The sequence below is a fragment of the Coffea arabica genome, chromosome 5e (genome assembly GCF_036785885.1).
Source record: "Coffea arabica cultivar ET-39 chromosome 5e, Coffea Arabica ET-39 HiFi, whole genome shotgun sequence".
In the NCBI taxonomy this organism is placed as follows: domain Eukaryota; kingdom Viridiplantae; phylum Streptophyta; class Magnoliopsida; order Gentianales; family Rubiaceae; genus Coffea; species Coffea arabica.
The window spans coordinates 15877149-15949237 of NC_092318.1; the positions used below are offsets into that span (position 1 = coordinate 15877149).

A 72089-nucleotide genomic window follows, 5' to 3' on the forward strand; every position below is an offset into this window, starting at 1 on the left:
TTCCCTTTGCATGTTGCCCTTCCATTGTTACTATTTGCACTGTCGCTTAAAGAAATATAATATTTTTTTCACTTTGTCATATTGCAATTCAAAATGCCTAGACTGATACGAACCCACCTCAACTAGCATGAACTAGTATCCCATGTAGCTCCGGATCTAGACGAAGAATCAAGTTGGAGGTGCGGTACCTTTGACCCTTCAAACCCGCATAGTTGCGAACCTATTGAACTTAATCTCAACCCACAACTAAACAAGAAAGTGAACCAAGGTTTTAGGTAGAAGACGCCACAACCAATGGTGGTTTATTGGTTGATAAGTCAAAGAACACTTAAGAGCAATTCTCAAGTATTCAAGCAAGGATCTCTAAGAAAAAGAGAGTTGCAAAAAACACACAAGTTTTTGGCTTAAGAAATTCGCTTATTCAAATTTGCAAAATAATGTGACTAAAGGCTATATTTATAGCCTTTCACAAGACTCAAGAATCCTAACCAAATTTGGAAACGAATGCTACTTTCCTAAACCTAATTGACTATGGTCTTGGTCAACATGACCTAGACTTTATTTCCTAATTCAAATGACTGTTTTAACCCTTAAACTAATCACTAATAATCGACTAACAATCTAAAAATATTAACTAAACAAGACACCACAATTTACTCAACTCGGATTTCTTTAATCCTCGGATCCGATGCTATGATCTCCATTCTCATTTGCATCCATGACTAGTGTATAAAGTGTTGTATCTTCTTGTTCAAGCCCTTGAATGCTACGTGTATCACTAACTTGAGCTTGTATATCATGAACTAAAACTTGAAATGACTCTCTAAGCTTCTTAGCACGTGCTCAAGTGATCGGACCACTTGAAACGGGTTGAATGGCACTTCTTTAAGCCGTGGGGTTCTCTTCATTCCCCTTCTCTTGTAGGCGATTTGCCCTCAAATCAAACTCGTCATCTGCAAGGAAAGGACTCAAGTCAGTGACGTTAAAAGTAGCATGTACACCATACTCACCTGGTAGGTCAAGCTTGTATGTGTTATCATTGATGCGCTCCAGGACTTGAAATGGTCCATCACCCCTTGGTAAGAGCTTGTTTCGCCTTTGCACGGGAAATCGTTCCTTTTTCATGTGGATCCATACCCAATCGCCTGGTTCGAAGACCATCTTGCGACGTCCCTTATTAGCACTTTAGATATATTGAAGGGTGTGTTTCTCTATATTTGCTCTTACCTTGCCATGGAGCTCATGCACATACTCAGCTTGATTCTTCCCATCTAGGTTCACTCTCTCGGAAACAGGTAGTGGAGATAAATCTAGTGGTGTGAGAGGGTTAAAACCATAAATAATTTCAAATGGTGAGTGTTGGGTAGTGCTGTGAACTGTGCGATTATATGGGAATTCGATATGTGGTAGGCAGTCTTCCCAAGTCTTAAGATTTCTTTTGATAATAGCACGTAATAGAGTGGATACAGTTCTATTGACTACCTCAGTTTGTCCATCTGTTTGTGGATGACTCGAAGTAGAAAATAGGAGTTTAGTTCCAAGTTTACTCCATAGTGTCTTCCAGAAGTAACTCAAGAACTTAACATCCCTATCAGACACAATAGTACGTCATAAACCATTTAAATGAACAATTTCTCTAAAGAATAGGTCGGCCAATTGTTTTGCATCATCGGTCTTGTGACATGGAATAAAATGAGCCATCTTAGAGAATCTATTTACTACCGCATAAATAGAGTCATGGCCATACCTAGTTCTAGGCAATCCAAGCACAAAATCCATTGATAAATCTACCCAGGGAACACTAGGAATGAGTAAAGGTGTGTAGAGACCATAGGGATTTACCTTAGATTTTGCATAATGACAAGTAGCACATCGTTGTATCTTATGTTCCACATCACGCTTCATCCTTGGCCAGAAAAAATGTTCTTGAAGTATAGACAAGGTCTTTGCTACTCTAAAGTGTCCCATGATACCTTCTCCATGAACTTCTCTAACCAATAAGTCCTGTAGGGAACAAGCTGGTATACATAACTTATCTTTGAAGAACAAAAATCCCTGCGAGTTATAGTAATGCTCACGCATTTGTTGTGGTAAGGCACTGAAGGTTTCTCTAAAATCGGGGTTAGTGGCATATAATTCCTTAATAAACTCAAAACCCAACAATTTAGCATCAAGTGAAGTACTTAAAGTGTACCTCCTTGATAACGCATCAACAATGATGTTGGTTTTGCCGGCTTTATATTTGATTACGTATGGGAAGCTATCAATGAAAGCAACCCATCTAGCATGTCGCTTGCTTAGCTTGTTTTGGGACTTTAAGTGCTTAAGCGACTCGTGATCTGTGTGTAACACGAACTCCTTTGAACACAAGTAGTGCTGCCATGTTTGTAGGGCTTGAACCAAGGTCAACAACTCTTTATCATAGGTTGAATAGTTCAATGACACTCCATTCAACTTCGCTAAAATATGCAACGTGTTGGCCCTCTTGAAGTAACACGGCTCCAATACCTAAACCAGAAGCATCACACTCAACTTCAAAAGTGTGGTCAAAATTGGGTAGACGAAGTACAGGTGCATGTGTGAACTTGTGTTTAAGTAATTGGAAGGACTTAGCTTATTTTTTGCCCCAGAAAAACTTCTCATTTTTCTTGATGATCGACGTTAGAGGGGCCGCAATGGTGCTAAAGTCCTTGACAAAGCGCCTATAAAAGCTTGCCAGACCATGGAAGCTTCTTACTTTGCTCACATTGGTAGGTGTTGGCCACTCTTCGATTGCCTTGATTTTGCTTTGATCAACATGTATTCCTTGTTCACTCACCATATATCATAGGAAAGTAACTTGGTTAGTACAAAAAGTGTATTTCTTAAGGTTAGCGTAGAGGCTTTCCTTTCGAAGTACTTCCAAAACAACATTCAAGTGTTTAACATGTTCATCTACACTTTTGCTATATACCAAAATATCATCAAAGTAGACCACGACAAACTTGCCTAAGAAGGGATGCAAGACATGGTTCATCAATCTCATGAATGTACTAGGGGCATTGGTTAGGCCAAAAGGCATGACCAACCATTCATACAGTCCATGTTTAGTTTTAAATGCGGTTTTCTACTCATCCCCTTCTTTCATTCTAATCTGGTGGTATCCACTCTTTAGATCAATTTTGGTAAATATGACGGCTCCATGCAGTTCATCAAGCATATCATCAAGACAAGGAATAGGATGGCAATACTTTACCGTTATAGCATTTATGGCTCTATAGTCTGTGCACATCCTCCAAGTTCCATCTTTCTTTGGTACTAGCAAAACTGGCACTGCACAGGGGTTTAAACTTTCTCATACCCATCCTTTACTCAAAAGGTCATGCACTTGTTGTTCCATTTCTTTGGTTTCCTCGGGGTTGATCTTATACGGCGGCTTGTTTGGAAGTGATGCACCAGGGACAAGGTCGATTTGGTACTCAATGCCTCGTATAGGTGGCAAGCCACTTGGAATTTCTTCAGGAAAGACACCTTGTTATTCTTGCAAGAGGTCAGGAACACTACTAGGCAATGACACAGCAAGTTCATTAGTAGTTACTAAAACCGATTTGCACCAAAGTAGAAGAAGAGGTTGATTAGTGTACAAATCTTGTTTTACGTGTTTAATCTTGGCAATCATGCTTTGTTTCTCACTTTCTTGCCCTTTATAACCGACTCTACCTTTTCTTTTCCCTTACTTGTACTCTCGGCCTCCCCTTTCATCTTGTCACTCATATTTTTCCTTTTGTCACACTCAAGCTCATATTCTTTTTGAAGTCTAGTTTGATCTTCGTGCACTTGATGTGGAGTTAAAGGTGCAAGTGTTATCTTTCGGTTACCCAAGACAAAGGAATATTTGTTAGTGAAACCATCATGCATGACTCGTCTATCAAATTACCATGGTCGACCTAATATTATGTGAGCAGCTTGCATAGGCACAACATCACATAAAATTTCATCTTCATAATGACCAATGTGAAAAGAAACGAGTACTTGTTTAATGACACGTACTTCTCCGCTATTGTTGAGCCATTGCAACTTATATGGATCCGGGTGATTACTTGTTGGTAGGCTTAGTTTGTCGACCATCAACGAGCTTGCGACAGGTACAGCTTCCCTAATCAATCACCAAGGTACACGTTTTATCCTTGACTTGGCAGCGAGTGTAGAAGATATTCTCGCGCTGAAGCTCCTCGCGACTAGATTGAGTAGTAAGTGCACGTCGTGCTACCAATATAACCATTCCGGCCAATGGTTGCTCCTCAATTTCCTCCTCATCGTCCTCCTCAATGAGGGATGGTATTTCTTTATCTTCTTTATCGGTCAAGACTTCTCCATTTGGTAGTACTAGCATGGTTCTCGTTGGCTAGGGCATTGAGATGCGATGTATCCATAGCCTTAACACTTGAAGCATTTAGTGTCTCAGCTCCTATTTTTGGTACCATCCTTGGCAGCCTTTGGATCATTCCTTTGGGTTGGGTTGGCCAAGAATCCTCTCGGTTTGGGTGGATTTGGTGAAGTCGAGCCCTTCTCTTCTCTTTTTGGTGGCAGGGTTCTCCAATTGCTGGACTGGAAGGTGGGGTTTGCACGTGCACTATCCCTTCTCTTGAGTCGCCTTTCTACCTTGATGGCCTTGTCTAGCAACTCATTCAAATCAAGGTAGTGATATAGTTCCACTATGTCAGCAATGTCGGTTCTCAAACCCCTTAGACATCGAGCCATGGTTGCTGCTAGGTCCTCACGAACATCAGCTCTCATCATGGCCATTTCCATTTCTTTGAAATAATCTTCAACCGTTAGACTACCTTGAGTGAGAGTTTGCAACTTGTTGTGTGTGAGAACCCCGAAAATTATCTTTATTTTATCTTATTTTTTTGAGCACATTTTCTTTACTTTACTTGCATTACCCTAAGATTAAATCACTTAAAAAATTTCATTGTATTGCATTGCATTTGATTGCTTTTACTTGAATTGTAACATTTTCTAGATTTGGAATTTTTTTATATATATCTCACTAGATACATTTTGACCAAATGTCCTTTTATTTGTGGTTGGAACTTTATATGATAGTTTAGAGGTGTTAAATAGACATTGGAACATTTGGAGGGTAGAAACTTCATTAGTCAAAGATTAAAGAAAGAAAGGGCCAAGATTGGGCCAAGTGGCAAAACCTTATCCATCCATCTTGTTTGACCAAAGGATTAGAGGAAATTTAAACCATCTTGGAGCCATTATTTCCCTAGCTTGGCCGACCCTCTTGAAGCTTCTAAGGGAAGGAAGAAAACTCAATTTTCTTTCTTTTAAAGCCCTAGTTTGATCTTGAACAAAAATCATAAGAGAAGGAACTTGAATTAGTAAGTGAACCACCTTCAACCCTAGAGTGTGTTTCAAGTCTAGAGCTTTAGTTTTGGTGGTTGTTTTGGTGCATCAAACTTCACGTAAGAGAGGTATGTGAAGCTTAAATCCTAGTTTTCTTGTACTATACCAAGTATTTGAAGTTTTGATAGCAAACTAGGAGTCAAATGGATGTTGGTTGTTTTGCATACCATGTGTTTGATGAATTACTTGAGCTTTGTTCATAGCTTTCCTTCATGTATTTACATGTTTTAGACCCTTTTTGAGTTAAAGATAACACTTGGTATGATGTTTAAGTTAACTACAATGAAAGGATGAAGGTTGGTGATATAAGTGAACTAGTGAACTGATTTGTTTGCTCTTGGCTGACCGGTTTTGTAGGAGAGGTTTCTCCTTGATTTTGTGCTTTATTTGCACCTTATTTAATCTAAGAAACTTGAATAAACATTGGTTTAAGATTTGGTGTGAGTTTATATGGAAATTAAGTAAGACAAGTGGTTGTTTTTGGGTAAGAAATGGACTATTTTGGTTTCTTTTGGTGGCTAGACTGTTTTGACTCTTTTAATCATTTATGTGTATTACATTTGGAGCTCCAATAGTATTAGCTAACTTGCTCCCCTGTATATGAACCATAGGAGATTGAATTGGATGAATTTGAGCCAAAACAAGTGAAGTTAGCATCAAGAACTAGTGTAACTTTGTTAGGGTTTTAGGGCTGATTAGAACTGGAAAATCAGCCAACTTTCCCGGATCACTGGTACTGATAGAAGACGAACTAGAGTGTCAATTTGGTATCGTTAGAAATCCCTACGAGTCTAGTTCCAACGTCGCAAACAGCACATGATTTCGATCTTCCTACAGAGAGATATGACCGTTTTTCCGAAACTGCATGGGAGCGACTGTTTTGCCCGCGAGACTACTTTGAACTTAAATGAGATTTTTCTTTTGCTCAATTTTCTTGCACTTGTCAAACTTGTTTTCTTATGACGTTTTACTGCATTTTGGGCCTAACTTGCAAGGTGAATTGAGTAGATCTAACCACTCACTTGATCACCTAATGAACTTACATTTGGGTTGGAAAATGAACCAAGAATGTTAACAACTTTCACTCGTTGTCCTAGGATTTGGGAAACAGAGGTGATGGTTATATGCTATATATATGCTTGATTTAATGAGTTGTTGGCCTAGTATGTATATGCTTGAGTTGAGGCTATTTTGTGGTAAGAATGAATCCTTGAATTGGCTGGAAAAAAATTGGTAAACACAAAGGAAGTGCTGCTGAAATTTGTGTGCAGGGAACCTTGGGTAGTCTTAGGAAATCTGTTATATTTTGGTATAGAAAAGTCAGAATTGAGTTCTGTTTATTGTGTTTGAAACTAGATTTAGAGTAATTTTAACTATGCAAATTTCATAACTTTTCTCAATTTTTATGAATATCTGCGATTTTTCAAAGTTGACTGATTTGCCATACCTGTTCTGTCTTTTGACTGGATGAAGCAGCAACTTGAGGATGGAATTTGACTAACTTGTGGACTGAATCTTACAAATGTGTCAAAAATTGTAACCCTTTGAGTCTATTTTCTAATGGTATAAAGTTTATAAATTTTGGACTTAAGAACCTTGAGATATGATTTTTCAAATAATATTGCACAAAAACTAGAAAATTCTGTTCTCTTAGAACCGTTTTTACTTTCATTTCCTACTTTAAGGTTGGAGTTGGTAAATTATTTTGGGTATGGTTTATGAGTGGAATTGAGTTTTAAGTGGAAGAAAATGAAGTCTTAGAAACCTTAATTTCTTCATGTATTGCTAGCCTTTTTATATAATATGTGACCACAGGACTCGAGAGAGTTTAAGAGGACGAACCAAGGTTAATGTGAAGGGTGGCAATTGATTGGTGAGTGTTCCAAATACATGAAAATATTTACGTGGAATGTCTCCTTACTTGAATAACATGCTTACTTGGTTAAAGTAATTACTCTTGAATTGATAACCTTTGGGACGAGAATGTATTTTATCATACTCGATCCTTTGTAATTCATTTCGTGATATTGATATGAAATGAAATGCTTTGCTTGCAATTGACTTGTTGGTCACTCGGGTGGCTATCTCACCGACGTACGTGTTACATGGTCATTGTTGTTAGACAATGCTAGGTACTTGATTTCTTTTCTCATAGGCAAGTGTGTACTTTATCGCACTTGATCTAGCTCGACTAAATTTGTGAGATTTTGTTAAAATATGTGTTAGCCGTTTTGTTACAACTGAAAAGTGGCCAGAATCCGGCCACTTTCTGGCCGGATTTGTGGCCAGATTTGCTGAGAAATTTTCTGATTTCTACAATTTTCTTCCAGTTTTCTTGTTTGATCAGGGTTCTTAACCACCTGATTTTCAACTGTTTGGACTTGAAATACTTGAAATGCTTAAAACATGATATGCTGAACTTATTTGTGAGTTGAACCCATTTAGGCGAGTGTACTCTTATGTACACTCAATTGACCCGACTTGACTAAACATTTGATATCTCTTTCACGCATGAACAAGTAACCTGATCTGTATATTGATTTGAAATACTTGGAATACTTGAGAATGTGAATTGTTCGATATTACTTGTGACTTGATTCTGGTTAGACGAGTGTGTCCGTATCACGCTCGACCTCCCCTTCTTGAATGATCTTGTACTCGCTTGCACTTGATTGACTTGTACTTGTGTTGGTGCTTGTGCTTGACTTGCAAGTGCTGACCGGTAGCATGTACCACACTCCATCCGAGTGGGAGGTGTCTCTTATCCCGTCTCAGTACTTTTATTCTGATTAAATCGATTGGAGAGTTATCTCGTCAACATTAGTGCTAAGCGGTAACATGTACCACATTCCATCCGAATGGGAGGTACCTCTCATCCCGTCTCAGTACCACTATCCTGTTTTGTCGAGTGGAGTGTTATCTCCTCGACTAACCGGTATGCTCGAATATTACTACCACTATTTATTTCTGAATACAGAGCGTTAAGTGACAAGCATTGGATAACAGTCAACGACTCCAATCTTGATTATCTGAATACTTGGGGGTATAAACCATATCCCGAATTACTGAATATCTGGGACTACAAGTCCAACCTAGAGTTAGTTGGTTGAATTGATCTTGGTCAAGGAGATCGACGAATCTTGGATACTTCTTAGACGTTTGGGCCCGGTAGGGGTTTGATTTGTGGACGGAAACTGGTTTAAAATGGAGATCTACGGACGTTATACTTTTGTGGTTGACGGAGTGTCAACGGACCTTGATCAAACTACTGTGGAACTTACTCCTGAGAGCAAACTATATCCTTTGCCATGAATGTGTTCTATACTTTACACTTTTACATGATCTATTTGGTGATTTACTTAACCGTATATTGGGTCATGATCTGTTTGAGTTTTGACTTGTTTCTTGATATTCGATGTATAGTCTTGTCTGTTATATTACCTGTTTAATTACTTAGAATTTCACTGAATTTTTAGTTCATTCTATGCCATTTGTTTTCCTTATAGGGATGAGAACATGAGAGATTGAATTGAGGAAAGTCTCGATTTCTTCTAAGATTGTTAGTTGCTCGAGTGGGTACTTCATAGATATCTAGCCAGGTTTTTTGATTCGATTTTGTAAGTCTGATTCTTTGATTGTGTTTATAGGTCGTGTGAATGTTGGAGGACCATGAGTGTATATGTTAAAGGTTGTAATAATTATCATTTTTTTTACTGAGGATTTTTTTTTATTTGTAAGTTTTCATGAATTATGACTGAACCCTGGCGAGAGTTAGGCAGACGGTTCACCAAACCCTTGAAAGTGGGACTGTCAGAGGTGGTATCAGAGCTGTTTCGTGTGGTGTCTGCGCGGAATGAGGTTGGGGCCAAGTGGTGTTATGGTTCCGATTATGTGAATAAATGGAAAGGACTAGGTGCTCTTCTTGGGCGTAAGTTATGAATCATGATTGTTATAAGCATAAAACCTTTATCATGATATTTGGGGAAAATAGATATGTACGTCAGGTAGGAATCTCTAATATAGGTGATTTATTCTTGGGACCGGCCGGCTCGAATTGTGAATTATCTTATTGTGGATTCTTGTACTTGAGTACCAAATAGTGGAGAGCACTAGAATAAGAGTCTGTATCTTGATTGCACTTGAGTTGAGTTTTGATGGCAAAGGTCAAGGCGCCGAAGATTCTAACATTTGACTTAGTAATTGGACTGATCGGAGAATTGAATCTAGGAGTGTTATCATGGATTAATCTAGTAATAGTCTGGTTAGGGTTTTTATAGACAGTGACCAGATTGTAGTGTACGTCGAGAAATTTGCACCGAAGACCTGTTTCCTTATTCTATAACTATGAGGACTTGATAAGTGTTTACTTGACTTTGAGGCAGTTTAACTGTAACTATATAGGTACTTCTACCCCTCTTATGATATCTGATACTTGTAGCTTGGTCCTCCATGAACTACCCTTGCATATACTTCCTTGATACCTATCCATTAATGTCAAAGTACGGACTTGGTTTGGTTATTATCATGTCGAGATCGAGGTTTTGAAATTATGTATGGGAATTTGAGAAAAAAATTTGGGTTCTCTACATGTATGCAAAAGTTTGAGATAGGGTGTGGAACTTTTGATATACGAAACATGCTTTAGGGTTTGATTATATACATAGGTGATAAGTGGCATAGTATCTTAAGGCTATCACTTGAGTTCAAGCGAATCGGTGAGATGGCACATTTGGCTGATATGTATAAAGAAATAGAGATCCTTCGAAAGGAAGTAAAGTTTCAAAAGAGATTAGCTGAGCACCGGGAAGGACGATAGAAACAAGAATATTCGAAAAAAATGGAGCTACTGCACAAGAACATAGAACTGAAAAAGAAATACGAAAGGATCCTGGAAGAGGTGCGGAGTAAGTTTGAATTAGTACATTCGTCTAGTCGAATAGCATCTCAAGACATTTCTAGTGATAAAGATAAAAGGGGTGAAGGAAGTTCTCGCGATATTAAAGGGAAACGTAAAGAGATGTATGAAAATGAATTTGCTATGAAGGATAAAGAGAGGAAGAAGAGAAATAGTGGACACTCCAAGAAGAGATGCGCAACTGTTAAGTGTGAAACACGTAACAAAATTCATACGGGAGTATGTTATTTGGAAATTGGTGCGTGTCTTAGATGCGGCCAACTTGGATATCAAGTGAGGAACTGCCGACGACAAATGAATTTCGGGATGGTAGAACTACTGTAATAGGTAAAGTCAGCAATTAGTGATGTTTTGGCTGAAATAGCTGTATGTATTGAACTATGTGTTATGCAAACTTTATGTAGTAAGTGTATCCCCATTAGAAACAGTGAACTTGGTACCTGATGTTTTAATGAGTGATATTAAATATTGGTAGTTGGGCAGTATTGGATCTTTATCCATGAATCTCTTACTATAATTTTGTGACAGCTCCACTTGCTCCAAAGGTGAACCAGAGGGGTCAGCGAACTACCTGCCCAACTCTCGCCAGGACTCACTACAATTGATAATTTAAAAACTAGAAATACTTCAAACATTTCAATATACATTTAAAGTACTCCAAAACATTAATACTTAAAATTAGCTAACCTTCAAACTTAAATACAACCCAAAAGAATGTGTACTACAGTCATTGCTATAATACAATTTGAAGTCTCCGAAAGAAAATAATTTAGTACTATTCGTGGGCACTCTTGGTCTTGAATCCTGTTAAGGAAAATAAAGGAGTGGAATGAGCTAAACAACCCAGCGAGATTCCAAAACACACAAGCAGTTCTAATAAATCAAGTAAATTAAGCATAACACACATATGGTTCAAAGTTTCACATTGGCACATTAAAATGTGACATTTATCATTTTACAGAAATAAACACACATTAAAAGGATACGGTGGTCACGTGGAACTATTTCGGTTAGTTTCACCTTATAACTCTAATAATTTCTCCTGTTTGTCTGGCCATCGCCTTATTCCTCCAGTGGTAATACTCGAGTATACCAAAACGGTAGCTCGGGGTTCCAACCTACCCAATCGAGTCCAGTCCTGACTCGAGCAGGTTAGTAACCAAGGGTAGGGCTCAATTCAACTAAGAGCTTACAATATGCGCAAATAATCAAATGAATCGGTAAATGGTAGAAATTCACGGTTAAACGGTAGAAATTTGTTATTTTAGTAGGTCGAGTGAGATAAAGTACACACTCGCCTTAAAACGGTAAAAAATTACATAGGAGCAATTATAGATAATACTCAACACTTAAACACACAAGAAATATGAAGTAAACATGTAGTAACTATTTAAGTCACACACATGCAGGTAACACTCACAGTTACGTGCGATATGTCTCGGTTCTTGGATAACACCCTTGATTACCCTCGAGTCCTGAGGTAAGAACCAACATGTTTATATGAAAGTGAAAAACAAGACCTTAAGGTGTTCGCACTTAAGAAGTGAAGAAACAAGAGGTTGGTATATAATTCTTAAATGTATAATAAAGAATAAAGCGAGTCGTTTTAGCCTTGAATCAAGCTTTTTCAAATTCAAAGTTCAAAAATAAGAATGGAACCTTGAGAAATCAAGTTCTAAGTTAAGAATTAAGCATAATAAAGAACATTAAGATTTCTCATTTAAATCCAAGGAAACATCAAGTACAAGAAAAAACTAGTATCCTCCATGAAATCGGGTTTAAAACGAACTATCAATATAAAAAGGAAATGAAAAGTTCTTAAAAACGCATTTCCTACAAAATTGGAAATTTTCCTCTTTATGCGACAAAACTTGGAAAATTAGATCTTGAGTTTGGTAAGTTCAAAAATTGGAAACTTTACACCGTTGGAAACTAGATTCATAGTACTAAAACGATTCCAACCAGAAAACGTTCGAATTTCAATTCAAAGTTATAGTTTCAAGAAGACAGGACAAAACCAGTCTTGGTTTTTCAGTAATGTTTGAAACTTCGGCAAAATTTACAGAAAGTGAATTAACCTCTGAAATTTATAACACAGCAAGTGTTCCAAATCAAGTTTTAAACACAACAAGCAAAACTAAATTCGGAGTTTTGAGCAGCAAGATATAACAGTTTGAAATCGGTTGATTTTCACTACTTGAACAGTGAATTTCCAGATTTAAAGAGCAATCTTTGGGGCATCATTTGGATATACAAATGCTATTGAAATTATGCCAAATTTGGTACACTTAAACCTCCATATATGGACTACCTCTCTATCAAAATTTAGATAAAAATTCACACGGGAAGGTAGTTAACAAAATGATCAAAGTTCGTGAAATCTTTCAAAGTGAATTTTCCATCCTATTCCTTTTTCTTTTCCAAAAGTTTTGTCCGACGAAATCAGCCCCAATTCGCTCCATTTTTGAAACCAAGATTCCAGAACATTTAATAAGCAATTGATGGTTAAATGACACTAAAATTTTTGAAATATAACATTCCAAAACAGATTTGACCATTTGGTCAGCAAGAAAGGGAAAAGTTTCCAGTTTCCAGCTTTGTCGCGTTTTTGAAATCAAGCCATATGTAACTCTATACAACTCCAAATTGAGAATGGTTGATGGCGTTAGCAATTAGGTTCAAAATGCTACAATTTATCAGAAGACCTCATTTTGAAAATTTTTTCACAAATGGGACAAAATCGAGCCACAAGATGCAGCTTCCCAGTTTCATTCAAACAGCTAGTCAAAATAGAACAGCCGACTTTGCCGACTCGCTACGGATCACTCAAAATGAACAAATAGGATATTTTATACCGTTGGAAAGCTCTAAATATCTAGTTTTGAAGGCCACTAACAACACTCAATTTCGACTTTTGCACAAGAAGTTATGTTCGGACAAAGAGCCACTGTCCGGGTACCCTGCTAGGCGTTTTCCAGATTTGAAATTTTTCCAAAACTCAAGTTTTGTGCAACCATTTGATACGATTTTTGAAAGGCACTTTGTACACGCAACATACAACATATATCCATCAATTTCACAGCCAACCAAGCATCAAAATTTCGAAATAAAAATAGAACAACATGGACAGAATTTTCCGCCAGCTTGCTTTCACAACTTTCCTTCGATTTCTCTCCACTTTCTAACCATAAACATCTCATTTATCACATAAGCAACCATAATCAAACATTAAAGCATCAAGTCAGATACCTAGAGGCTTCATCAAGACAGCTAGTTTAGGATTTAAAGCGAAAAAAATGGTTCCTCAAGTCCGTTAGCCTATGAGTGTGATTAGAGTTTCAAACCCATGAAGATTAATCGTTAAACTTTAGAGAAATGGAAAGATTAAAGAGATGAAGTGATTAGCCTTGGAACCTTAGATGAATATCAGATTTTTTCACCAAAAATTCTCCAAAAAAATCCGCAAGATTGCTCCTTGCTCCTAGCTAGAGTGGTACTCCAAGTTGTGAATGATTTGGTGGAGGATTTGTGGGTGAAATGGAAGCTAGAAGATGAAATTTTTCCTTCCCTTTGTTCTTTCTTGAGGGCTGGCCGAAAATGGAGAGAGAGAAATGAGAGAGTTGTGTGTTGTTGCTTGTCTTGGAAGATTGGAGAGAAAAGTAGCTAGGAAGATTTGCCAAAAAGTCAACTTTGAATAGTTATCGGAATAGGATTTCGTACCATCAATTTCTCTCGAGTTTGATACACTCATGCACTAATCCTCCAAGGTATTTCATTTAACACTGTAATTACCCACTCTTACTAGTCTAACATTAATTTTTCAAATCTCCACTTAGTTGTACTGACATGATTATCGAGAAACTATTGACGCGTGCGCGGTAAAAGCTTAATTGGAACTCACTCACCTCTAATCCCTCAATTAACTTTTTTTAGTCTACTATTAATCATTCTTAATTCTCCAAGATTATTGCACTTCTCGAATCGAATATTGTCTCGAAAAAAATGTGTATTCACTATTTCTCACTAAACGAGCAACAGAAAAATTAAATAACACTAGGGCAAATAATTATAAAATAAACTAAATTAAAAAATTAAACATGAGTCCTCACAAATTTAGTCTTGAAGTTAAGCGAGAATTCTTCATTTGTGGTTCGAAGGGAAGAAATTTTGGTTTGAGGGAGTGATACGGGTCTTATGGTACAACGGTAAAGATGAGAGGCCTTACGTTATCGATGATTAGTCAGTGTACAGTGTATGGATTTAAGAGCTAGCAAGAATAGTAACCAAGTTTTAACCTTTCTTTTCATCGAGATTAAAGTTTGCGTCACATTTTACCTTTTGATACCTTCATTGATCTTTCTTAGGATGTTAATTTAGCCATTGCGTTGTTAAGATTTTCTCTAGGTAAGATTGTGGTAGCAACATGAGTGAGGGAATGCTCTTGAAAGTGGAAGAAAACCCTGTAGAATCGAGTTTGTGAGCAAAGGAAAGAATTTTGAGGACGAAATTCTATTAAGGGGGAGAGAGTGTGAGAACCCCGAAAATTATCTTTATTTTATCTTATTTCTTTGAGCACATTTTCTTTACTTTACTTCCATTACCCTAAGATTAAATCACTTAAAACATTTCGTTGTATTGCATTGCATTTGATTGCTTTTACTTGAATTGTAACATTTTTTAGACTTGACATTTTTTTATATATATCTCACTAGATACACTCTGACCAAATGTCCTTTTATTTGTGGTTGGGACTTTATATGATAGTTTAGAGGTGTTAAATAGACATTAAAACATTTGGAGGGTAGAAACTTCATTAGTCAAAGACTAAGGGAAGAAAGGGCCTAGATTGGGCCAAGTGGCAAAACCTTAGCCATCCATCTTGTTTGACCAAAGGATTAGGGGAAATTTAAACCATCTTGGAGCCGTTATTTCCCTAGTTTGGCCGATCCTCTTGAAGCTTCCAAGGGAAGGAAGAAAACTCCATCTTCTTGCTTTTAAAGCCCTAGTTTGATCTTGAACAAAAATCATAAGAGAAGGAACTTGAGTTAGTGAGTGAACCACCTTCAATCCTAGAGTGTGTTTCAAGCCTAGAGCTTTGGTTTTGGTGGTTGTTTTGGTGCTTCAAGTTTCACATAAGAGAGGTATACGAACCTTAAATCCTAGCTTTCTTGTACTATATCAAGTATTTGAAGTTTTGATGGCAAACTAGGAGTCAAATGGATGTTGGTTGTTTTGCATACCATGTGTTTGATGAATTGCTTGAGCTTTGTTCATAACTTTCCTTCATGTAATTACATGTTTTGGACCCTTTTTGAGTTAAAGATGACACTTGGTATGATGTTTAAGTTAACTACAATGAAAGGATGAAGGTTGGTGATATAAGTGAACTAGTGGACTGATTTGTTTGCTCTTGGCTGACCGATTTTGTAGGAGAGATTTCTCCTTGATTTTGTGATTCATTTGCACCTTATTTAAGCCTAAGAAATTTGAATAAACATTGGTTTAAGGTTTGGTGTGAGTTTATATGGAAATTGAGCAAGACAGTGGTTGTTTTTGGGTAAGAAATGGACTGTTTTGGTTTCTTTTGGCGGCTAGACTGTTTTGACACTTTTAATCATTTATGTGTATTGCTTTTGGAGCTCCAATGGTACTAGATAACTTGCTTCCCTGTATATGAACCATAGGATATTGAATTGGATGAATTTGAGCCAAAACAAATGAAGTTAGCCTCAAGAACTAGTGTAACTTTGTTAGGGTTTTAGGGCTGATCAGAACTGAAAAATCAGCCAACTTCCCTGGATCACTGGTACTGATAGGAGACGAACTAGAGTGTGAATTTGATACCATTGAAAATCTCTTCGAGTCTAGTTCCCAACACCGCTAACAGCGCGTGATTTCAATCTTTCTACAGAGAGATATGGCCGTTTTTCCGAGACTACGCGGGCGTGACTGTTTTACCCGCGAAGACTATTTTGAACTTAAATGAGATTTTCCTTTTGCTCAGCTTTCTTGCACTTGTCAAACTTGTTTTCTTATGAGCTTTTACTGCATTTTAGGTCTAACTTGTAAGATGAATTGAGTAGATCTAACCACTCATTTGGTCACCTAATGAACTTACATTTGAGTTGGATAATGAACCAAGAATGTTAACGACTTTCACTCGTTGCCCTAGGATTTGAGAAACGGAGGTGATGGTTATATGCTATTTATATGATTGATTTAGTGAGTTATTGGCCTGGTATGTATATGCTTGAGTTGAGGCTATTTTGTGAAAAGAATGAAGCCTTGAATTGGCTGGAAAAAAATTGGTAAACACAAAGGAAGTGCTGCTAAAAATTTGTGTGCAGGGAACCTTGGATAGTTTTAGGAAATGTGTTATATCTTGGTATAGGAAAGTCAGAATTGAATTCTGTTTATTGTGTTTGAAACTAGATTCAGAGTACTTTTAACTATGGAATTTCATAACTTTTCTCAATTTCTATGAATATCTGTGATTTTTCAAAATTGACTAATTTGCCATACCTATTCTGTCTTTTGACTCGATGAAGCAGCAAATTGAGACTGCAATTTGACTTACTTGTGGACTGAATCTTACAAATGTGTTTTCTAGGAAATTGTAACACTTTGAATCTATTTTCCAATGGTATAAAATTTATAAATTTTGGATTTAAGAACCTTGAGATATGATTTTTCAAATAATATTGTGCAAAAACTAAAAAATTCTGTTCTCTTAAAACAGTTTTTACTTTCATTTCCCACTTTAAAGTTGGAGTTGGTAAATCATTTTGGAAATGATTTATGAGTGGAATTGAGGTTTAAGTAAAAGGAAATGAAGTCTTAGAAACCTTAATTTCTTCATGTATTTTGGCTTTGTATTGCTAGCCTTTTTATATAATATGTGACCACAGGACTCGAGAGAGTTCAAGAGGACGAACCAAAATTGAAGTGAAGGGTGGCAATTGATTGGTGAGTGTTCAAAATACATGAAAATATTTACGTGAAATGTCTCCTTATTTGAATAACATGCTTACTTGGTTAAAGTAATTGCTCTTGAATTGATAACCTTAGGGACGAGAATGTACTTTATCATACTCGATCCTTTGTAGTTCACTTCGTGATATTGATATGAAATGAAATGCTTTACTTGCAATTGACTTGTTGGTCACTCGGGTGGTTATCTTACCAACGTACGTGTTACATGCTCATTGTTGTTAGACAATACTAGGTACTTGATTTCTTGTCTCATAGGCAAGTGTGTACTTTATCGCACTTAACCTAACTCGACTAAATTTGTGAGATTTTGTTAAAACATGTGTTAGCCGTTTTGTCACAACTGAAAAGTTGCAAAAATCTGGCCGAATTTGCTAAGAAAATTTTTTATTTCTGCAGTTTTCTTCCAGTTTTCTTGTTTGATCAGGGTTCTTAATCACCTGATTTTCAACTGTTGGATTTGAAATACTTGAAATGCTTAAAACATGATATGCTGAACTTATTTGTGAGTTGAACCCATTTGGGCGAGTGTGCTCTTATGTACACTCAATTGACTCGACTTGACTAGACACTTGATATCTCCTTCACGCATGAACAAGTAACCTGATCTGTATATGACCTGTATATTGACTTGAAATACTTGGAATACTTGAGAATGTGAATTGTTGGACATTACTTGTGACTTGATTCTGGCTAGGCGAGTGTGTCCTTATAGCACTCGGTCTCCCCTTCTTGAATGATCTTGTACTCGCTTGCACTTGATTGACCTGTACTTGCGCTGGTGCTTGTGCTTGACTTGTAAGTGCTGAGCGGTAGTATGTACCACACTCTATCCGAGTGGGAGGTGCCTCTTATCCTGTCTGAGTACTTTTATCCTGATTAAGTCGATTGGAGAGTCATCTCGTCGACACTAGTGCTGAGCGATAGCATGTACCACACTCCATCCTAGTGGGAGGTGCCTTTCATCCCGTCTCAGTACCTCTATCCTGTTTTGTCGAGTGGAGTGTTATCTTTTCGACTAACTGGTATGCTTGAATATTACCATCACTGTTTATTTCTGAATACGGAGCATTAAATGACAACTAACGTCTCCAAGCTTTACTGTGTGAGCGTTGGATAACAGCCAACGACTCCAATCTTAATTATCTGAATACTTGGGGGGGTATAAGCCATATTTTGAATTACTGAATATCTAGATCTATAAGTCCAACCTAGAGTTAGTTGGTTGAATCGAGCCAATAAGGGTTTGATCGAGGAGACCGACAAACCTTGGGTACTTCTTAGACGTTCGGGCCCGGTAGGGGGTTGATCGGTGGACGAAAAGTGGTGTAAAATGGAGATCTACGGACGTTATACTTTCGTGGCTGACGAAGTGTCAACAGACCTTGATCGAGCTATTGTGGAACATGTTCCTGAGAGTAACCCATATCCTTTGCCATGAATGTGTTCTTTACTGTACACTTTTATATGATCTATTTGGCGATTTACTTAACTATATATTGAGTCATGATCTGTTTGAGTTTTGACTTGTTTCTTGATATCCAGTGTATGGTCTTGCCTGTTATACTACCTGTTTAGTTACTTGGAATCTCACTGAATTTTTAGCTCATTCTACGCCATTTGTTTTCCTTACAGGGATGAGAACATGAGAGGTTGAATTGAGGAAAGTCTCGATTTCTTCTAAGATTGTTAGTTGCTCGAGCATGTACTTCATAGATATCTAGCCAATTTTTTTGGTTTGATTTTGTAAGTTTGATTCTTTGATTGTATTTATAGGTCGTGTGAATGTTGGAGGACCATGAGTGTATATTTTAAAAGTTGTAATAGCTATCATTTTTTTATTCAGGGTTTTTTTTTATTTGTAAATTTTCATGAATTGTGATTGAGTCCTGGCGAGAGCTAAGCAGGCGGTCCGCCAAACCCTTGAGTACGCCCTAGGGGAAGGTGGGGCTGTCATATTGTGCGAGTCTCGATGGTAGTAAGTTGGTACAAAACGCTTCCTCGTTAACCTTTTTCGTTCATCCCAAGTTCGTACTGGGTGCTCATCGTTCCTCCTCCGACTAGTGCATAGTTGATCCCACCATATGGCAGCATAGTCGGTGAACTCAATAGCCACAAGTTTCACCTTCTGGCTTTCAGTATAGTGGTTGTATTTGAAGATCATCTCGATCTTTCTTTCCCACTCCAAGTAGATTTCGGGGTCGTATTTTCCTTGAAATGAGGGAATCTTAAGTTTAATGCCCTTATAGGGTTGTCACTTCACCTGTGTCTCTTTCTTCCCCCTTTGTTTCATCCATGATATTCGTCAAGGTCAGAGTCGTCCTCAAGTTCATCTTCATTTGAGCTCCCTTCGGATCCCTTGGTGGAGATCTTCCCTCGGCCTTGCTTCACGGAGCTTTGCACTTGTTCAAGTTTGTCAACTCACTCATGCAAGGATTCGATGGAGAGGTTGATTTTTTTTGTAGAGCTCATTCAACATAGCATTCAATTTAAGTGTAGGGTCAGCCATTTGATTGTGCTTACTTTCGTCCATGCTCATGTGTACCTACAAGAAAAGGTAAGTAGGAAAAATAACCTCACTCGCTCCCCCGCAGTGTTCACTCTCCCTCGTATATCGCTCAAGTGTTTAGTCACTCTAAGGATCTCACCAAGCAACTCTCAAATTCGTCAATCTCCTCACTTCTAGAAATTAGAAATTTCTCAAGTGGTTCAAGACTTATCGCCAACAAGTCACTAAGGGAAGTGGCATTTTTTTTATGTGGTTCGCTTGAGTTGAGATGATCTCAATTTGGACAGATTTCTAGTAACTCAAATATGCAGAAGTGTGCTGGAAAATTTCCAGGTTTAGATTGACTACGAAAGACACGAAATTGGGAAGTAACTAACTTGAACAAGTAGACTAACGACTCAATTTAGGAAACTAGAAAGTCAAATCTGATTGGGACTCCTTTTGCTACTTTGGACACGAAAATAACTTAAAAAAATTGACTCAAAGACACGACTTTATGGCCTGGACAGATTAGAGAAATGACTTAAATAAAGAAAAAGGTTGGCAGAAATTTTGGCGCCTAGAATACTCTACCCAAATTGCACCTTGGCTGGAATTTTTGGAAAGTTTATTCAAGGTTTCCTTGGGTCATTTTTGGAAGGTCAGCTGCTATTTTTTTGGGAGGGTTTCACGTGTGCAATAAGTTGGCAGATCCAAATTGGTAGTCAAGTGTGACTAGGAATTGTTTTCAATCCCAAGCCAACATGAATTCCCAATGTCTGATTGCTTTCTTGTTCCACTTCAAGAAGGATCCGAGTGGCCTTTCTCTTTTCTTGCGTGGCTCTCTCTTCTTTTTTTTTCTCTTTTTGTTTTTTTTCCATGCTAACAGATTGTGTTTCTTTCTTTTTCTTCACTTCGGATCAATACTCAAAGAACAAGATTCAATCTCAATTCATGCACAAGTTCAGCCGCTCGCAACCTTTGTTCAAGAACAAGGACTAGGGTTCAAGATTTTGTTTCAAGATTTTCAAGAACTCAATAATACCCCAAGAAATTCTAGTTTATTGCTGGAATTTCATCCAAGAACTCAAGAAATTCAAGATTTATCCAAAATTCAAGAGCCTTCAAATGTTTTCAACAATAAACAACAAGGTCAGCCATGACTTCAATTAAACAAGGAAAACCAGCCACGGACTTGTGGAGGTAACGAACATAAATTTTTTTTTTTGACTTGATTGACACAAAACCCTAAGAACAAGACCCAAACAAGACACAAGAAGCGAATAGCAAGTAAACAAAACACGAACAGCCAAGACGGACAAAGAACCTAGCGACACAACTAGCGCATGTATGGACAAATTTTGTTTTGTTTTGACACAAAAAAAGAAAGAACAAGAAACGTGTGACAAAGACACAAAGGACAGATATACTTGATACCGTCAACTAGCTCTGATGCCAAGCTGATACGAACCCACCTCGACTAGCATGAACTCGTATCCCACGTAGCCCCGGATCTAGACGAAGAATCAAGTTGGAGGTGCGGTACCCTTGACCCTTCAAACCTGCATGGTTGTGAACCTATTGAACTTAATCTCAACCTACAACTAAACAAGAAAGTGAACCAAGGTTTTAGGTAGAAGATGCCACAACCAATGGTGGTTTATTGTTTGATAAGTCAAAGAACACTTAAGAGCAATTCTCAAGTATTCAAGCAAGGATCTCTAGGAAAAAGAGAGTTGCAAAAAACACACAAGTTTTTGGCTTAAGAAATTCGTTTATTCAAATCTGCAAAATAATGTGACTAAAGGCTATATTTATAGCCTCTTACAAGACTCATGAATCCTAACCAAATTTGGAAACGGATGCTACTTTCCTAAACCTAATTGAGTATGGTCTTGGTCAACATGGCCTAGACTTTATTTTCTAATTCAAATGACTATTTTAACCCTTAAACTAATCACTAATAATTGACTAACAATATGAAAATATTAACTAAACAAGACACCACAATTTACCCGACTCGGATCTGATGCTATGATCTCCATTCTCATTTGCATCCATGACTTGAATAAGTGTATAAAGCGTTGTATCTTCTTGTTCAAGCCCTTGAATGCTACGTGTATCACCAACTTGAGCTTGTATATCACGAACTAAAGCTTGAAATGTGAAACGGGTTGAATGGCACTCCCTTGAGCCGTGGGGTTTTCTTCATCAAGTCATCTACCAAACTTGCTATGAAAACACAAGGAATTTTCCTCAAGTCATCTACCTAAATCAAGGTTTCAAAGAAACCCATCAACAACCCATCAAAGATCCAATCTTTCTAGCTACAAATCTACTAGGAACTTGAAGAAAAGAGAGGGTTTCAAGCCAATACATCTCCTAGCAATTTCAATCAAGCAACAAGTCCAAGTTTCCTTCAAGAGTTGCCTCCAAGCAAGATTTCTTTCCAAGCTCAAGCAAGTTTCCAAGAATCAACCAAAGTTTGGGGGAGATTTGAAGCAAGAAATGGAGGAAGAAAGTTGAGCTTTTTCTTATTGGTTTTGGGAGTGAGAAGCTCGGCCAAGAAGGGGAAGAAGTAATGAAAGCTTTGCTTGATTTGAAGTGAAATAAAGGAAACATCAAGCTGTAGACACCAAATTTTTGCAAAATAAATTTTATTCTAATTTCATTTTTTATTTTTATTTTTAGTAATAATTCGTATTTATTAGTTTAAATCCATGATTTTAGTTCTTAAACTTTTAACATTTGTATAGCATTTCTGTATTTTTAGATTATCATTATCTATTATCTATTATCTTAGTTTTATTTTGCATTCATTTTCGCCCTTTTAGCTGTTTATTTTTATTATAAGACCTTTTAGCATAAATTTTGCCAAAAAAGAGAAAATTAGGAAAAATATGTTTTATTTCCTTTTATTGAAAAAAAGAAGAAAAGAGAAAAAAGTAGGAAAAAAAGGAAAAGAGGAAAATCTTAGCTTTTTATTTATTATTATTATTATTATTATTATTTATTTGGTTACTAATTTTTGTACATTTTATTTAAGTTTGTTTAAATTGTTATTTTTGTATTATTGTTATTTATTTAAGTAATTGACAAAAAAAAAAAGGAAAAAACCACGTTTTGTTTTCGGCTGCAGCAGAAAGGATTTGCAGCTGCATTTTTCGGCTATTTTTGGCCTGGGGTTGGCTCCGTTCGATGGTGAAGGTACAAGCCATCTGGCTTCATCCAAACCATCGTTGATAGGGTTCAGTTATGGCTCCCCATATAAAAGAAAAGAAAGGCAGCAAAGAAAGGGGAGGTTTTTTGGGGTGACGGCTGGGGTTGAGCAGAAAATCCAGAGAGAAAAAAAAAGAAAAGGACGAAGGAGAATGGAGAGCTTTTGGGTCAGGAAAAACTGAAAAAAAAGCAAAAAGAAAAGAACGAGAGGGATAGACCGAGAGCTTTGGAAGGAAGAAAGGGCAGCTCAACAAGCTAAGTAAGAGGGAGCTGCAATTGGACAAAAGCTTGGAGATTTCTGGCCAAAGAGAAAAGAAGGAAAAGAGCTACTACTCGAGTTTTTGCTGCTAAAAATCCATCAGAAAACAGCACCGTAAGGTTCCTTCCCTTTTCCTGTAGATAATTTTTGTTAACAAATCATGAAACTATGTTGAACTATGAGTCCATGAACATGGTCGAGAGTTGAAATGGCTATTTTCTTGCATTGGTTCATGACCTACTGCCCAAAGGCGTTGCCTTTCTACATTAGATTTTCCTTGGTTGTGGTTTAGCAGTGATCCGTGAGAGTTGTATGGAGTTCTGTGAGTACGGAAAATCTGGTTGCAGTAGCTATTTCCTTACCGTTAGTTGTAAAGCTGCGGTCTTTTGTTGTTATGTTACTTGATAGGCTATGTTAGGGTCTGAATCTTGTTTGGTATGGATCATACTTCATCCTTAGGCCATAGTTTAGTAGCAAGATCCCAGCTTTGAAAAGAAAAGATTTTTACATAGCCGGTGCGTTTGAAATGCTGAATAGGTTATGAAAAACAGTAGCCTTTTTCATTTCCTTTTTTTGAATCTGTCTTGGCCCGTCCGGATGTTGGAGTCGTGCTCTGGTTGCTGCTGAAACTTTTGATTTGGTTGAAGTCTGGGATTTGTTGTTCAGTTCATATACCACATGCGTGTCCAAACCAAGCTTTGTCCTCATGCATCCTTGCTGCATCAGATTTGCAGAAAGCATCATGGTAAATAAGAAGGTTTTCCGAACTATTTTGCATGAAAGTTTTCCAGAACTTATATAATTTCCTTTGAAGTTTTGTTTGTTGGGATGATGGTAGTTATGTGTTTCGTTGCGTAGTGTAAAGTTATGATTTTTGGTTGGAAAGTTTTGGATCAAAGTTGAATGCTTGGGGTTGGTTTAAAACCTTTTTGCGAATTCCGTGAGTTGCTGTTTTCCTTTTTCCGTAGCTTTGCTTTCACCTGTCTTGTGCATTCGTGTACTGGGATTTAATCTACTGGAGTTGAAGGTAGTTGATGTTCTTGTTAAGAGGATTGAACTTTTATGAAATCACAGACCGTAGTCATTTTCCTTTCCCTCGTTTGTTGAGCAATCAATTTGCATGATGAATGTAGCTGCGTGAAATAAGTTGCAAATCTGCAGCAGAAATTTGCCGAAGGTTTTAGCCAGAAGTTTGTGTGTTTGGATGGAGGAATTTATGAGATGTCATTGTTCCAGATTAAACTTTGATGTCTGGTTCAGATTTTTATTGTCCAGTAAGGAAGAACCTGCACACTTGCACTGAAAACTTAGGATTTGGCAGAAAGCTTCATGATTTTATTTCTCTTGCTGTGACCTGTTTTCATTTGGTGTTTGGATTGTGTTGCCCATATGCCAGTTAAGAACATAATAAAAGATGAATTGCTGCAATACTGTGAATCCATTGTAACTATCCACATTAAAAGGAAAGGAGCTCCAGTTACGCTAAAGGAAGTTTCACCTGGATTCCTTTGCTGCATTTTGCTGCTTTGTTTTTGTTTTCTTGGCCTGGGTTCTACCCGAGGGATTCATCAAAGCTGAACACCCATGAATGAGTTCAAACTTGCTAGTTGTCATAGTTTTTCTTTGTTTACATGTTACTGTCGCGTGAGACTGCTAAATGGTAAAGCATCAGATAAGCTTCAGAAATTTTGCTAGGGCCGCATGGTTTTTCTTCTGATCTTTGTGTGTCAACATCTGAAGTTTTATGGGGAAAAGTAGAAAAATGTTTGCCATGAGTGTCATTTCACCTCTGCTGCAATTTCACATTTAGTTGCATTATAAAACTGCTTGTGCTTATAGGTCTTTTTTCTGATGCATGAAGTTTCGAACGATTCCTCTTTGCTCTATGCTTTGGATCATTTTCATTGTTTTAATCTAGCCCATGAAGTCTTTCATCATTGGTGTGCTGTTAAGATGAGAGTTTGGGATTCTTGTTTGAATGAAAGAAAGCTGCATTTTTTTTTGTCATAATTTGCTGCTTTGCTTTGGTCGTGTAACAGCCCACGAAGTGGGATTTCCTCACCTTGTTTGTGTGCTCACCATGGGTTTTGTTTATAAATTTTGGCCATTTTTCTGGGTTGCTATAAGCTACGAAAGTGGCAGCAGAAAATTGCAGAAGTAAAGAAGCCTTTGGCATTCGTTTGCATGCATGCAAAATTTCAGGAAAATCACATTCTAACCCGTCAAGTTTTCTTTTGTTCTACCATGGCCGAAAAATTGGAAAATGTGAACTATTGTGTCCCTTTAACGTCATTTCTTTTTTTCTGGTATGCCTTAATATGCTTTTGGATAGATTATCTAGGAATTTAAGGATTTAAGGATTCAATGATTCTTGATAATTTCTCGCTTTAACTTTTTTAGTGAAATTTTGAATTTTGTTGTTTAATCCTAGCAAATTGCTTTTCATTTTTTTTGTGAATTTTCTCATTTGATTTGGTATGTTTCACCTTAGATTCTTAATTTTATTTTATGTCTTTTTAGACCCTTAGTATTTATAATAATAATAAATTGGCCTTTTAAACTTCTTTAATCTTTCAATTGGGTCTTTGTTTGTCTTAATTGGTTAAATATGAGTAGTTTACTTTCCTGGGAATGCTGTGAGTGATTCAATTTAGCGTTTATTTCCATTTCTTCTGATTTATTTGATAATTAAAGTGGTACCTTGACCTTTTTATTATTTTGGAGGGTAAATTAGTAATTTCGCCTCATTAGGGACACCATTTCAAGGGAGGTACACGCTAACCCTTTATTTGCACTTTATTTGACCCTATGTGTACTTATGTGATTTATGTGTTTAATTGCATGCCTTTTGAATGTTTTCATTTTATTTATTCGCTTTAGTCGTTTTAATTTCATATGGTTATTTTTGGGCTTCAATTTTATCATTTGGGAGGCACTCGAATGCCAAAATTGTAATAGTTAGGGATTTAATTGCTTTATTCCTTCTATTTTCCCTTTCAGATTTTAGTAGGCCTTCCCCCCCAAAAAATGTAATAGTTAGGGCCTTAATTGCCTTGTGTGTTTTGCATGTCTATGTGTTATGTGTTTAATCGCTTTCTTAGGTTTTGGCATCTAGATATGCATGCTTATGTGTTATGTGAATTACGTGCTCACATGTCTACTTGCTTTAATTATGCATATTACTTATATATGTGTATGACGGATGCAAATGCACGTAACCGTGGCTAGTCCAATGCTAGTCATGGTTGTCCACTCGAGCTCTTGCAAGTCCAATGCTTGCGAGAGAGCGTAGATGTGGGCTAGTCCAATGCTACACCCTTAGGAGCCCCTCGCGCGTTAGATCATGATTGCATGACAAAATCACTCCATCTCATGCATATTTTCACTTTTTAGGGCCTTTTATCATTTTGTATGATATTCTATTTATATACCCTATTCCCTAATTTCCCTATCTATATATGCCCCTTTGTATGTTACATAACATTAGACTTGCATTTCATTTTAGATTTAGGATTAGGGTAGTGCATTTGCTTGATTAGATTAGGGAAAACCCCTTGGATATGGGATATGGACGAGTTTGGCTTTTCTAGTCTTAGCACGCTCGTATTCCCTCTATTAAAGGGAAAATTGAGTTACGAACATTAGTCCCCCGTACCCGACATGATGCATTCCTTTAAGACATGTATATTTGTATAATTATTTTATTTCTTTTCTTTTCTTAGAGTCTCATTTTTTCTGCATTATTCGTGACCTCTTCAGAGAATCCGCATTGGGCATCACAATTAATGTGATTGGCACCACTCAAGCTTTGAAGAGAAATTTTGCCCCCCGATGTCCCCCTAGGTCTAGGGTTTGCATTCATATAGTACATCCAAATGTAATAAATCTTTTGGTTAAAAATAAGAAAATCCTTGACTAAATCACGCAACTAGCCTTGGCAAAGTCGAAGGGGTGCCTTGGATTTTTATCCTTGCCTTCCCCTTCGTCAAATGTGACTCCCGAACCTTTTTCGTTGGTTTACGTGGACAAGGAGTCGTTTAAAAGGGGTTTTTTTTTTACTTTTTCCTTTTAAAAATTTATTTTTGGTTGACTTGGTACACCTTAACTCTATACCAAGTGGCGACTCCATTTTTCATTCAATAAACCCTTTTTAAACTGTATTTTGGGTCAAATCGTCGCATTTTCATGTCCCATTTAGACCCATATTTTTCTTCATTTTCTTTGTAAATCAAAAAAATTCATTTTCAAATCAAAAATTTACTTTTCAAACCATTTATTTATTTATTTATTTTTCTTATAAAAAATGGGGAGCGACAGCTGGCGACTCCACTGGGGACTTAGAGAGTCCGAGCATTTGATTTAGTCGATTATTTTCTTCTTTTAACCTTCTTATATATTACATTTGGATGTTTAGGATTGCATTTTTCCTTTTTTTAGGATTTTTTGCATTTCGTGCGTATCAACTCACTCCTTCGCCCGTTTGCGTACGATTGTTTTGATGGACGAACGGCTTATGTATGTGATTCCGCGCTTTGCATTGCATTTGGGTGGGGGACATACCCTAGAGCCTCGCGTTGGTTCTTGACCCCTCCCCGAGCACTAGCATACGTGCATACGCTTTAATTTTATACCCCTCATTTATTTTTCTTTTAGTGGCTTGTCACGCCACTCCATCCTATTAGGATTATAGGCGACTCATTTGGATTTGTGATCGCGACACGATGTGTGCGTAGCTTGATCCGAGGGGTCACTCAATCTTCCATTTTTAACTTTGGGTTCATAGCCCTTAGCTTTTAGTGGAAGGTTGAGGATTTTCTTTAGATTCACTCATGACATGTAGCCGTGACACGATGTGTGCGTAGCAATGTTTGGGGAATCGCTCGAGCCACCGACAAAGAACCTTGGGATTGATGACTTTTGGTTTCCAAGTCTGAAGGGTCGGGGACCTAAAACCTATCGAGTCTAGATGCATTAGTGAGCCAATACCTCATGCATCCATGATAACTTGCCTAGGGTAGAGTCTGCCTTGCCTTATTAGGGACACTATTCACGAGGGGAGGGGTCCAACCCCTTTTTCCCTTTTATTGCTTTATTTCTTTGCATTGATTGCTTTATCTCGTTACCACAATGTGTTATGTGTATTTATCTGGCTGAACTAACTTTTCTTGGTTTTGTCCCCATTGCATTCACAAACCCTAGCAAATAAGAGGTCTGGCATGACCTTCTTTTAGAACCTACATTTGTAGATAGGTTGTCACGACCCCATTTTCCCCTAAGGCGAACCAGAGAGGTCAACGGGCCGCCTGCCCAGCTCTCGCCAGGACTCAGTCGATCACTACAGTCCTCAAATGAATACAAGATAACATCTCCAATATAAATCAAATATTCCAACATTTACATATCAAAAGCGAAGCGTCCACGCTTCCACTGCGCCACTCTGATCCTTGGTCACAATGATTATACAGGAGGAAGTCCAAAACTTGACTATTACACATCCAATCAATTCTAAACGTTCAATACAATCCCAATATGAATGATTACACAAAAGGAAATCCAAATTCAGTCCATACATGAGATAATCCATGAATAAACACTACAAGCCCTTCCTTCGCCTTGAGCCCTGTGGAGGGGAATAAAACATTTTGGGGTGAGCTAGAAGCTCAGCGAGTAACCAGTAAAATCAGTTATCAAATCAGTTTCACAATCGTTCATTTCAATATGGAGTATCAATAATTCACGTAACATTTACAATGGAAAGCGATAGTAACATTCATGAAAAGGATACGTTCGTTCTCCTGTCATTTCATTGCATTCTTTTCGTTTCATTCGTGCATTCATTCACCCCGTCCCTGGCTTTTGGCCAGGCTCCACCAACCTACAAGGTAATACTCGAGTATACCGAAACGTTCACCCAAGTTCCTAGTCGCCCGACCGAGTCCGCTTCTGGCTCGAGACGACCGGTAACAAGGGGCAATGGCCAGTTCAGCCCAAAAGGCTTACATTCATGCGCAAGTAGCATTTAATCATTAATCATTGAAAATCTCATATTTATTTAGGTCGAGTGCGATAAAATACACACTCGCCTAGAAAACTCGTTTTAACAATCACTGAAAGCAAAATCAATAATATCAAGACACTGATATGCAAGCACGCATGATCTGTAAGAAAACAGTTTCAAAAGTAACTTTGAAAACAGTTCAAAAGTAAATAATACAGGAAAGCGGTTCATAAATAATTTTAGAAATATTTTGAGGTCACTCACCTCCACGGCTCCGAAACCATCCATCATGTATCATTGCCTTACTCAAACCCAAGTCTTAGATCACAAACTCAATGCAAACAAGTCCCTTCAAAGTTCGGACAGCACTTCCCCTGAATTTGCTAACTTTTCCAGCCATCATGGCTTCATTATTTCCTCATTCAAACCCAAAGGTACACACACAACAACAAGTTCATCCAATAGCCATTCAGCAAGCTCCAAGTAGTACAAAGACAAGTCAAGCTAGGGAAAAGTCCGGAAATGAAAGTTTAGCTCAAACCAGAAAAACAGTTTTGACGTCATTTTACGGTAATGGCACAACTTGCACTACGATTATCGGATTAGGGTGTAAGACCCACCATTTCGAAGCTAAGAACCAGGGCTACAACAATGTAGAAGGTCACTCAGTCCAAATCCTAGTACAACTAGGTCAAATATGCAGAATACCAAACCAGAACCGTAATTGCAGGTTTACAAATTACACTATGCTGTAATTAGTCCAACTCAGTCTATACAGGTCCGAATGCAGAAATTCCAAAGGCATATGATAGCTAGGACATGAAGCTACATTTCATCAGAAGACCTCAACCACCAAATCCAAAGAAATTCCAGTCAAAACAGCCAATTACAAACGCCGTTCGGCCATCCTGAAGAACCCAGAACAGCAACAGTAAAATCGACATATCTCACTCTACACTACTCCAAATGACCTGAAATTTTGTAGGCACCTCTAAAATGTCATTCCCTACAACTTTCATGTTTTGAGCCAAGGCCAATTCGGCCTCCATATATGACCTAAAATTTCGGACAGAATATAGCTTCAAGAACCCTAGATTTTTCAATTTTCTTCCAAAACAGAAATTGGTTGCAATTGTCCACTTTTTCCACCTTCTAGCTTCATTACATAACATTTCCAATCATCATACAAGGCCACAACATCATGTTCATATTAAACCAGAAAAATCACCACTAAATTGTAAACTTCACCATTTCATCCAAAAACAAGAATTAAATCACAAAATTCAACACTTTAGCTTCCACTAAGCACAACTCAAGCTTCATTAAGTGTAAGGGAAAGTTCATATACCACTCACCTAGTAAACAAGAGAGGGAGAGTTGTAGGACACCTTAGCTTTTCCAAAAAACTTCACCAAATCACTCACTAGCACCAAATGGAGGGATTTTATGGAGTAGAAACTAGATCAAGCAAGTGTTTTGGAGGATTTGAGCTAGATAATTGCCAAACTTTGAAGAGGTTTTTCTTCCTTCTTTGCTAGAGAGAGAATCAGCCAAGAGGTTGAAGACAAGAATGAATTTTGTGTGATTTTTGAGATATTTAAGCAATTGGTCAAAAGTCAAGAAAATGAATAGTAAGTCATAAGCTATTTCCAATACAATGGTGACACTTGTCACCTTTAGGTTTAAAACTTATCTTTTTGTCTCTCCAATACAAATATCTTAACACATTGTAAACTAATATCACTTAATACAAAATTCCAACAAGTTGTCAAAAATATAATGCATTTACCGCACTTGCGGGTCCCACGTCCAAAATACGCTTTTAATTACTCAAAAACTAACCGATACTAGAAAAATCATTTTAAAACTATTTTTGCTCATAAACTTTACCTGGGGAATTTTCCAATCAAGAAAATGTAGATAAGGCGGGCGTTTAAAAAAAAAATAAACCCTAGAAAATTGAAAAATTTTCGGGTTCTCACACTCATACTTTTCGGGGCGTCACAATCTCCCCTCCTTAAAAGAATGTCGTCCTCGACATTCCATCTTGTACCAATCGAGTCAAGACATCCCGCAAAAATCTTTCCAGAGTCAAATCAAACCCACAGTCCGGCATCCTAAACTTCAAGCCTAGGATACACTACAGAGATCTGAAGCCTAAGCTCTGATATCAATTGTCACGACCCCATTTTCCCCTAAGGCGAACCAGAGAGGTCAACGGGCCGCCTGCCCAGCTCTCGCCAGGACTCAGTCGATCACTACAGTCCTCAAATGAATACAAGATAACATCTCCAATATAAATCAAATATTCCAACATTTACATATCAAAAGCGAAGCGTCCACGCTTCCACTGCGCCACTCTGATCCTTGGTCACAATGATTATACAGGAGGAAGTCCAAAACTTGACTATTACACATCCAATCAATTCTAAACGTTCAATACAATCCCAATATGAATGATTACACAAAAGGAAATCCAAATTCAGTCCATACATGAGATAATCCATGAATAAACACTACAAGCCCTTCCTTCGCCTTGAGCCCTGTGGAGGGGAATAAAACATTTTGGGGTGAGCTAGAAGCTCAGCGAGTAACCAGTAAAATCAGTTATCAAATCAGTTTCACAATCGTTCATTTCAATATGGAGTATCAATAATTCACGTAACATTTACAATGGAAAGCGATAGTAACATTCATGAAAAGGATACGTTCGTTCTCCTGTCATTTCATTGCATTCTTTTCGTTTCATTCGTGCATTCATTCACCCCGTCCCTGGCTTTTGGCCAGGCTCCACCAACCTACAAGGTAATACTCGAGTATACCGAAACGTTCACCCAAGTTCCTAGTCGCCCGACCGAGTCCGCTTCTGGCTCGAGACGACCGGTAACAAGGGGCAATGGCCAGTTCAGCCCAAAAGGCTTACATTCATGCGCAAGTAGCATTTAATCATTAATCATTGAAAATCTCATATTTATTTAGGTCGAGTGCGATAAAGTACACACTCGCCTAGAAAACTCGTTTTAACAATCACTGAAAGCAAAATCAATAATATCAAGACACTGATATGCAAGCACGCATGATCTGTAAGAAAACAGTTCCAAAAGTAACTTTGAAAACAGTTCAAAAGTAAATAATACAGGAAAGCGGTTCATAAATAATTTTAGAAATATTTTGAGGTCACTCACCTCCACGGCTCCGAAACCATCCATCATGTATCATTGCCTTACTCAAACCCAAGTCTTAGATCACAAACTCAATGCAAACAAGTCCCTTCAAAGTTCGGACAGCACTTCCCCTGAATTTGCTAACTTTTCCAGCCATCATGGCTTCATTATTTCCTCATTCAAACCCAAAGGTACACACACAACAACAAGTTCATCCAATAGCCATTCAGCAAGCTCCAAGTAGTACAAAGACAAGTCAAGCTAGGGAAAAGTCCGGAAATGAAAGTTTAGCTCAAACCAGAAAAACAGTTTTGACGTCATTTTGCGGTAATGGCACAACTTGCACTACGATTATCGGATTAGGGTGTAAGACCCACCATTTCGAAGCTAAGAACCAGGGCTACAACAATGTAGAAGGTCACTCAGTCCAAATCCTAGTACAACTAGGTCAAATATGCAGAATACCAAACCAGAACCGTAATTGCAGGTTTACAAATTACACTATGCTGTAATTAGTCCAACTCAGTCTATACAGGTCCGAATGCAGAAATTCCAAAGGCATATGATAGCTAGGACATCAAGCTACATTTCATCAGAAGACCTCAACCACCAAATCCAAAGAAATTCCAGTCAAAACAGCCAATTACAAACGCCGTTCGGCCATCCTGAAGAACCCAGAACAGCAACAGTAAAATCGACATATCTCACTCTACACTACTCCAAATGACCTGAAATTTTGTAGGCACCTCTAAAATGTCATTCCATACAACTTTCATGTTTTGAGCCAAGGCCAATTCGGCCTCCATATATGACCTAAAATTTCGGACAGAATATAGCTTCAAGAACCCTAGATTTTTCAATTTTCTTCCAAAACAGAAATTGGTTGCAATTGTCCACTTTTTCCACCTTCTAGCTTCATTACATAACATTTCCAATCATCATACAAGGCCACAACATCATGTTCATATTAAACCAGAAAAATCACCACTAAATTGTAAACTTCACCATTTCATCCAAAAACAAGAATTAAATCACAAAATTCAACACTTTAGCTTCCACTAAGCACAACTCAAGCTTCATTAAGTGTAAGGGAAAGTTCATATACCACTCACCTAGTAAACAAGAGAGGGAGAGTTGTAGGACACCTTAGCTTTTCCAAAAAACTTCACCAAATCACTCACTAGCACCAAATGGAGGGATTTTATGGAGTAGAAACTAGATCAAGCAAGTGTTTTGGAGGATTTGAGCTAGATAATTGCCAAACTTTGAAGAGGTTTTTCTTCCTTCTTTGCTAGAGAGAGAATCAGCCAAGAGGTTGAAGACAAGAATGAATTTTGTGTGATTTTTGAGATATTTAAGCAATTGGTCAAAAGTCAAGAAAATGAATAGTAAGTCATAAGCTATTTCCAATACAATGGTGACACTTGTCACCTTTAGGTTTAAAACTTATCTTTTTGTCTCTCCAATACAAATATCTTAACACATTGTAAACTAATATCACTTAATACAAAATTCCAACAAGTTGTCAAAAATATAATGCATTTACCGCACTTGCGGGTCCCACGTCCAAAATACGCTTTTAATTACTCAAAAACTAACCGATACTAGAAAAATCATTTTAAAACTATTTTTGCTCATAAACTTTACCTGGGGAATTTTCCAATCAAGAAAATGTAGATAAGGCGGGCGTTTAAAAAAAAAATAAACCCTAGAAAATTGAAAAATTTTCGGGTTCTCACACTCATACTTTTCGGGGCGTCACAATCTCCCCTCCTTAAAAGAATGTCGTCCTCGACATTCCATCTTGTACCAATCGAGTCAAGACATCCCGCAAAAATCTTTCCAGAGTCAAATCAAACCCACAGTCCGGCATCCTAAACTTCAAGCCTAGGATACACTACAGAGATCTGAAGCCTAAGCTCTGATATCAATTGTCACGACCCCATTTTCCCCTAAGGCGAACCAGAGAGGTCAACGGGCCGCCTGCCCAGCTCTCGCCAGGACTCAGTCGATCACTACAGTCCTCAAATGAATACAAGATAACATCTCCAATATAAATCAAATATTCCAACATTTACATATCAAAAGCGAAGCGTCCACGCTTCCACTGCGCCACTCTGATCCTTGGTCACAATGATTATACAGGAGGAAGTCCAAAACTTGACTATTACACATCCAATCAATTCTAAACGTTCAATACAATCCCAATATGAATGATTACACAAAAGGAAATCCAAATTCAGTCCATACATGAGATAATCCATGAATAAACACTACAAGCCCTTCCTTCGCCTTGAGCCCTGTGGAGGGGAATAAAACATTTTGGGGTGAGCTAGAAGCTCAGCGAGTAACCAGTAAAATCAGTTATCAAATCAGTTTCACAATCGTTCATTTCAATATGGAGTATCAATAATTCACGTAACATTTACAATGGAAAGCGATAGTAACATTCATGAAAAGGATACGTTCGTTCTCCTGTCATTTCATTGCATTCTTTTCATTTCATTCGTGCATTCATTCACCCCGTCCCTGGCTTTTGGCCAGGCTCCACCAACCTACAAGGTAATACTCGAGTATACCGAAACGTTCACCCAAGTTCCTAGTCGCCCGACCGAGTCCGCTTCTGGCTCGAGACGACCGGTAACAAGGGGCAATGGCCAGTTCAGCCCAAAAGGCTTACATTCATGCGCAAGTAGCATTTAATCATTAATCATTGAAAATCTCATATTTATTTAGGTCGAGTGCGATAAAGTACACACTCGCCTAGAAAACTCGTTTTAACAATCACTGAAAGCAAAATCAATAATATCAAGACACTGATATGCAAGCACGCATGATCTGTAAGAAAACAGTTCCAAAAGTAACTTTGAAAACAGTTCAAAAGTAAATAATACAGGAAAGCGGTTCATAAATAATTTTAGAAATATTTTGAGGTCACTCACCTCCACGGCTCCGAAACCATCCATCATGTATCATTGCCTTACTCAAACCCAAGTCTTAGATCACAAACTCAATGCAAACAAGTCCCTTCAAAGTTCGGACAGCACTTCCCCTGAATTTGCTAACTTTTCCAGCCATCATGGCTTCATTATTTCCTCATTCAAACCCAAAGGTACACACACAACAACAAGTTCATCCAATAGCCATTCAGCAAGCTCCAAGTAGTACAAAGACAAGTCAAGCTAGGGAAAAGTCCGGAAATGAAAGTTTAGCTCAAACCAGAAAAACAGTTTTGACGTCATTTTGCGGTAATGGCACAACTTGCACTACGATTATCGGATTAGGGTGTAAGACCCACCATTTCGAAGCTAAGAACCAGGGCTACAACAATGTAGAAGGTCACTCAGTCCAAATCCTAGTACAACTAGGTCAAATATGCAGAATACCAAACCAGAACCGTAATTGCAGGTTTACAAATTACACTATGCTGTAATTAGTCCAACTCAGTCTATACAGGTCCGAATGCAGAAATTCCAAAGGCATATGATAGCTAGGACATCAAGCTACATTTCATCAGAAGACCTCAACCACCAAATCCAAAGAAATTCCAGTCAAAACAGCCAATTACAAACGCCGTTCGGCCATCCTGAAGAACCCAGAACAGCAACAGTAAAATCGACATATCTCACTCTACACTACTCCAAATGACCTGAAATTTTGTAGGCACCTCTAAAATGTCATTCCCTACAACTTTCATGTTTTGAGCCAAGGCCAATTCGGCCTCCATCTATGACCTAAAATTTCGGACAGAATGTAGCTTCAAGAACCCTAGATTTTTCAATTTTCTTCCAAAACAGAAATTGGTTGCAATTGTCCACTTTTTCCACCTTCTAGCTTCATTACATAACATTTCCAATCATCATACAAGGCCACAACATCATGTTCATATTAAACCAGAAAAATCACCACTAAATTGTAAACTTCACCATTTCATCCAAAAACAAGAATTAAATCACAAAATTCAACACTTTAGCTTCCACTAAGCACAACTCAAGCTTCATTAAGTGTAGGGGAAAGTTCATATACCACTCACCTAGTAAACAAGAGAGGGAGAGTTGTAGGACACCTTAGCTTTTCCAAAAAACTTCACCAAATCACTCACTAGCACCAAATGGAGGGATTTTATGGAGTAGAAACTAGATCAAGCAAGTGTTTTGGAGGATTTGAGCTAGATAATTGCCAAACTTTGAAGAGGTTTTTCTTCCTTCTTTGCTAGAGAGAGAATCAGCCAAGAGGTTGAAGACAAGAATGAATTTTGTGTGATTTTTGAGATATTTAAGCAATTGGTCAAAAGTCAAGAAAATGAATAGTAAGTCATAAGGTATTTCCAATACAATGGTGACACTTGTCACCTTTAGGTTTAAAACTTATCTTTTTGTCTCTCCAATACAAATATCTTAACACATTGTAAACTAATATCACTTAATACAAAATTCCAACAAGTTGTCAAAAATATAATGCATTTACCGCACTTGCGGGTCCCACGTCCAAAATACGCTTTTAATTACTCAAAAACTAACCGATACTAGAAAAATCATTTTAAAACTATTTTTGCTCGTAAACTTTACCTGGGGAATTTTTCAATCAAGAAAATGTAGATAAGGCGGGCGTTTAAAAAAAAATAAACCCTAGAAAATTGAAAAATTTTCGGGTTCTCACACTCATACTTTTCGGGGCGTCACATAGGTTATTGCACGTTTAAAGATTTTGGTATATTGCATTCATAAATTAATAATTGCATAGCATTCTAGGCCTACCTTGGCGTATAAAAGGTCCTTTTAGGTCATAATATCATGTTTTATCGCTTTAATAAACTGGCATCATGCATAAACCCTAGAAGGGGAATGCCATTTAGGGGATCCCGCTATTAGGATTAAACTCACCTTGATTGTTCCCATGGGTACATAACCCTTCAAGGGATTGCACGTTTAAATTCTTGCCAACCGGAGAATGGGACTCGTAGGTAAGATAATTGACAACCCGCCTCTTCCATTTTTAGATGGAGTGCCCCCGTCGAATCTACCAGTTGTTGGTGCCGCTGGCCGAGATTCAAAGATGGCCCGCCCTTATGCTACCTAGCGAGTTACATCAAGTAACTCAACATTTAGGGCCAATTGGAGCCCTTAAAGAGATCAAGCCCAATGGCTATCTAGTAGAGGCGTTAGTACATCTATGGGATCCAGAATGTTCGGCCTTTAGGGTAGGCAATAAGCACATGACAGTGACACTTGAGGAAATAGCCGGCTTCTTCAATTTACCTTTGCATGGAACCGCCTTGATTTTCCCATACGTTTCAGACAAGATAGAATTTTGCAAGATCATAGGATTGAGAGAGGCTGTATTGCGAGGGTCGGATCAGGGAGTCCCCGTGAACACTTTGTTTGAGCATTTTGCACTACGAAATGGGTTTGAGAGATATAGGGAGGATTTTTCATTCACGTCCAAGGATGTTTGGGAACGCAAAAGGCCAGTGGTGTATGGAATAGTTATGGCTGGAGTTTATTTCTTCCCAAGAAGAGATCAGAAAATAGCTTTCAAGGTAGCAAAGGTTATACAAGACCTCTTTTCAGGAATTCGAAGTAAACAATGCACCATAATCCCGACCATCCTTGCGGACATTTTTCTAGCTTGTACCAACTGCCAGAAAGGGGAAAAGTTCTTCTACGGGGCTAATATAGTTTTGCATATCTGGGCCCTATAACATTTTAAGAGACGAGCATCCGTTCCGGAAAGTTTGCCTGTAGTTGGGTACAACTGGGTAATCACGCATCATAAGCGAGTCAACGAAGAGGGTCTGCCAAACGGTGCGCTTGAATGTGTCAAATACTTAGAGATGTTGCCAGATCAAGACATTAGGTGGGTGTTAGACTGGACGATTTGCCTTAGGCCAATACTCTGCACTAAAGTGTCAGATTTTGTTCTCCTATTGGGTACCCAAGGAATCGCCGCATATACTCCAAAGAGGTTCCTCAGACAGTTAGGACGTACACAAGGAGTGCCGCCTGTGGTTGATATGAGTAAGCTTACCGTTGTTTTCAGTAAAGGAATGTGCCCGAACGAGCTCCCTATGAAAGACTAGATTATTGAGGCATGGATGACACTATCGGATGACGAGAGGTTTCAATACATCCCAGAACTCAAGCAAAAGGGTTTGACCACTACATAATACGAAGACTGGGTAAGAAGATCCGCCGCGCAAGAAACGCAAGATGAGCCAGCCGAGGAGGTGAAAAGGTTGAAAGCCATTGTCGAAGCAAAGGATAAGGAAATTCTGCAGTTAAGTAAGTCTGTCGAAACATACAAAGGGATAGCAGAGCAACACAAGCAATTGTACGAAAATGAACGAGAAAAGCGTCAAGAGCTGAAAAGGAAATGCGGAGAATTGTATGACCAAACTGAACGTGTTAGAATTCCATATGCTAGGGAAACCAAGGACTCTGTATTAGATAGGTTCAGAAGTTTTGGCAATCTTGTACGGAATCGTCTTCGTGATATGATGTAAATATTGGCAAGCTTTATCAATGAAAGCGATTTCTCTTTTGCACTTATTTAGAATTGTTGTCAAAAACAGGTCTGTACGGGTCCCATTTCGAAGGTGTTTCATCATGCTAGGCCTACCCTTGGCACAAAAAGGGCCCCCCGATAGGACATGCATCCGAATTTTTCGGACATCTACTAACTCTTGTCTTTTTCTTTTTCTTTGTTTATTTTTGTTGAAAAAGCTAAGTCAGGGCTAAATCTAAAAGCACGCCATTTCGTATTTTCAGGTAATATTTAAACATAGCTTCTCGTCGAAACCCCATCGTAACGCGATCCCGTAGTCGAGCCCAGAGGAGTCGTGTAAACATGAGTTCACAACCGGAGCAATCAGATAGGTCTGCTACTACCGCCCAACCTGAGACTACGAGTTTGGGGGTTCAGCTAACCGAAATGCTTACTAAGTTTGGTGAGATGGCTACCGAGATGGCGGCCCAAAGAAAATTGATTGACGAGCTAATTAGCAACGGAGTTCAACCCGAACCTGTACCCGTCAGGCAGCCTGAACAAGAGCCATTTGTCATCCCTCCGACTCCAACCACCGTTACTCCATCCTTCCCTATTCCACCCGAAGGAACTTTCATCTATCCCACCATAAATTTGCCATACACTTACCCTCCTAATCCCTCATTTTTTCCTACTCACATGCAAGGCCCACAACCCCAAGCCACTTCAAATATACCACCTGAGTCACATACCTTTTATCACACTGCTGCTGAGCCATTCCTGCCAGACCATATTGTCCAAGCTAAGCCAGAAATAGGGGAATCTTCTGCTCCCGTTGATATGAAGCTGCTCAAGCACCTAGACCGTTTCGATGAGTTTATGAGAAAAAGTCGGGGGTTGAACAAGCAAGGAGTCCTGGATTACGATGAGTTTTGTCTTTTTCCGAATGTGCAGTTGCCGGAGGGGTTCAAAACCCCTAAATTTAACAAGTATGATGGGACGGGTAATCCCAAAACACACCTTCGACTGTTTGCTAACAAGTTGGGAAAGCCTGTAGACGACGAGAATTTGCCTTTGAGGTTGTTCCCCGAAAGTCTGGAGGGGGATGCTCTTGACTGGTACTCAAATTTGAAGCCCGAAGAAGTAAAAACCTGGATTGACTTGTCCAATGTTTTTGTAAGGCAATACGAGTATAACTGCGAGCTGGCTCCGACACGAACCACGCTGGAAGGAACAAAAAAGAAACCCTCTGAGGATCACAAGACTTATGCCAAAAGGTGGAGGAAAATAGCTGCAAAAGTCGAGCCACCAATGACTGAGGACGAAATCATACGCACTTTCATTAAAGCACATGATCCGCCGTACTTTGAAGAAATTTTCCGCATGACTGGATGCTCGTTCGCCGCCATTGTCAATAAGCTTGAGGAGTACGATGACTTCGTAAGGGCTGAAAGATCGTTAACGTCTCTGCCCTCAAATCCTAGTTGGATGCTTTGCAAGGACAAGGGAGTAGTGGGAAAAAGCCGCAATTTAAAAAGAAAGAGGGGGAAGCTGCCTTCATATGGGATCAAAACCCTACACCCAGACTCAGATTTCAACATAAACCAACACATTCACCTTATCCTTACTATCCAAATCCTTCCCCTGTATACAATACCAATATCTCGTACCCCCGACCTCGCCCAACCTACGCCAACCCGCCTACGACCCCTTTTCAAATATCTCAACCTAATTTTCAACAAACTCGTCCTCGACCTCCTTACCCTCAAAGATTTCCCCCACCAAACAGACCCACCTACAACTATCCCCAACCTGCTGAAACCTACAATCAAAATCGTGCTCGAACATTCACTAACCTTGGCAGGCCTTTGGATCAGTTGTACGAACAATTAAAGGCTGCCGGTAAAATAGGTGTGATTCCCCCTCCAGCTTACCCGTATGGTGTGCCAACTGGGTATAATCCACAGGCTACTTGTGCTTATCATTCAGGAGCACCTGGTCACTCCACAGCCAATTGTCGACTCCTTAAACATAGGATTCAAGACATGCTCGAAGCAGGGGAAATTGTGATTAGGAAAAGAGAAGAGCAAGGACCGAATGTGAGCAAGAACCCCTTGCCGGAGCACCCTGACACTGTCGGAGTTATTATGGATGATGAGGAATTTGAGGAGCTTGTCCGAAACATGTCAAATGATACAGAAGTGTTTGGGATAATGGACCAACCCTTTGTGATAGAGGAGGCATCGTATGAGGAAGACAAAAGGCCCTTTATTTTAGACCTAACTCGGTCCGAAAGTGCGGCTTTAGAACCTGTGATAATTGAATTCCCAGAACAAGCGCCAGTTTTAAGTCTACGACAAGTGCCGTGGAATTATAGTGAGCCCGTTTTGCAAATCGGGGGTAAACCAATTTTGAAGGAAGAAGTGTCTGCTGTTACGAGGTCAGGAAAGACTACAAGTCCATCCGCTGCTAGCGCCCCAGTTCAAGTAAGCAATCGTGAGCCGACTACCAAACCTGCAGTGACCGAAAGAGAAGCATGGGATTTTCTCAAGAGGATTAAGAGAAGCGAATATAATGTGGTCGCACAGTTGAACAAAATGCCTGCCCAAATTTCCATCCTGGACTTGCTTTTCACCTCAGATTTGCATAGGGATGCATTACTTTAAGTGTTGACCAAGGCTCGTATTCCCAAGGATATTTCGGTTGACAATTTCTCGCATATAGTTGGAAATGTATTGGCTGCTAAACAAATCACTTTTTCTGATGAAGAGCTGCCTGCAGAAGGAAATGGTCATAACAAAGCCTTATATGTAGCTGTGAGGTGCAATGGAAAGATGTTGCCTAAAGTACTGATCGACAATGGGTCTGCCCTCAATATTTGTCCTTGGAGCACGTTGGTGAAGTTAGGGCTGCAAGATGTTAGGTTGAAACCCTCAGAGACCGTGGTTCGAGGATTCGATGGAGCCCAAAGGGAGTCTGTAGGGGAAGTAAATTTGGTGGTCGAAATGGGGCCTGCTCAATTTCAGATAGCCTGCCAAGTTATGCACTTTCCTAATGTCTATAATGTTTTACTCGGGCGACCGTGGATTCATAGCTCGGGTGCTGTGCCCTCTTCCTTGCATCAAGTATTGAAATTCGTGGTGAATGACCAGCTGATAACTATTTTTGCTAAAGAAGATTGCATTGTAATTGCCGATTCCGAGCTTGAGGAGGATGGTAACCGAAATGCATCAGTTTCCTCTTACCATACAGCTGATATTGTCTCCGTAAGTTGGATAACAAGTGAGGACTCAAAAGACGAAATGGTTTTGCCAGCGGCCAGTGTTATGATGGCCAAGGAGATGATTCGCGGAGGATATGAATTTGATAAGGGATTGGGACGCAATTTGCAAGGCATTCTGAAGCCCGTAAAACTCATCGAGAAGAAGGACCTGTTTGGTTTGGGATTCCGTCCGACCACCAGAGATATACGAGAGATGAAAGCGCGCAAAAGGGCAGAAAAGGAAGGCAAGATAGGTGCTTTAGACATTCCGCCATTACGTTATACCTTTCCAAAGCCAGCTGAAGTCATTACATCTGAGTTTAGCCCAATTGACGAAGTGGAGACGAGTCTGACTCATTTGTTTGTGGGAGCAATATCCGACAATGGCCGGTCAGATGATGCCGAATTCCCAGACATTTCCCAAGGAGCTATACACAACTGGACCGCCGAGCACCTCCCCGTGTGAAAGGAGTTTCGGTAAATCTACAGGGGGTTGTCATTTACTAAAGTTCATGAAAACTTTTCTTGCATATGTAAATAGTTCAATGAAAGTATCTCTTGCACTTATGTTTTAGCTTGTTTCCGTTTTTGATTTGGAGTTTTATGAAAATGCATAGTTTGTTTTATCATGCCGTTCATTCATGTGTCTATTTACTTATTTTCTCGAATTTCTTAATTCTTTCAGATGGCCAAAAGTAAAATTATTTGACCCTTTGGATATCACTGTTCTGGAATCTGATGATGACAATCTCTATATCACTCACGATTTGGAAGTTACGGAATCCGAATTTCAAAGCGAGAGTGATAGTGAGGAAGTGTTTGATTCTTTTTCAAAAGATCTTGAACAATATGAGGAGAAATCTAAACCGAACCTAGAAGAAACAGAAGTTGTTAACATTGGTACTGAGACTGAGGTTAAGGAAATACAAATCAGCATTCATTTGAATAAAAAGCAGAAAGAGGAGATGATTGAATTTTTATCTATGTTTCAAGATGTGTTTGCATGGTCTTATGATGACATGACTGGTATTTCGACCGATGTAGTGGTGCACAGATTACCCACAAACCCAGTTTTCCCACCAGTAAAGTAAAAACCCCGTAAATTCAAACCAGATATGAGCCTCAAAATAAAAGAACAAATTGAAAAGCAGCTTAAGACTAATATCATCATTGTATCCCATTACCCTGTTTGGCTATCCAATCCAGTCCCCGTTCCAAAGAAAAATGGTGAAGTATGAGTCTGTGTCGACTATAGAGACCTTAATAAGGCCAGCCCTAAAGATGACTTTCCTTTGCCAAATATCCATATCATTCTAGACAACACGGCCGGGCATGAAATTGAATCTTTCTGTGATTGTTTTGCTGGATACCATCAGATCTTAATGGTTGAGGAGGATAGAGAAAAGGCTGCTTTTATCACCCCTTGGGGCACCTTTTGCTATCGAGTAATGCCGTTCGGTTTAAAGAACGCCGGAGCCACTTATCAACGGACTATGACTACTTTGTTTCATGACATGATCCACAAGGAGATGGAAGTCTACGTGGATGACATTATAATCAAATCCAAGAAAGTCGAGGACCATTTGGTGGATTTAAGGAAGTTGTTTGAAAGGTTGCGAAAGTACAATTTGAAGTTGAATCCTGCTAAGTGCGCCTTTGGAGCACCAGCTGGTAAATTGTTAGGCTTCATTGTCAGTAAAAAGGGCATAGAAATAGACCCGGTAAAGATCAGGGCAATTCGAGACATGCCAGTGCCGAAGACGCAGAGGGATGTAAAAAGCTTTTTGGGGAAGATTAACTTCATTGGAAGATTCATTGCCCAATTAACGGCGACGTGTGAGCCACTGTTCAAGTTGTTGAAAAAGAATGTGTCGTTGTACTGGAATGAGGAGTGCCAACAAGCTTTTGACAAGATTAAAGATTATTTGCTGCAGCCTCCGGTCCTAGTGCCACCCAAACCGGGCCAGCCATTGATCATGTACTTATCTGTGCTCGACGGAGCAGTAGGGTGTGTTCTGGGGCAGCACGATGACTCGGAAAGGAAATAGCAAGCCATCTACTATCTTAGCAAGAAATTCACGCAGTATGAGGCTAATTATTTGTTTATTGAGAAAAGCTGCTGTGCATTGGCCTGGGCAGCTCAGAAATTAAAACACTACCTGCTAAGTCATACTACCTATCTCATCTCCCGCTCCGATCCTTTGAAATACCTCTTGGAAAAGTCGATGCCAACTGGGCGTCTGGCCAAATGGCAGATGATTCATTCAGAGTTTGATATTGTTTTCACTTCGCAAAAAGCCGTCAAGGGGCAAGCTATAACCGATCATTTGGCAGAAAATCCAAAGGACGATGATTATCAACCGCTCCATACTTATTTTCCTGATGAAAAGGTTTTATTTGTTGGTGCCGTAGAAGACATGAGCGAGCAGTGCCCTGAGTGGAGATTGTTTTTCGATGGTGCGGCCAATTTTTTTGGAGTTGGGATAGGAGCAGTTCTTGTATCCCTAGAAGGGAAACATTACCCTGGAGCCGCTAATTTGCAATTTGCTTGCACAAATAATATGGCCGAGTATGAAGCATGTATTTTTGGTCTTAAAATGGCTTTGGAAATGGAGGTTAGGGAGTTAATAGCCTTCAGTGATTCAGATTTACTCGTGCACCAAACATTGAAGCAATGGATAACCAAAGATTCAAAGATTCTGCCATACCATTGTAATTTGCTTAATTTGGCTAGACAATTTCAACGTTTGGAGTTTAGACATCTCCCACGAGCCCGAAATGCATTTGCAGATGTTTTGGCCACCTTATCTTCTATGATATAATATCCGGACGAATTAGGAATCGAGCCTATCCGGATTCAACTCCAAGACAAGCCTGCTCATTGTTGGGTCATAGACAATTCTTCTGGCAAAAGCCCTTGGTACAATGATATTAAGAAATTCATCCAAACCGGGTCTTACCCTCCAGAAGCTAGTGCAAATGACAAGGGTTTCCTGCGCAGAATGGCCTCGAAGTTTTTCTTAAATGGAGAGGTATTGTACAAAAGGACCTCAGATTTGAACCTTTTAAGGTGCATCGATGAAGATGAAGTTCAATACATGATGAAAGAGGTACATAGCGGTGTCTGCGGATCTCACATGAATGGACATTTGCTGGCAAAGAAAATTATGAGGACCGGGTATTTTTGGCTTACAATGGAACGCGATTGCATAGATTTTGTCCGGAGATGTATTAAATGTCAAATGCATGGTGACGTCATATGCGCTCCTCCTACCGAGTTGCATAGCATGATTGCTCCGTGGCCCTGCTCAATGTGGGGTATGGACGTGATTGGCACAATCGATCCTCCTGCTTCAAATGGACATCGATTCATATGGGTGGCAATTGAGTACTTCACCAAATGGGTCGAAGCAGAATCATTCAAGCACGTGACTAAGAAGGTGGTGGCGAATTTCTTAAGAGATCACATCATATGCCGATTTGGGGTGCCGGAAACATTGATTACGGACAATGCCAAGAATCTCAACAATGACATGGTGGACGGGCTATGCGAACAGTTCAAAATCAGACATCGCAACTCTGCCATCTATAGACCGCAGATGAATGGAGCTGTGGAGGCCGCAAACAAGAATTTGAAGAAGATCATTCGCAAAATGACTGAAAAGCATCGTGACTGGCATGACAAACCCCCTTACGCACTGATGGCGTATCGGACTTCTATCCGAACATCAACTGGGGCAACACCCTACTCGCTCATGTATGGAATGGAAGCCGTGCTACCTACCGAGGTCGAAATTCCGTCATTGCGTATCCTAATGGAGACCAAGTTGGAAGAAGCTGATTGGATAAAACAGCGTTATGAACAACTATTCTTGATTAATGAAAAACGGCTTAATGCCATTTGTCACGGCCAATGCTACCAAAAGCGCATGGCCCGGGCCTACAACAAGAAGGTCCATTTGCGTACTTTTGAGGAAGGCGACAAAGTGCTGAAGCGGATTTTGCCAGTGCAAGATGAGGCCAAAGGCAAATTTGCTTCGAATTGGCAAGGGCCATTCATTGTTCAAAAGGTATTACCTGGCGGAGCACTCATTTTGGCAGAAATGGATGGACAAACATTTCCTCAAACTATCAACTCGGACATGTGCAAGAAGTTCTTCATTTGATTATGCAAAACTTCTTTTAGAAATTTGTACAAATGATGAAATGCAAGTCAGGCCATCTTCTTTCCCACTTGAAGCATTCAATCCCTAGTCGTCCCTTTTGAGCCATCAGACTAATAATTTTCGTTTGGCAACCCCTGAGGATTGCAAATCACACACTGGGGCAAATTTAGTTTTCTAAAGAAAAATGCAAAAAGTAAGGAAAATGCAGTGAAAATGCAAAGAGAGAAAATCCAATCAAACTGGTGCAAAATTTTCCTCAGTTTTTCGTTCAAAATTGGAGATGATTTCAAAATGATGCAATCTCAGGTTATTTCGCACTTCTCATTTAAAAAAAAAAATCTTTGCTTTCAAGCCTCAACCTTCTTGAAAACACCCCACCTGACCTCATTACAAAAGCCCAAAGTCCTGGCTTTCGTCACTTGTTGAATTTCTATTAGGAAGTTCGCTAATCACTGGCAGGTGATGTCCATAATGCCTTCACCTAAACTTATAAGGGAAGCGCATTTTACTGATGCCAGCAATTTTTAACTCACACTCCTGAGTCGATCATGGTCGAGCTTTTCCATTGTTCCTTAGGTGAAAACCCGAAAGGGCACCTCAAAAAAAAAAAAAAAAGTGGGGTAACTTTGGTGAAAACCTGAAAGGGCGCCAAGGTAGGGTTCTGCAGCGAACAAGCACGAGGAGGAGCAGCTGGTGACTTGGTTCATGCGGATTTCTCTTCGTTTTGTAACACTTCTATCAAGATTGGATTCCGGAACAAAGATATCCAAAGATTCGAATGTGACATCTGTTGGCCAAAAGCCGTGCCTCACTTTGAATAGATATTCTTTTGCAAATACTTTCTTATAAAATTCATTTTCCCTCAATTATTTGCATTCATGATGTTTTCATGGTTTAGGCATGATTGATCGCGTTTGCGTCTTTTCGCATATTCATCCCTGCGTGATATGTAAATTTATCTTACATACACCATTTTTTTAATCATTGAGTTTTAATAAATGACAATCCCCGTGATTTGTGCAAAGCATACTTTGGATTCAATCATCTTGTGGAAATGGACGTGATTCAGCAGCGCCCGGTACACAGATCTCATAATATGGCTAAAGGCATTCCTGGTCAGTCTGAGAAGAATTAGAAAGTCTTTGAAGTAATGAATCAAATTAAATCAGATACCACAACCGAAGTTGACAAAGACATCAAAAGACTCATGTTTACACGACCCTCAAAGGGAACCGGTCGAATGATGGTGGCAATTTCCTTATCCTTTCTCTTTTGCAGAAAATTTCATACATGAAGGAAAACGATCACACCTCGTACTGGAGTCGGTATCGGAAAGATTTCCAGCAAACAAAGGTAGATCAGAAAAGCTGCAAGCAGGTTTGAGCAAAGACACAACAAAACGGTAAGCACACTGGATTTTTTCCGATTTTAAATTTCGTGTTGGGGTCAGTCCCCTCGGGTCAGTCCCGATTTTAAATTTCTGTCTCGGGTCAGTCCCGATTTTAAATTTCATGTTGGGGTCAATCCCCTCAGGTCAGTCCCGATTTTAAATTTCTGTTGGGGTCAGTCCCCTCGGGTCAGTCCTGATTTTAATTTCTGTTGGGGTCAGTCTCCTCGGGTCAGTCCCGATTTTAAATTTCTGTTGGGGTCAGTCCCGATTTTAAATTTTATGTTGGGGTCAGTCCCCTCAGGTCAGTCCCGATTTTAAATTTCATGTTGGGATCAGTCCCCTCGGGTCAGTCCCGATTTTAAATTTTGTCTCGGATCAGTACCGATTTTAAATTTTGTCTCGGATCAGTACCGATTTTAAATTCTGTCTCGGGTCAGTACCGATTTTAAATTTCTCGTCCAAGTCAGTCTGATCAAAAGGGGTCAGTCCTCATTTCAAAAACGGCAGTCGTTCGAGTAGCTGTAGCCGAGTAACACAGGTAAGTATTTGGTGTCTATTTCTTTGTCTCAAGTTTTCCAAAACTCAGACAAAGAGGGGCAAACTGTAGACACCAAATTTTTGCAAAATTTCATTTTTTATTTTTATTTTTAGTAATAATTCTTATTTATTAGTTTAAATCCATGATTTTAGTTCTTAAACTTTTAACATTTGTATAGCATTTCAGTATTTTTAGATTATCATTATCTATTATCTATTATCTTAGTTTTATTTTGCATTCATTTACGCCCTTTTAGCTGTTTATTTTTATTATAAGACCTTTTAGCATAAATTTTACCAAAAAAGAGAAAATTAGGAAAAATATGTTTTATTTCTTTTTATTGAAAAAAAAGAAGAAAAGAGAAAAAAGAAGGAAAAAAAGGAAAAGAGGAAAATCTTAGCTTTTTTTTATTATTATTTATTTGGTTACTAATTTTTGTACATTTTATTTAAGTTTGTTTAAATTGTTATTTTTGTATTATTGTTATTTATTTAAGTAATTGACAAAAAAAAAAAGGAAAAAACCACGTTTTGTTTTCGGCTGCAGCAGAAAGGATTTGCAGCTGCATTTTTCGGCTATTTTTGGCCTGGGGTTGGCTCCGTTCGATGGTGAAGGTACAAGCCATCTGGCTTCATCCAAACCATCGTTGATAGGGTTCAGTTATGGCTCCCCATATAAAAGAAAAGAAATGCAGCAAAGAAAGGGGAGGTTTTTTGGGGGTGACGGCTGGGGTTGAGCAGAAAATCCAGAGAGAAAAAAAAGAAAAGGACGAAGGAGAGTGGAGAGCTTTCGGGTCAGGAAAAACTGAAAAAAAAGCAAAAAGAAAAGAACGAGAGGGATAGACCGAGAGCTTTGGAAGGAAGAAAGGGCAACTCAACAAGCTAAGTAAGAGGGAGCTGCAATTGGACAAAAGCTTGGAGATTTCTGGCCAAAGAGAAAAGAAGGAAAAGAGCTGCTACTCGAGTTTTTGCTGCTAAAAATCCATCAGAAAACAGCACCGTAAGGTTCCTTCCCTTTTCCTGTAGATAATTTTTGTTAACAAATCATGAAACTATGCTGAACTATGAGTCGATGAACATGGTCGAGAGTTGAAATGGCTATTTTCTTGCATTGGTTCATGACCTACTGCCCAAAGGCGTTGCCTTTCTACATTAGATTTTCCTTGGTTGTGGTTTAGCAGTGATCCGTGAGAGTTGTATGGAGTTCTGTGAGTACGGAAAATCTGGTTGCAGTAGCTATTTCCTTACCGTTAGTTGTAAAGCTGCGGTCTTTTGTTGTTATGTTACTTGATAGGCTATGTTAGGGTCTGAATCTTGTTTGGTATGGATCATACTTCATCCCTAGGCCATAGTTTAGTAGCAAGATCCCAGCTTTGAAAAGAAAAGATTTTTACATAGCCGGTGCGTTTGAAATGCTGAATAGGTTATGAAAAACAGTAGCCTTTTTCATTTCCTTTTTTTGAATCTGTCTTGGCCCGTCCGGATGTTGGAGTCGTGCTCTGGTTGCTGCTGAAACTTTTGATTTGGTTGAAGTCTGGGATTTGTTGTTCAGTTCATATACCACATGCGTGTCCAAACCAAGCTTTGTCCTCATGCATCCTTGCTGCATCAGATTTGCAGAAAGCATCATGGTAAATAAGAAGGTTTTTCGAACTATTTTGCATGAAAGTTTTCCAGAACTTATATAATTTCCTTTGAAGTTTTGTTTGTTGGGATGATGGTAGTTATGTGTTTCGTTGCGTAGTGTAAAGTTATGATTTTTGGTTGGAAAGTTTTGGATCAAAGTTGAATGCTTGGGGTTGGTTTAAAACCTTTTTGCGAATTCCGTGAGTTGCTGTTTTCCTTTTTCCGTAGCTTTGCTTTCACCTGTCTTGTGCATTCGTGTACTGGGATTTAATCTACTGGAGTTGAAGGTAGTTGATGTTCTTGTTAAGAGGATTGAACTTTTATGAAATCACAGACTGTAGTCATTTTCCTTTCCCTCGTGATACGAGTCAAGCTATGCCATCGGATAAGGTTCAAGTCCCACTAGGACTGGTAACTCGAGCACGAGCTAACAAGATGAGGGAGGAACTCCAAGGACTTGTTCATGAGATACAAGGCCAAGAAATTGTCCCCAAGGTCATTGAGAGTCTTGAGCATGAAGGAATGAAAGTCATCCATGTAGTGCACGTCAAAGAGAACCATGTGTGACCCTTCTCTAGTCACATTTGCTGTTTTAGTTAAGTCATTGTAATAAGGGCTTAATGGTCCATAGTCTTGCTTTAATTACCTAAGCGATGACCTCATAAGGTTATTTACCTAAGCGATGACCTCATAAGGTTGTTTACCTAAGGGATGACCTCATAAGGTGTGGTCAAGCCCACAATTCTTAGTCTTATGGAAATAGTCAAGCCTACAATTGTTAGTCTTAGTCAAGACCACAACTCTAGACTAGTTCCACATTTAGTTGTTCATCTCTATGTAAGGCTATAAATAGCCCACACTTCCAATGGTTTTAGGCATTCAATCAATAAATCAGATTTTGAGAGTTTTCTTGGTTTCTCCAAGGCTTCTTGAATACCTTAGAATTTCTCTAGGTGTTCGTGACTTATCAATCTAGAATCGCACTAGGTTGTGGCGTCTTCTACCATTATACCAAGGTTCGTTAACCACGTGATTAACGGGTTGAGGTCATCCGCTCCAAACTTGGTGTCCTCTTGTCGATCCTGAATCTAATCTTTTACGGGTTTCGTCACAAGGTTGGCGACGTTCGTATCACCTCGTTTGTTGAGCAATCAATTTGCATGATGAATGTAGCTGCGTGAAATAAGTTGCAAATCTGCAGCAGAAATTTGCCAAAGGTTTTAGCCGGAAGTTTGTGTGTTTGGATGGAGGAATTTATGAGATGTCATTGTTCCAGATTAAACTTTGATGTCTGGTTCAGATTTTTATTGTCCAGTAAGGAAGAACCTGCACACTTGCACTGAAAACTTAGGATTTGGCAGAAAGCTTCATGATTTTATTTCTCTTGCTGTGACCTGTTTTCATTTGGTGTTTGGATTGTGTTGCCCATATGCAAGTTAAGAACATAATAAAAGATGAATTGCTGCAATACTGTGAATCCATTGTAACTATCCACATTAAAAGGAAAGGAGCTCCAGTTACGCTAAAGGAAGTTTCACCTGGATTCCTTTGCTGCATTTTGCTGCTTTGTTTTTGTTTTCTTGGCCTGGGTTCTACCCGAGGGATTCATCAAAGCTGAACACCCATGAATGAGTTCAAACTTGCTAGTTGTCATAGTTTTTCTTTGTTTACATGTTACTGTCGCGTGAGACTGCTAAATGGTAAAGCATCAGATAAGCTTCAGAAATTTTGCTAGGGCCGCATGGTTTTTCTTCTGATCTTTGTGTGTCAACATCTGAAGTTTTATGGGGAAAAGTAGAAAAATGTTTGCCATGAGTGTCATTTCGCCTCTGCTGCAATTTCACATTTAGTTGCATTATAAAACTGCTTGTGCTTATAGGTCTTTTTTCTGATGCATGAAGTTTCGAACGATTCCTCTTTGCTCTATGCTTTGGATCATTTTCATTGTTTTAATCTAGCCCATGAAGTCTTTCATCATTGGTGTGCTGTTAAGATGAGAGTTTGGGATTCTTGTTTGAATGAAAGAAAGCTGCATTTTTTTTTGGTCATAATTTGCTGCTTTGCTTTGGTCCTGTAACAGCCCACGAAGTGGGATTTCCTCACCTTGTTTGTGTGCTCACCATGGGTTTTGTTTATAAATTTTGGCCATTTTTCTGAGTTGCTATAAGCTACGAAAGTGGCAGCAGAAAATTGCAGAAGTAAAGAAGCCTTTGGCATTCGTTTGCATGCATGCAAAATTTCAGGAAAATCACATTCTAACCCATCAAGTTTTCTTTTGTTCTACCATGGCCGAAAAATTGGAAAATGTGAACTATTGTGTCCCTTTAACGTCATTTCTTTTTCTCTGGTATGCCTTAATATGCTTTTGGACAGATTATCTAGGAATTTAAGGATTTAAGGATTCAATGATTCTTGATAATTTCTCGCTTTAACTTTTTTAGTGAAATTTTGAATTTTGTTGTTTAATCCTAGCAAATTGCTTTTCATTTTTTTTGTGAATTTTCTCATTTGATTTGGTATGTTTCACCTTAGATTCTTAATTTTATTTTATGTCTTTTTAGACCCTTAGTATTTATAATAATAATAAATTGGCCTTTTAAACTTCTTTAATCTTTCAATTGGGTCTTTGTTTGTCTTAATTGGTTAAATATGAGTAGTTTACTTTCCTGGGAATGCTGTGAGTGATTCAATTTAGCGTTTATTTCCATTTCTTCTGATTTATTTGATAATTAAAGTGGTACCTTGACCTTTTATTATTTTGGAGGGTAAATTAGTAATTTCACCTCATTAGGGACACCATTTCAAGAGAGGTACACGCTAACCCTTTATTTGCACTTTATTTGACCCTATGTGTACTTATGTGATTTATGTGTTTAATTGCATGCCTTTTGAATGTTTTCATTTTATTTATTCGCTTTAGTCGTTTTAATTTCATATGGTTATTTTTGGGCTTCAATTTTATCATTTGGGAGGCACTCGAATGCCAAAATTGTAATAGTTAGGGATTTAATTGCTTTATTTCTTCTATTTCCCCTTTCAGATTGTAGTAGGCCTTCCCCCCCAAAAAATTTAATAGTTAGGGCCTTAATTGCCTTGTGTGTTTTGCATGTCTATGTGCTATGTGTTTAATCGCTTTCTTAGGTTTTGGCATCTAGATATGCATGCTTCTGTGTTATGTGAATTACGTGCTCACATGTCTATTTGCTTTAATTATGCATATTACTTATATATGTGTATGACGGATGCAAATGCACGTAACCGTGGCTAGTCCAATGCTAGTCATGGTTGTCCACTCGAGCTCTTGCAAGTCCAATGCTTGCGAGAGAGCGTAGATGTGGGCTAATCCAATGCTAGACCCTTAGGAGCCCCTCGCGCGTTAGATCATGATTGCATGACAAAATCACTCCATCTCATGCATATTTTCACTTTTTAGGGCCTTTTATCATTTTGTATGATATTCTATTTATATACCCTATTCCCTAATTTCCCTATCTATATATGCCCCTTTGTATGTTACATAACATTAGACTTGCATTTCATTTTAGATTTAGGATTAGAGTAGTGCATTTGCTTGATTAGATTAGGGAAAACCCCTTGGATATGGGATATGGACGAGTTTGGCTTTTCTAGCCTTAGCACGCTCGTATTCCCTCTATTAAAGGGAAAATTGAGTTACGAACATTAGTCCCCCGTTCCCGACATGATGCATTCCTTTAAGACATGTATATTTGTATAATTATTTTATTTCTTTTCTTTTCTTAGAGTCTCATTTTTTCTGCATTATTCGTGACCTCTTCAGAGAATCCGCATTGGGCATCACAATTAATGTGATTGGCACCACTCAAGCTTTGAAGAGAAATTTTGCCCCCCGATGTCCCCATAGGTCTAGGGTTTGCATTCATATAATACATCCAAATGTAATAAATCTTTTGGTTAAAAATAAGAAAATCCTTGACTAAATCACGCAACTAGCCTTGGCTAGGTCGAAGGGGTGCCTTGGATTTTTATCCTTGCCTTCCCCTTTGTCAAATGTGACTCCCGAACCTTTTTCGTTGGTTCACGTGGACAAGGAGTCGTTTAAAAGGGGTTTTTTTTTACTTTTTCCTTTTAAAAATTCATTTTTGGGAGACTTGGTACACCTTAACTCTATACCAAGTGGCGACTCTATTTTTCATTCAATAAACCCTTTTTAAACTGTATTTTGGGTCAAATCGTCACATTTTCATGTCCCATTTAGACCCATATTTTTCTTCATTTTCTTTGTAAATAAAAAAAATTCATTTTCAAATCAAAAATTCACTTTTCAAACCATTTATTTATTTGTTTATTTTTCTTATAAAAAATGGGGAGCGACACAAGCTTTAAATGGTTAGCCTACAAGTCAACTTTGAACAGTAACCCAACATCACCTTTTTGCTTAATTCATCCTCCAACTTTATAAACTTCCCAAAAAACTTTTCTTATCCCTCATATGCTCATTCTTATCTCCCCAAAATTATCTCACTCTCTCGCCAATTTAATCACACCAAATGTGATTTTCTCGAGCGCTAAAAGGGCGATTTAAGAAAAATGCATGCTTTAGTAATAAAGCGAAGTGACATGGCAATGCAGATGAATTAAAATGGATAGAATAGATAAATAACAATAAATAAATAAATAAATAAAAGAAAAATTTTACGAGTCCTCACACCAACACTTTTGCATTTTTTGGTTAAGAAACACTACTTGTATGAAAAGTAACTTATAAAGCAATTCAATTCTTTCATTTTAACTTAAAACACACTAAAAATTTACCCTAAAACCTAACTAAAATAGGTAAAATAAATGCTAATCACTAAGAATGACGTAACACATGATTTATTAATCTCATAAAAGCACTAGGTGCATTAATTAACTCAAAAGGTATAACTAATCATTCATACAACCAATACATAGTTTTGAAAGCTATTTTCCATTCATCTCCTTCTTTAATTCTAATTCGATGATATCCACTTTTTAAATCAATTTTAGTGAACAACACAACACTATAAAACTCATCTAACATATCATCTAACTTAAGAATATGGTGATGATATTTTACCATGATCACATTAACAGCTCTACAGTCAGTACACATTCGCCATAATCCATATTTCTTGAGAACTAGAATGATTGGAACAGTGCACAAGTTTAAACTGTCTCTTGCCCAACCTTTCCTCAACAACTCATCAACTTGCCTTTGAAACTCCTTTGTCTCTTATGGGTTACTTTTATAAGTTGGTCGGTTGGGGAATGGAAGCTCCAGGAACAAAGTCAATTTGATACTCTATTTCTTTAATAGGCTGCAATCCATTTGGAACCTCATCCGAGAAAATATTAGCACATTTTTACAAAAGAGAAACAAGAACACCAGGCAAAGATGTATGCATCTCATCAGTAGAAATCATGACCTCTTTGCAGAAGGGCACTAGTATAGGCTAATTCTCACAAAAGGCTTGTCTCACATTTTTGGCTTTTGCTAAGAAATTTTGTTTTCTGTTGGCATTTACCTCACTAGCCAAATCACTACTTGCCTTTTTTCTCTCTTTTTTCTTGGCCTTACTTATTTTTTTTGCTTCTCTCATTTTCTTGCTCAAATATTTTCTGCAAACTCACTTGATCCTCATGTTCTAAGTGTAAAAGACACAAGGATAATCTTCTTATTTCTATGTACAAAAGTGTGATTATTATTGACCCCATCAAAACTAATTTTCCGCTCAAATTGCTAGGGTCTGCCTAGAATAACATGGCTCGCATGCATAGCAATAACATCACAAAGTATTTCATCTTCATAACAACCAATTTTAAAAGACTCTAGAACCCATTTTGAAATGCGGATTTCACCACTGTTATTAAGCCATTGCAACTTGTAGGGTCAGGGATGATCTGTAATAGGTAACTCCAACTTATCCACCATGAGTGCACTCACCACATTGGTGCAACTACCTCCATCAATTATCAAACTGCATATCTTGTCTTTAACTTGATAATGTGTATAGAAGATAATTTCTCTTTGAACATCATCTTCGTTGAGTTATGCAATCCAGGTCCAACTTGTTCATTAATGACACATTCTTCCTGGGATTCAACTTCTTCATCTATAAGTGGTAGCAACCCTTCATACTCCATCTCATCATCAGTGACAATCTCTCCATAAGGAAGCATAATCATCGCTTTTTGGTTGGGACATTGACTAGGAATGTTCCCCTTCCTTGACATTTAAAACATCGAGTGTCTCGACTACGCCCCCTTTGCGGCTCAAAGAAAGCTTAGAGTTAGTCTTATTTTCATTCTTTGAAGATTTACCCGTTGGCCTTAGGAAGGAGGAGCTAGACAAATTCCTTTGATCACCTCTTGGCTGATTCAATCTTTGATTTGGTGAAGAGAAATTGTAATTTGCATGAGGTTGACCCTTTCTCTTGAGCCTTTGTTCAATTTTTATAGCCTTGTTAACCATCTACCAATCTCCAAATAAGGTTGTAGTTCCAACCTCTCGGCAATGTCGGTCTCAAACCATTCAAAAACTGAGCTATAGTAGCTTCACGGTCTTTCTGCACATCTGCTTGTAGCATGGTTATCTCTATGTCTTTATAATAGTCTTCCATATTGTGGCTCCCTTAAGTTAGGGTTTGCAACTTTTAGTATAAATCCTGATAATAATGACATGGTACAAACTGCTTTCTCATTATCCCTCGAAACTTGGTCCATATAGTTATGACGGGTTCGTTGATTCTTCTCCTACTTGTACATAATTGATCCCACCAAAAAACTACATAATCGATGAATTCGATGACTAAAACCTTTGCCTTCTACTCCTCAGTGTATTTGTGACAGTCAAAAATCAGTTCCATCTTCCATTTCCATTCAAGATATGCCTCAGGATTCGATCTTCCTTGAAATGCAGGGATTTTCAACTTAATTCCCTTAATGGCGTCACTTCCTTGACACTAATCATGCCTTCCTTATCTTTGCCTCCCACCTCATCATTGTTAGTCCCGAAAACAACCTAAGAGGGGGGGTGAATTAGATTGATTAAAAAACTAATAATGTTATGGGCACTTTTTGCTTAATACGAAATTTACCTTCTTTTCTAAGTAATCACACAATGAATCAATCAATAAAGAAGCAATATCACTTGAGAGAAGTAGAAGAGATATGCAATTTAAGGATCATAAAATGATAAATAAATCAAAAGAGAAGAATTACAAATCAATTGACTACCAAGCTCCTCTTGAGCTCGAAGATCAATTCACAAAACAATCTTCTTCGAGTTGATGAAATACAACCAATCTTGTGTACAAAGGAAGGCTCAATTCCTCCTTGCCCAAGCTTCACTCGGTCAAGCTAGGAAGTTTTACAATCCCTCAGGATAACCCTCACAAAGCTATACTATTGAAGTATTTTCTCACAAATGAAAAGCTTACAAAGGATCTTACACCACAAAGAGTACAAATGTTCCTTGAAGAGTATTTTCTCACTAAAATTACTTTTGATCTTTTGTATTCCCAGTGTGCAAGACCATTTTGAAGTTATTGACTAGGCATTATTTATGGGAGACCAATAAAGTGCTTCATTAAAGGTTCCAACAGATAGAAGGTAGCTGAAGAGTCAACTAATCGTTGGGAGTATCGGACATCCGATACTTCCGATGTTTGCATCCAAAAGTGGACAGAGAGTTTGAAAAATCATTTCAATTTTTTCAGACGTCCGGTGATGATGTTCTCATCCGATATGATCGTTCGGTACCTGCCCTGTCTATTGGACGTCCGATATTGTCATTGTGAGTGTTCGACAGCTTTCGATTTCCTTTTTCTTCTTTCAATTGCTTTTTGAATCAAATTTCTTTAGAGCTGAACAGCTTTCTCATTGAAAAAATATTAGTTTGAATTATCCAATTGTTTTGTAAACATCAAAAAATCGAGATCAAGATCATCAATCAATAGAGCTTTCAGATTCTCCAACTAAAGTTTTACCTCATCCACTTTTGGATGAGTTTGTGCAAGTTCCAACTTGTCAATTCGCTCATGCAGTGCCTCAATGGTATTATTGATTTTTCTAGAGAAATCTCCAAACAAAGCCTCAATCTTAAGTGTAAGGTCAACTTTCGATTCACTTTTAGCCATGCTTATTTAACTTGCAAAATGTTAATTCAAAAAGGAAGAAACAATTTCCTTACTCACTCCCTCACATGTATTTGCTCACACTCATGTATCACTCTAGCATGTAAATCACCCTTTTGATCCCACCAGTAAATCTCAAGGCCATGATTACCTCCTTTGAAAAAGTTAGAACTCCCACAAATGGCTAATCAACTATCAATGAATTTTGCACAAGTGTAGCAAATTTGGAGGACATAACATAGGACTAACGGTGCAAATGCAGAAAATATTTTTTTTGGCTAGAAAACTCCAGAAAATTGGTTGGAATTAATGACTTGCTGAGAACAACTAATGGTGAAAACAAAAGAGGAAGAAAAGAACTACTTGAGGGCTCAACAAATTCACTAGCGATGGAGTTAGGTTGTGCAAGCTAAATTGGGATAAATAATTTTAAATTCTACCCCTTTCCTAGTTGAACAAGGATTTATAGCTTCCAAATGGCTGTTTCCAAAAGGTTTTAGGTAAGGAAATTTGAATTGAGAAGCTGGATTGATGGAAAACCGAATGGAAGCTGGAATTAGGAAATCGAATGAGATTTGGAAGATTTCTCCTTTCCAGCCAACACTTGAGTTCCAAAACACAATCAGTACTTGTTTTGGATTGTTTTGAAGATCAAATTCTTGGCTGTTTTTTTTTTATCATAACAACAGCCAAGAATTAGTGCTTCGACCAACTAGGATTTTCAAGAAGAAATTTTGCACAACTTTGTATCGTTTGATTCAACACCCAAGAAACCCTAACAATCCCACAAGATTTCCAAGAATTTTGTGAACTCAATCAAGAATACAAAAAAGTCAAGAAACACGCAAAATAGCCCAAGATTTTCAAGATTCTTCAAGAACTCCAAGAATCAGGACTAGGATTTCAAGAAACTTCAAGATTGATTTTTTGTTCAATCAAGAACTTCAAGAAATCCATGATTTTGGTTCAAGAATTTCAAGAAAAAGGTGTTAACAGTCCACACGACTCACGAATAACACAATTTGTGGAGAAACCCCAAGAGGAACTTTTGGATTTCTCCGAGAACAAGAAATGGACAGAATTTTTTTTTTTTGACTGGATGAAGCAACAACGAAACACAAGGACAAAACATGGCTCAAGAAATGGAAAAATTCACTAGAACGATACAAACATTTGAACGGACAATAGCGACATGAATAAGAAGCAAGAAACAAAGAGATATAACCTAGACACTATCAACCAACTCTGATACCAATTGATACGAACCCCATTGATATGATAAAACTCATGAACAACAAGCCTGAATCTAGATGGTTGGAGTCAGGTTTGGTAATGGAAATCCAACATAGGCCCCTTTAATCTCGTAGTTGCAAATTTTTTATACGATCTCAACCCACAACTATATGAATTAATGAACCCTAGGAATGATAGTATGCGCCACAATCAAGTGTTGTTCTTGATTGATAAACTGATTTCAAATACTCAAAAGAATCTCTAAAGTATTCAAGGGTGCTCACGAGAGGCAAGAGGACTTTTTATTTGCTCGATTATTGCTGGAAATTTGGAATGTCCTTTAATTGAAATAAATGTATTTTTTTATAGACCTTCCATGGACTTACTCCTAACCACACTATAATAAACATAGTTACTAACACTTATAGGATTCCAACAACAACCAATAACCCAACTAACTAGATTGATTCATGCTCACATTAGTTGGCCTGTTTTATTCATTAACAAACAACTACTCCCTCTGTCCCGAAATATTTGTTGCATTTTGGGTCTCGCACTTATTTTCAACAGTGCCAAGATTTCAAATGTTTTGGTCTAAGTTTTAGCAATACCCTTATTCAGTTTCTATGCATTATAACTTGTCGAATGGCAGAAAGATAATGGAGTGGTGACTAGACGTGTGGGAACCATGCCTTCAAAATGTCTCCTGCTATTTTTTGGGAAAGTATCTTGCACGACCATTGTTTGCACTTGTTATGGGACTCACGCGTATCAAGTGCAATTCTTGTAGTTTTTTGGGGTCCATCAAAAGATTAAAAGAATCTGGTATATTTAAGGGCAATTCTTTGGGGTCCATCAAAGAATCTGGTCCATCAAAAGATTAAAAGAATCTAGTATATTTAAGGGCTTGAGATGGAAATAGGGGAAAGTTTTCATTGCCAATTGTATTAAGTGACATTAATTTTGGGACAGACCAAAAGGAAAGTATGACACTTTAAATGAGACGGAGAGAGTACTAAATAACTAAAAGATGGACACCAAACTATGCATCACTTTCTAGATAATTTGGCACTTGTGTCTTTAACCTTGCAAGACTTGAATTAGGTTAACTAAGGAACAATTTCCATGATCAGCCCTTTCAAATGCATTTGGAGCACCAATTACACCTTGGACAGCTCGAACTATAGCTCGAAGTGACTCTTTGAGCTTTTTAGCATGGGTGCATGTCATTGGTTCAACAGGAACTTATATAGGATCTATTCGATTCTTTTGGACAGCTTGCACGGCTCCATCAACCTATATCCATTTTTAAGTGATCATTAGTAAAAGTAATAAAACGTGATAAAACTCCTTTAACATGAATTGTTAATATTCTATATATATCACAATGTATGAATTTTAACAATTCTTTAAACCTTTTCGAATAAAAAACCGACATAATCTTTGTTAGTAAATAAGATTCACATGTTTCATATGATTCATAATCAATTGAATCCAATTCATCAGGTAATTCAGAGGTATGTTTCTTATTCCTATGACTACATTTATGATTGCCAAAGATGGTTTCTAGTTATCTAACGTGATATTGAGAATAGACTTTCTTTTATTTTAAAAAGTTATAAATACTTATTAAGTTCTAAAATAAGTCCACTAGATAAAAAAAATGTTGCTATAATACTTCATAGATGTAGATACTTATCATCCTTCTTTTCAATCTACTTCTATCAAATATCTAGTATCTCATACCCAAAGAACTTAATTTAGAAATAAATATACTAGTCAATCTCACTAATAAACTTAACTTAAAATGAAAACTTCATTAAGTCTCATTTCATTGAAGTGTAAATTAGTGTAATGAAAGTTTGTGCTATAAGTTTGTCTTTTAAAATCTTTTCATTTATCTACTCTTGACAATTGATTCACTTTGTCAATTCTTCATAAGTGATATCCTTTTAGTCAATTCCAAACTTATAATGCATGACAAAACTTGATAGTGCTAATTTTTCAATATAGCCAATCAATTGCCACTATATTAGTATTTACTATAGAAGGTTTTGTCATCTTGTAATAGAATTATTATTTAAAGATTTAATATATCCTAAACCTTAACTACGCATCAACCAACTGTTGGAATGTATAACATGAACCTTTTATAGTATAGGAGATTGCAGAAGTCATGACAATATACTATCATTTTCTCCTTTATGCTTATTATAAGCATTTACTATTATTTCATTTTAGCTTTCATGGAAGTATTGATGTTTTTAAAGATATGGCCAACCTAATTTGAGATTATTTCTCAATTTTCTTTTGCAATCCAAGAAATTGAAAATATTAAGTAAATTGAGAATTACTATTTATGTAAAAAACAAAATCAAGTAAAAATGACATAAAATTAATTTTGGTATTGCTTCTACTACTTTATTCAAATCTGTAACTCTCTCATATAGACTTGAGAATTCAAAATTCCGAATAGGCTAGAATCTCGTTTTGGTTATTTTGACCTTCATTGAGGCAAACAACCCAAATATGACTTTAATAAGTAGGCACTTATTACTAATTACAACAATTAATAACTTTTAGATAGTTGAGTCATCACTCTTGATAAGGCACATCATATGTGTTCCCCAACCTTTACCTCTAAAACACATAACTTTGATTGTGGCTAATAAGTTATATATTATAGTTAAATCTAATCCATTATTTTCAAACCTTAACTCATAGTAGAAATACATCCTTGTCGAGTACCCTTCACTAAAGCGAACAAGGTAACATTAAATAAAGACTTAGCTTTAACTATAATAATGAAAAGCCACTTAAGTCTTGACATAATATTAGTCTAAAGGGATTTTAGACATTTACAATTTTAGAGTTATTCTTATCAAACATATGGTATGCATATCCATTCATCAACATAAATAAATAGACATGCCATTAGATATACGGATGATTATAGACCTTCTCTAGACTAGTTTTCTTAAGTCAAAAGGAAACTAGATGGTCAATCTAAGGAACAAAAAATATCTCCAATCCATGTACGTCTTTTGTATACCTGCTATGATGGAATTGGTGCCATCTCCATATCCGTTGAACATTATAAATGTAAATCTAACCTAAGCATTTCAAATTCTTACACTTTCCTTATCTTTAATAAAATACATTACAAAATATTGAGAGAAATCTTGAGTTACATTCAACAAGAGTGAGATGAGAAGATTAAAATCAAAAGTTATTCATACGTTCAGCCATTCATAATCACATTGGTCTATGTCCATAACCATCCATCATGCATTCACATTATACAATATTAAATGAAAGTATAATAAAATAGTTATTTAATTCTAATCATGAATCATAATATGATAAAACTTTAAACCATTTAAAGTTTTAATTCTTGAAATTTAAGAATAAAATACAATAAAAAAATGTTCTACTTTTGATCCGAACCTATGGATCCGCCTCATAAATTTGATCATCGGGTAAAAATCACCCTATTGATCACAATTTGGCTCTTGGATCCACTCCACGTTCAACATAGATCCAACGCTACTTTGGAAAACCGTGTTTAGGATTCACGTTTGATTTAAATGGGTCCAGTCATGGATCTATAAAAAACTCTAGGCGAAAAAAATTTTGTGTTTTTAAAATCTATGGAAAAAACTTTCTAATTGTATTAGAAAAATTTTTCAAAATTTAAAACCTTGAATAGATGTTATAATCTAGCTATGATCCCAAGTCAAATTAGGATTTTCTAGTACAACTAGCATTTCTTGGTTCACTTAGGTTTGAAAATTTTCATTTAAACCATTCTAGAATTTTAAATACTAGATTTAGAGCCCTTTCTAGATTTAGTCTTATTAAATTAAAAAGTTTCTAAAAGAATTTGAACACTTTCTAAATTTAATTGAAAGTTTATAAACTTTATTGTACTTTATTAATTTTAGTCTTACTAGAATTTAAAAAGTTTCCAAAACATAATCGAACAACTTCTTATCCAATTTGAATTTCTAAAATTTCCATTAAATATCTTAATTCTAATCATATTAGAATTATAGGTAATTTCTGTATTAACTTAGAAACTCAAACACAAAAGGAAATCAATAACTAAACTTCTTTGTCATTGGAAGCTAACTTATTTCTTAATTTTTTCCTTTTCAGAAAATTTTCTGCAACTATTAACAATTAAAATCCTTCATCTTCACCACCATCTCGTGGTTAGAATTTGAAGTGACAAAGAATGGACATCATAGCAAAATATCTACCACAAATTGCATTAAAATAAAATAGCTTCCAGCAATGAATACTTGTGGCCTATTCTCTCCTCTTGTTAATTTTTCGGTAATCAAACAAAACAATACAATACATGCATGATACACTACGAAGAAATCAATACCAATTGACTAAACTATGGTAAAAGAGTTAGGTCAAAGATTTCTTGTGCAATTTGGCCGTATCTTTATTTATAGTCTATAATAGTTTGGTTGTTTTTTCGTCATTTATTTGCATTTTATCTTTCTTTTGTGATATTATCATACACAAAAAAGCCACAATTTTCTATTGAAAGCTTCAAATTTAAAACTTCAAAAAATATTCATTGAACAATTCTAGAAAATTTTAAATTAACTTTGTTAATGTAAAATTTTAAACTAACTTCAAGAATAGCATATAATTGTGATCTTATCACCATCCATGACAATTAAATAAATTTGTCACACGGGTTAATCAAAGTTGGCTCTGATACGACTGTAAGAAATCGTTCAAGTAAGCATAGTGGAAAATTTACAAATTTAGATTCCTTAATAGATCATTCTTTGATTAATTTTATGCAACAAAGAGGTTGGTAAGAACATTATCTCCAAACTTGTACTAAATTTTCATAACATCGAAGCAAGAATGCGTGTAAAGTCTTTAGCAGTCCACTAGAAACTATCTAATCATCCAACCTCTGATGGATCCTCATGAATTCTTTAGGTAGAACCCTTTTAGGTAGAAATTACTTAAGTTAGAAAAGTGCTAACTTACTATCAAGATCTAAACACACAAGTTGTAAATGGAGAAGATAAAGAAACCCCAGGGTCAGGAGAACCTGAGATTCAACCATAAGTGAATGAGATCCAGACTTTTCTCTCTCCTAAATGGTTGCCAAAATTTTCATCTTTTATCTCTCTTGAGTTTCACAAAATCTCACACAACTCTAATAGTGTTCATTAGTCTTGGTAGCTTAAGTTATGAGAGTATTTATAAACAAATAGGTTATCCAAATCCATATAGAAATCGGACAACTTATTTCCATTTAGATTTCATTTTCCATCTTCTAATATAACTCTTGTTTTAAAAGATTTAACCTTATTTGCACTACAGGTCTCACAATTAAACTCTAAGTTATTAAAACTCATCATTCAAGTCACCATTTGAATTCATTATAATCTATCTAATGAAGATCTTAATGTGTGTGAATCATTAGATTCTCATACATGTTAGCAATAGATATAAGTTATATTCTTATTACGTAAGAACTAGACATATTAAACATCTTTGATTTATCATTGATTCAACTAATTAATCAAATAACTTATATATTAAGATTGGCATCTACTAGAACATCATAGCCACCCAAGTGATGAGACTAGTCGCGCAGATAATTTCACCTATTCAGTAAAAGTTTCCCATGTAACTAATTTCCTATCACAATATTTATCTTATATTAGTATTAGATTATACATTTATTCTATTTAGACTAATATTATTTTTTTTGTGAGGACTTGCAAATTCCTTATATATTTCTTAAAATTTCCTTTTATTTGAAAATTATTTGGAAAATACTATTCTATACCATCTTACTACTCAATCACCCTAGAAGAGTGCCAATGATCATAGGAAATTAGGGTTTTCCTTTCCGATTTCAATTCGAAGTGAAATAGGGTTTTTCGTGTACCCGTAGTGTAATTATCCGGTATGGAGTAAGGATCAAATTTGGTGCTTAAGAGTGACTTTTAGGTGAGAAATAATATGCGATTAGAAGTTATGATATAAAGTTAGTGAATAGGAAGTAAAAACCCTAGTATGTGTAATTTAAGGAAAACGGTTAGAACTGACGTGTACCGTTCGTTACCGAGTGAGTGCACCGATTAAACCCTACTTTATTTCTTTAATCTCCTCATTTTATTTTGACTAATTAACCCTCAAAATATCTTATACATGAGTCACCATGGTGGGCCAAAGGAAGAAGGAAGAAAACTCTAGAAAGGACACATGTCAAGCCCTTATTGGAAGGAGATTTGACTAATTTGTATCAACCATCATAAAAAATCTTCTCCATTTCTTCACCACCTTGGCTGAAAATAGAGAGAGAAAAAGGGGAGAGAAACTTCATCTTCATCAACTAAATTTCTTGCCTAATCTTAAACTCCAACCATAAATCTTGTGAATCACTTCACCAAAACTACTCTTTAGGGAAGATTAGAGCTTTGTATGGCAAGATTTTGAAGGAAAGGTTGTGGTCTTCTCCTACAAGCATCCTAGGAAGGTATCATGGCTTTTCACCCTTTTCGTTTTCCCAATTTTGGTTAAATATGGCTAGAAGCATTTAATTTTGAGTTACAACGGTTAATTAGTGAGTTTTGTTGGAGTTGGGGGGATGATTAGCTAGGGTTTCATTTTCAGCTTTGATTATGATCATATATCCTTTAATTGATGTTATGAAGTTGCTAGTTGGAGGTTTTGATGATTTAAACCTAACAAACATGAAATTCTAGCAACAAAGTTCTAATTCCAGGTTTAAATTCTCACAAAACACCATTCTGCCCGTTTTTGTTTCATCATGATAGAGGACGAATTAGACTTCATATAAAACATGAATATTGTATAGAATGATGATTTATAGGTGCCTACAAAATTTCAGCTCAATCGGAGCAACGTAGCCTGTGAAAAGACTGAAATACCCCTGCTTCCCTGTATTTATCCGAAACTGATAATCAGCTTCTGTAATTGGATGTTTTGACCAGGAAGACTACTGATTTGGTTGTCTATGTCTTCTTAAGACTTATAGCCTTATATCTTAGCTTTCAAATGGCTTTGGAATAACTTGAATTGGAGTTGTAGGTGTTGAGATATGACTGAATAAGTCAGGACTGCTGCAGTACACTGAACTGGAAAATCTGGGGTTGTTTTGGTAAATTTGACCTAGATACATTGTAAAATGGACTGAGTAGCCTTCATCAAAGTTGTAGCTCTCTGTCTTAGTTTCGAAACGGTATAATTTGTACACCAATCTGATAAGCGTAGCCTCGGATGTGTCCATTCTGCAAAACCCTATGAAATCTGTCTTTTACTAAAGCTCATTTCCGCACATGTTGTTAACTTGATTTTGTACTCATATGACTTTGAGTCTATTGAATGGCTATTGTGATGAATTTATATTGTGTATAACTTTGGGATTGGCTGAGGAAAATAATGAAGCCATAAATGGCTGAAAAATTAGGTAAACACAAAGGGCGTGCTGCCCAAATTTATGCTCGAGAACTAGAGAACTATACTTGCAACTTGAGTAAGGGTTAAGAGTGAATATTACTTGAACTATCTAGGATGTTTGCACCTTCTTTTACCGAGGTATATAAGTAAGGATTTGGCCGAACTTATACCCTTGAGAAATAAAATAATGACTGCTCGGAGTACGTTTTCTTTGTCACTTCGACTTAAATGGAGATTTCAAAGTTTTACGAGCAAGCATAAGTTTTACAAATATTTTACTCATAGCCTTTGGTTTAAATGTACTCTTTTCACTTCCAAAACTATACTTATATTTTGTACTAGTAGTTATTCGGATTTTCTTGGCTTCCCTTAAACTTTAGAGGGGTTTAACTGTAATATTTTCTCTTGGCTATTATTAGGGTTTCTTGGCGATTGAGAGTGTTATCCGGGAGGATACTTTGGACATTATTTTGCTTAAATAGGTGAGTGTTCCTTGTTTGTTATATTCTCCTTGACTTCATGACTTGTTGTTATTGTTTGATAATGTGTTAAGTGTTTCCAATGATTTCCAAAACGAATTTTCTAGGCGAGCGTGTACTTTATCGCGCTCGACCTAAATGAAACGTGAAATTTTCAACGATTTAATGATTGATACATTAGTTGTGCATGATGTAAGCCTTTTGGCTGAACTAGGCCCTGCCCTTCGTTACCGATCGACTCTAGCTAGAAGCGGACTCGGTCGGGCGATATGGTGACTCTGGGTGTAAACGTTTGTATACTCGAGTATTACCTTGTAGGTTGGTGGAGCCTGGCCAATGTCTAGGAGGGGGTGAATGAAATGAACGATCGAACAAGGGGTTTACTTACAAAAATGCATTTTCAAATGATTGGAGGAATAAGGGGAATGACAGGAGAACGAACGAACGAACAAATGGCTCCCTGTGAGCCCGTATCCTTTTAATGTATGTGTTATTATCGCTTTCCATTGTAAATGTTTCTTGAATTATTGATTATCGATGGTTAATGTATTGGCTTTGTTGTTGAATATGTGTTCAGAACCTCACTGAGCTTTTAACTCACCCCTTTAGTTTTGTTTTCCTTAACAGGGGGATGCGAGCAAGGACGAGAGCCCAGTGTAGGTTAGCCTAGTCTAGTTTTGTGTTTTGTAATGGTTCTCGCCCTAGTGCTTGGCACGGGCTGGATGTATGACGAATTGAGAACCTTTGTATATTTGATATTTGTACTTCCTTTTGAGATAGAAATGTATATAAGTTTCGCTTTAAGTTTTGGATTGTTATTTCATTTGATCTTGTGGTTTTATTTCGGATTTGATTGAGGTTCGACTGAGTCCCGGCGAGAGTTGGACAGGCGGTCCGCCGAACCCTCTGGTTCGCCTTAGGAGGAGGTGGGGCTGTCACATTTTTTGTACCAAAATATAATTCTAAATGAAGAAATATTTAGAAACACATTTTGAGATCTTTCCACTTAGCAACAAAAATTTTAAGTTACACTTTTACAAGTGGCCAATAATGATATAATTCCTCTATGATAAGAGGTGGTAAATCATTGGAGTTTATTCACTATCTTTTTATACTTTATGCCCAATCACAAATGACTTGAGCCATTCAGTTATGAATGTAGACATCAAATTTTTAAATAATTTTTTACCCTAATTTTATTTTTGTTTTAGTAATAATTCTTGTCTATGTTTTTATTATTTTATTATTTTTGTTAATTTCATGATTTTAGTTTTAGACTTTTAGTATTTTTAGATTATTATTATCTATTATTTTTATTTTGTATTTGTTTTCACCCTTTTAGTTATTTATTTTTTATTGTAAGACTTTTTAGCATAAAATTTGTCAAAAAGAGAAAATTATTCATAAAAATATGTTTTATTTCTTTTTATTGTATTAATTGGAAAAAAAAAAGGAAAAATCATTAATCCAACACAGGAAAATCGTAGCTTTTTGTTTTATCTTTTGTTACTAATTTTGTACATTTTATTTAAGTTTGTTTAAATTGTTATTTTTGTATTATTGTTGTTTAATTAAGTGATTGAAAAAAAAAGAAAAAAAAAAGAGGAAAAGTCCACGTTTTTGTTTCGGCTGCAGCAGAAAGGATTTGCAGCTGCATTTCTCGGCTATTTTGTCTGGGGTTGGCTCCGTTCGATGGACATAGTACAAACCATCTGGCTTCATCCAAACCATCATTGATAGGGTTCAGTTTTTGGGTTCCCATATAAAAGCAAAGAGAGACGGCAAGAAACAGAGAGTGAGGTTTTATGACGGCTGGGTTGAGAGAAAATTGGAAAAACCAGGAAGAAACCGAGAGAAGAGAGGATCTGGGGGGGAGTGGTGAACGGCTAGAACGATCTGAGAGAGAGTAAACACCGGCAAGGTTTTTGAGAGAAAAGAAACGAGAGAGAGAGAGAAGGACGGCTGATAAAAGAGCAGCGGCAGCGTGAGGAAGAAAGGAGATTTGGGGTTGCAAGGACAGTGATGTGTCATCATCACTGCCCTCCCGTTGATATCCTTCGAAGGCCTGGCAAAATCATCCGAATCCTTTCACGGTCATTCCCCCGACTCATCTTGTGATTAAGGTAATACCCTTATCCCTTAGAATTAGAAACTGTTTTCTTCAATCATGGGTTGGCACCCTTCTTGCTATATGCCGTTCAGTGGTCCTTTGTAGCCTTTCATTTCGTTTCCGTAGGTTGGTTTAAGTTTGGGTTTTGGGATTAAAATTCACAGTGGGACTGTTATGCTTGCTTGACTTGTGTGATGTTTGCTGAGGTTGAAAACGTAGCAAAGCTTCGCAGTTTTCGCCTCCTGTTGCTGTTGACTGGGTTTGTTTAGCGTTGGGTTGTATGGGTGCGCGAATTTGTTAGACTAGAGATGGGTTTGTACGGTCTGTGAGTCTAGTAGAGTAAACGCAGAAGAGTTGCAAAATTTTACAGATTTCGCATGACCTCTTAGTCTGTCCTTTTGTTTCTTTACTTGAACTCCTGGTTTGATGGCCATTAGAATGTGTTGTATGTAATGTTCGCCACAACAAGCTTGAAGTTGTCGGTTTTGTTGCTGCAGTTTTTCTTTTCACTTTTGGGTCCAATGTTTGATAATGAGTGAGTTTGCAGTGTTTGGAGGGTGATTTTTCTTTGCAAAAAGGCTTCGGTAAACCAGAAGCTAGGAAAGGATTTGTAGCTTTGATGCTCCTTGTTTTATTCCTCTTGCATTTTTACTGCGCTTGAATCAAACTGAAGTTGCGTATCTTTGGTTCATGGGCTAGTTTCATTTATCTCCCTCAATGGAGCGATTCGATCATGTGCATAACTGACTTTACCGCAAGCTTCATTCCTTTCTTGGCTGCATTTCTGGTCTAGTTGATTTGATTGAACCTCCTAGGATAGATGATCTTATTTAAGGGGATGTTAATGACAATGGGTGGTTTGATTGTTAATTTAATAGCGCTGTTTTGAGCTCTTTACGTGCAAGTATCTCTAGCTGAACTGAAAAAAGTAAAAAGCTGCTGCATTCTCTCTGCTGTTTTCCTTTCCGCGGCTGCTCACCAAGTTTTGGCACCCAACTTTCTTGTTGACCTTATGTTGGAAAGAAGAAATTGGATAAGTGGTGTTTGAGTTTGCATGTTTAGGGTCTAAAAAACTTGAATCATGTTCGAATACTTGCTGGAAAATAAACAATCAGGTTGCCAAACCATTTTTTTTTTTTTTTGCATGCTTTTCCAGAATTTTGTATGATATCTTTCCAAGTGTTCTGATCATTTGGATTGTGATCATTATGTAGTTTGTTGCTTAGTTTAAAGTTGTGATGTTGGGTTGAAAAATATCTAATCAAAGTTGTGTTTTTGAATCGAAAATCTGGTCTGCGTGAGGAAATAGAAAGAAAAGTCGCGGCTAGAAAAAATTGCAGAATGCTTTCGGCTGGAGAAATGAGTTCCTCGTAGCTTGCATGCATGAAATTCCTTTTTAAAATTACATTTCAACCTCACATGTTTCCCCTTATGCTACAAAAGGCCCAATTATGTTCTAAATTCTTGCAATTAGGTCCTAGAGTAATTGCAACTTGAACCATTACTTTACCCCTTCTTTGCTCTTAGACCCGTGAATTTTCCAAAATGTGTTAATTGGGCTTGAGTGATTGGTTAATTTTGCAATTGGGTCCTTGGTAGTTTTTCTATTTTAGAAATTTGATCAATAATTTACTTTTCTTGAAAATTATGCATTATTTGATTTAAGTTGCAATTGGGAGGGATTTGGTGATTTTATTTATATTTTACTGTTTAATTGGTGCTTTGACCCTTTTATTATTTTGAAACTAATCTTTCTTGCATTTGATTACCACTCAAGGGAGGTACACTCTATCCCTTATTTCAATTTTATTTGACCCTATGTGTACTTATGTGATTTATGTGTTTGATTGCATGCCTTTTTTTTTTTGAATATTTTCATCTTTATTCATTTATTCGCTTTAGTCGTCTTAATTTCGTATATTTATTTTAGTTCATTTTGATTATTTAAAAGGCATTTAAATGCCAAGTTGTAATAGTTAGGTTTATTTTATTTAATTTTATTTTCTGCCTCCCCTCTTAGATTGTAGTAGGTTTCCCCCGAATGTAATAGATAGGGCTTCCTTTTTTGTTGCTTTGTGTGATTTGCATGCTATATGCCTATGTGTTTAATCGCTTTCCCTAAGATTCTGCATCTAGACAAGCATGCTTATGTGTTACGTGCTATGTGAAACTATGTGTTTTGCATGCCTATTTGCTTTTAGTATTATATCTGATTATGTTGATGGAATGTACGTTACCGTGGCTAGTCCAATGCTAGTCATGGTCTTCCCTTCGAGCTCTTACAAGTCCAATGCTTGTGAGAGGACATTAGTCAAGGGCTAGTCCAACGCTAGACTCTTAGAAACCCTCCGCACGTTAGATCATGATTGTGTATAAAATCACTTCATCTCATGCATATTTTTACTTTTTAGGGTCTTTTATCATTTTTTGCATGACATCTCTCCTTATACGTATATCCCTTTCCCCATATTTTCCCTTATATGTATATTACTTACCCTTTTGTATGAAACATGACATTCGACTTGCATTTCATATAAGCATCAGAACTAGATTAGTTCATTTGCTTGATTAGATTAGGATATGGGATATGGACGAGTTTGGCTTTTTCTAACCTTAGCACGCTCGTATTCCCTCTATTAAAAGGGAAAATTAAGTCACGAACATTAGTCCCCCCGTACTCGATATGATGCATTCCTTTAACACATGTATATTTCTATAATTATTTTATTCTTTTCCTTTTCTTAGAGTCTCATATTTGTGCATCA

General features: G+C 37.5%; 1 protein-coding gene across 1 annotated transcript; it reads left to right on the plus strand.

Moving 5' to 3' along the window:
• The first annotated feature begins 45828 nt into the window (after window positions 1–45828).
• Window positions 45829–50220, plus strand: LOC140006910 (uncharacterized). Its single transcript, XM_072049585.1, has 2 exons — window positions 45829–46201; window positions 50123–50220. Exons 1-2 carry the CDS (start codon window positions 45829–45831, stop codon window positions 50218–50220), a joined length of 471 nt encoding a protein of 156 aa, XP_071905686.1.
• Window positions 50221–72089: the final 21869 nt, after the last annotated feature.

Bases quoted from the DNA above. Each gene is read 5' to 3' on its own strand.
- LOC140006910 (XM_072049585.1), top strand. From the start codon at position 45,829: ATGACTGAAAAGCATCGTGACTGGCATGACAAACCCCCTTACGCACTG. The intron at 46,202-50,122 runs GCAAATTTGCTT...CTTTTTCCGTAG, and splicing joins AGTGCAAGATGAGGCCAAAG to CTTTGCTTTCACCTGTCTTG.